Below are 72,089 nucleotides of genomic sequence, written 5' to 3' on the forward strand. Positions count from 1 at the left end.
TTTATCATTTGGGTTCGTTAGTGATTAAAATAGATAGGTAATTACACTCCGTGTTTTATTTGTGTTTCGCATCTTCAGGCTGCGATACACAAAAAGGGAACGAAGATCGCCCATCAGATGACATTTTCTATTCCTCTGTTTCAGTCACAAGTTTTATTTCGTTAAATACATGTTTCGGGATGACTGTAAAAAAACTTTATAAATGCACTATTTAAAGAGCCAGACCCATTCCGTTATAGATATTTTTTTTTCATATTTTATTGACTGGAAATGTTGTTGTATACTAATAGATAATATATTAATAAAAAACTTGTATAAAGTTTCGATATTGAAATTGAAAGGGTACCGGAGATATCGGTGCCGGAATTAGTCTCATTTATCAACACCAGGATATGAATATTGACGAGGAAAAGTCACGTGATACGTTCAGACGCGGTCAGAACCAAAACAAAAATGGGGAAAGAGGTGAGTAGTACGTCCATGTGACATCGCTTGTAAAGAGATTTTACCAATAAATGCAATCAATATTCTATATATCCTGTATGGAAATCATCTAACGTATGTATTGATCACATCGTTCAATGCTTAGATACAAAAACGTGCAGATTACGAGAAAAACTACGATTAATTGCAAAGAGGCCCTCAAATGGGGGCTACGATACGGTAACGGGCATATCGAACAATGCGATATGGATCTATCTAAAGCGAATATTCAATGATAAGAGTATTTATGAATATGATTTCAGAGTGATTCTACATGAGACAGCCAAGCAGAGAGCAATACAGAGCATGAACCAGCCATCGTCTTTCTTTTCGTCTCAGAGTCCGTCAAAACACGTTTTCTTCCCCGCTTCTCTCGCACGCTTTCTGCAAAGTTGGAAGACGGCAGATTTATTTACAGTTCTTTGCGCATGTGTACGAGGGCAGGACTTCCCGCATAATTATGAATTATCACTGAGTCGTTTGGAATTCTTTTTTAAAACTATTCATTACGTTAGATTGGTAGCGATTTACTTTAAAAATTGCGGTATTACAGGGTTAGTCAGAACTTTTGCTACCTGAGAAAATAGAAAATCATGAATATTTTTTAATATAAAATAATATCGGTCGAGGAGTGGGTCTGGTTCTTTAAAATTCATTGAGACAACATATACTGTCGAACTCAATGAATGATTCATGTGGAAGTGTAATGTAGGATACTACATGAGAATATCGATTTATGCATTCTTAATGTATCATCCAAATATCAATTTAAGATTACATAAAAGACATTCAAAACAAATTTAGAATTAGAGTCAGATAGTGAATCAAACTGCATCACACAGCTGTTTCGTCCTTCTAGGACTCGTCAGTGATGCTTAATTCTTAAACCAAGATGGCGAGAGAGGGAAAACAAAACTAATCTAAAGAATAGGCTAAATTTAGACTGGGAGGTACACTTGTCCCAAACTTTACTCAAATATCTGATAATGTTAGGCGAACTTCAAGTACATGTGTGTATTCAGAACAAGTGTATGTCAATTACGACGCAAATTTATTCTGGAAAACTAAACACCCAAATTTACACAAAATGATGGATTGTTTTTTCTTTAATGTTAAATTATCCAGTAATGTTAGCAATTTGTTATTCCACACAGTAGTTGGTAATGATAACTGTGGAGAGATATTCCACACAGCAGTTGGTAATGATAACTGTGGAGAGATGTTCCACACAGCAGTTGGTAATTATAACTGTGGAGAGATGTTCCACACAGCAGTTGGTAATTATAACTGTGGAGAGATATTCCACACAGCAGTTGGTAATGATAACTGTGAAGAGATATTCCACACAGCAGTTGGTAATGATAACTGTGGGGAGATATTCCACACAGCAGTTGGTAATGATAACTGTGAAGAGATATTCCACACAGTAGTTGGTAATGATAACTGTGGAGAGATATTCCACACAGCAGTTGGTAATGATAACTGTGGAGAGATATTCCACACAGCAGTTGGTAATGATAACTGTGGAGAGATGTTCCACACAGCAGTTGGTAATTATAACTGTGGAGAGATGTTCCACACAGCAGTTGGTAATTATAACTGTGGAGAGATATTCCACACAGCAGTTGGTAATGATAACTGTGGAGAGATATTCCACACAGCAGTTGGTAATGATAACTGTGAAGAGATATTCCACACAGCAGTTGGTAATGATAACTGTGGAGAGATATTCCACACAGCAGTTGGTAATGATAACTGTGGAGAGATATTCCACACAGTAGTTGGTAATGATAACTGTGGAGAGATATTCCACACAGCAGTTGGTAATGATAACTGTGGAGAGATATTCCACACAGCAGTTGGTAATGATAACTGTGGAGAGATATTCCACACAGTAGTTGGTAATGATAACTGTGGAGAGATATTCCACACAGTAGTTGGTAATGATAACTGTGGAGAGATATTCCACACAGCAGTTGGTAATGATAACTGTGGAGACATATTCCACACAGTAGTTGGTAATGATAACTGTGAAGAGATATTCCACACAGTAGTTGGTAATGATAACTGTGGAGAGATATTCCACACAGTAGTTGGTAATGATAACTGTGAAGAGATATTCCACACAGTAGTTGGTAATGATAACTGTGGAGAGATATTCCACACAGTAGTTGGTAATGATAACTGTGGAGACATATTCCACACAGTAGTTGGTAATGATAACTGTGGAGAGATATTCCACACAGTAGTTGGTAATGATAACTGTGAAGAGATATTCCACACAGTAGTTGGTAATGATAACTGTGGAGAGATATTCCACACAGCAGCTGGTAAAAGATTCCGTGTATTTACTTCCTGATGTGTAAGATACTTTTTAAAAATGTTCGTCTTCTAGGATGGCAAGTAGAATGCACTCGTGGATGCTGCTATAAATATCAGACATGTAGGTACAACACTGCGGAACACTGTGTTAGTGTAATCTAGCTCGCTCTGTCTCGCGCCTTCTCGTCAGAATTCTGGGAAATGATGAACATGAGGTCTACATTTATCTTTTTATTACTCAAACTTCTAATTATTTTTGGTGATAATGAATAAATATGTAATCAATAAACTTCGGTAAGATGAGTGCTAGGGTTAAGAGATCGTCTGGTGTTGAGATCTTGGGCACTACAACACACACCTCCACCCCATCTATGTTTTCAAATTTATTTCGTCCATCTGTTTAGGCCAGGGACATCACGGTCGAGTCCTAGAAGGACGAAACAGCTCTATGGCGTAGCATCGCGGACGAGTCCTAGAAGTACGAAACAGTTGTATGATGAAATGTAAAGCCAATTTGTATTGAAAAGTTCTCTTCACTTTTACGTCATTTTGACATTTCCTATACACTGATTCCAATAGGTTTTTCTTTTTCAAATTTGAGTCATTATTTACGATCGTGAACTTTTTGTGCCAGTTCGATTTCAAATGGGATAAACAATATTTCTAAAATTCATACTCATTTGGAATAGAAGACAATCTAGGTCTACCGTCCGTTGTCTTGAATCAAGATCAGGTGCAGAGGTTTTCATATTTGCAATGATGTAAGCATTTTTTCTAACACATAAGCTGCAAAGTCACGTGATACCCGACATTGGTGGGCGGCATCATATAAACAATATGGTGAAGCGATGAGCGTGGGGCGACTGTAACAGTGACAAAAGGTACGAAGACAGGGATTATATGAAAGGGATTGAATTTTGGCCAATACCAAAACCTAAAACTAGGCTACAAGAAACGAAGATTTGGGTACAAGCGTGCGGTAGGAAGTTTTTTTACTGTTGAAAATGTTAACAAGTATTCATACGTATGCAGTAAACATTTTGTGGACGGACGGTACCTAGTGCACGAAAACCACCAGCTCAGAGGGAACTTTTTAACAGTCACAAATGACGTGAACAACAAAGAGAATGAGACATGGAATTACCAAAATCCCCTTATAAGTCCCAGCTCCTGTCGTGTTTATGACTGTCCATACGGATGAAGTGGCTACAGCCAGTAGAGGTCCATCAGATCTAGAACCGACTCAGGAAACTGCTCAATTCCGACAAAGCTTGAGATTTCCAGCAGACATATTTTAGTTATGTTATAGTAAACAAAAGCCGAGGAATGTCGGGTGTCGCGTGACTAAGTGCATTCTAATCACGGAGCCGGACGTGGTAAAAGACTAACATGAAAAGAGTCTATTTTATATTGGTTCATGAAAAGTATACAGATCTTAATAACAGACACCGCAAAAGATGATTTTTTGACACAAAATATAAAAATTAACATATATATGATTGATAAATGGATCAGTAAATCCTATCCAGATATTAGTAAAATCGACTTTTCAGACACGTCATTATTTTGAATGTCGAAATGAAAACATACACATATCTCTTATCAATAAAAAATTAGTATTAGAAACGGTACACGTTACATTCAAACCATGAATCCATTTGATCATACAACTGTTTCGTCCTTCTAGGACTCGTAAGTGATGCTACATCGTACAGCTTTTTCGACCTTCTAGGACTCGTCAGTGATACTACATCTTACAGCTGTTTCGTCCTTCTAGGACTCGTTAGTGATGCTACATCATACAGCTTTTTCGACCTTCTAGGACTCGTCAGTGATACTACATCTTTCAGCTGTTTCGTCCTTCTAGGACACGTTAGTGATGCTAAAGGCATAAATTATTGACATGGAGACGAAAATCCTCCAACATTTACTTATCTCAAAAGATCGTCAAGTACATATGTATAATTTGAACCATACCACTATTCGAATGAAATAAGATATGTCATGTACATTACGACAAACTTCGACTGGTACTGAACGTTTTAATACAAACAGGTTTTAACTTCTTAAAAGTGAAAAAGTGAAAATCCAAGATTCTAAAGAGTTTGTAGTTATTGAGCAGTCCGCGCCTTCGTCTGTATAAAACCAATGCAATATAGAAATCCCGAAATGACGTACGACTAGCGTAATATTTTGATCATTTCAGTAAACAATTAAGTTCTGCCCGAACATGCTTCGCACGAAAGCTACAAGTTATTGAATTTATTGTTTCTAGACAGAAGGTAATATATAAACAGGTCCTAGATCAGGTAGGACGAGAAATTGGTTTTCTGACAATGAACCCCCTAGTGAGTACGAACAATGAATCCTCCCTCTTACAATATTTATTTCCATAACACATTGTCCACCGAATAGGATCTGACAAATTGTAGTCTTGTTTTGATTTTTTATCGCTTTTTTTCTCGTGACAACACGAGGTCAGATTGTAATAAGGCATGGTAGAGTTAATTGGTCGTTCTTTGATCACGTGAAGCAGATTTGTTTTACATAATCACTCATGTAATCGTAACTTCGAGTGCGCGGACAAGTTGGACGCGAGTGCGCAGATTTGTAGCGGTGATAGTGAGGTCGAGGTAAGTTCACTCCAGGTTTTTGACTAAATACGACTTTAAAAATGTGCAACAATTTATCTCTAACGTAGTAAAGCATCCACTTAACAATCTTCATAAGTGACGTTATGCCCCAACTTCGGGGTTTTCATACCAAACACTTAATGATTTCGTTTTCGCGGACATATCTCCGTAAATCTCTTAAGGGGTTTAAGACTCCCATTCTTTTGTGGAAGGATAAAACAAATCAATCAATATGCTTTTGTCACACAATATTGCAGGTCACAAGGATGACAAAACTTTTGTCACACAATATCGCTGGTCACAAGGATGACAAAACTTTTGTCACACAATATCGCTGGTCACAATAATAATAAAACATTTGTCACACAATATCGCGGGTCACAATAATAACAAAACATTTGTCACACAATATCGCTGGTCACAATAATAACAAAACATTTGTCACACAATATTGCTGGTCACAAGGATGACAAAACTTTTGTCACACAATATCGCTGGTCACAATAATAACAAAACATTTGTCACACAATATCGCTGGTCACAATAATAACAAAACATTTGTCACACAATATTGCAGGTCACAAGGATGACAAAACTTTTGTCACACAACATCGCTGGTCACAATAATAACAAAACTTTTGTCACACAATATCGCTGGTCACAATAATAACAAAACCTTTGTCACACTATATCGCTGGTCACAAGAATAACAAAACATTTGTCACACAATATCGCTGGTCACAATAATAACAAAACCTTTGTCACACAATATCGCTGGTCACAAGAATAACAAAACATTTGTCACACAATATCGCTGGTCACAATAATAACAAAACTTTTGTCACACAATATTGCAGGTCACACGAATAACAAAATTCAGAAAAATACATTTTATTGGATTTATTGTAAAATGTGGATGACAAAATCAAACGGAGGCAGCTGTTTTGTTGTGTCACTGTCAATTCTCAACATAACGTCATCGTCCATATTATGACATCTTACAAAATACGAAAATGAAAAAACGTCCAGTGTGTATGAGTGAAATGATTGGAAAATAGGCCGATTATAATGATAAAGATATAAATTTCTTAAATTGTTTTCAAATATATAAATGTATTTCAAGTGTGCATTTCAAAATGCCATGATTTGTAAAATTCTCTCCTTTAGGGTTGTCCACAGAAAACACGATGCAATTTACTACGGCAGGTTTGCACCCTTATCTACATTAAATATAGCCGTGCAATACCATTTAAATGATGATATCACAGTTCATGCCGACATTTCGAAACGATGACAACAAACTTAATGGGCAGGAGATGTAGGACACCCCCTCTCCATTTATTGTCGCATTCATACATTTTTAAAAGCAGGAAGTGCCGCTTAATATGTAAAAAGAAGTCCCTGTATAACCAAACACGATTTAGTAAATTAGCATTTTTGTAACATTAGCGCTTAGTTATAGTTTTGATTTTTAACGGTGATCGATATAATCATTATCAGATATAAAATGGACAAGTTCCGCGAATGAATTTATTTACAGGCTAGGATATATAGTCCAAGCGATAATTGTATTTGTGTGTTTTTAATATTGCGACTGAACTATTCTATTGGAATATAACATAAATCTGTTATAGTAGTGTGTTATCGTGGTAATTTAAAAAATATCCTTCTACACAGTTACTGTTACACTTTTAGTCCCCGACGTTTGCCGTAACCTGCACGCAATGTTTCAATTTAAACAGTGACACAGTTCAGAATGAACACGTATACTTAACGTTCTTTTCAAATTATCTGATAAATGCAAATTAAGAATTAATTGAATACTTGAATTCTTTTGTTGACTTCAGAATTCCCTCAGTCACCTCTTAAGCTGAACATTTTAGGCTCATAACATCACTGATGAGTCCTAGAAGGATGAAACAGCTGTATGATGTGACATCACTGAAGAGTCCTAGAAGGATGAAACAGCTGTATGCTGTAGCGTCACTGACGAGTCCTAGAAGGACGAAACAGCTGTATGATGTAGCATCACTGCCGAGTCCTAGAAGGACGAAACGGCTGTATGATGTAGCGTCATTGAAGAGTCCTAGAAGGATGAAACAGCTGTATGATGTAGCATCAATGACGAGTCCTAGAAGGACGAAACAGCTGTGTGATGTAGCGTCACTGACAAGTCCTAGAAGGACGAAACAGCTGTGTGATGTAGCATCACTGAAGAGTCCTAGAAGGACGAAACAGCTGTATGATGTAGCATCACTGAAGAGTCCTAGAAGGACGAAACAGCTGTATGATGTAGCGTCATTGAAGAGTCCTAGAAGGATGAAACAGCTGTATGATGTAGCATCAATGACGAGTCCTAGAAGGACGAAACAGCTGTACGATGTAGCATCACTTACGAGTCCTATAAGGACGAAATTGTTGTATGATGTAGCATCATTGAAGAGTTCCAGAAGGATGAAACAGCTGTATGATGTAGCATCATTGAAGAGTCCTAGAAGGATGAAACAGCTGTATTATGTTGTTTACTTCATTGTTTGGCTCTACTGCATCTAATCTAATTTTTTATTAAATGATGTTCTTCATTAATAGTTGTGTGTCCTTTGTACAATCTTCTTTAAACTTTATGACTCATTTTTCTTTCCTTTTTTATTGAGGTAAAAAATAACTCGGACGTACTGTCAATAGACTGAATCATAAACAAAGGAACAATTCAGACGATACTGAAAAGTCAGGTTATCAAGATGTCAAAAAATCATTAAATGCATTCGTCACAGTGTGCACCCGTCTGTTCGTTACTTACAATAAAGTCGATGTTTCAACCCGATAAGGTGTATACACTGCATGCTTACATTAACACCGAGGCTAACTTTCAAAAAGATAACATGCTCCCCTGATACAAGAAGTCTTCAATAAGCCATAATATGTCATTCTATTATGTAACGTTGTTCTTGAAAAATCAGTGTCCTCATAATCATTTCTTCCAATAGTTGAATCCTTGTTTTTTGTATACCACGTAACACGCCAAGACATCGTGATATTTTCCTGGTGTTCGGTACCAGCTATCTGTTAAACAATGATGAAGAAAAACAAATGCTTCAAATGATTCGGACAATGTACTGGACATCTGCTTCAAATTATTCGGACAACGTACTGGACATCTGTTTCAAATAATGCGGACAATGTACTGGACATCTGCTTTAAATAGTTCGGACAATGTACTGGACATCTGCTTCAAGTAGGCTGGACAATGTACTGGACATCTGCTTCAAATAGTTCGGACAATGTACTGGACATCTGCTTCAAGTAGGCTGGACAATGTACTGGAGATCTGCTTCAAATAGTTCGGACAATGTACTGGACATCTGCTTCAAATAGTTCGGACAATGTACTGGACATCTGCTTCAAGTAGGCTGGACAATGTACTGGACATCTGCTTCAAATAATTCGGACAATGTACTGGACATCTGCTTCAAATAGTTTTGACAATGTACTGGACATCTGCTTCAAATAGTTCGGACAATGTACTGGATATCTGCTTCAAATAGTTTTGACAATGTACTGGACATCTGCTTTAAATAGTTCGGACAATGTACTGGACATCTGCTTCAAATAATTCGGACAATGTACTGGACATCTGCTTCAAATAGTTCGGACAATGTACTGGACATCTGCTTCAAGTAGGCTGGACAATGTACTGGAGATCTGCTTCAAATAATTCGGACAATGTACTGGACATCTGCTTCAAATAGTTCGGACAATGTACTGGACATCTGCTTCAAGTAGGCTGGACAATGTACTGGAGATCTGCTTCAAATAATTCGGACAATGTACTGGACATCTGCTCCAAATAGTTCGGACAATGTACTGGAGATCTGCTTCAAGTAGGCTGGACAATGTACTGGAGATCAGCTTCAAATAATTCGGACAATGTACTGGAGATCTGCTTCAAATAATTCGGACAATGTACTGGACATCTGCTTCAAATAGTTCGGACAATGTACTGGACATCTGCTTCAAATAATTCGGACAATGTACTGGACATCTGCTTCAAGTAGGCTGGACAATGTACTGGACATCTGCTTCAAATAGTTCGGACAATGTACTGGACATCTGCTTCAAATAGTTCGGACAATGTACTGGACATCTGCTTCAAGTAGGCTGGACAATGTACTGGAGATCTGCTTCAAATAATTCGGACAATGTACTGGACATCTGCTTCAAATAGTTCGGACAATGTACTGGACATCTGCTTCAAGTAGGCTGGACAATGTACTGGAGATCTGCTTCAAATAATTTGGACAATGTACTGGACATCTGTTTCAAGTAGGCTGGACAATGTACTGGACATCTGCTTCAAATGATTCGGACAATGTACTGGACATCTGCTTCAAATAGTTCGGACAATGTACTGGACATCTGCTTCAAGTAGGCTGGACAATGTACTGGACATCTGCTTCAAATAGTTCGGACAATGTACTGGACATCTGCTTCAAGTAGGCTGGACAATGCACTGGACATCTCCTTCAAGTAGACTGGACAATGCACTGGACATTTGGATGGGTCATGTATTTTGCGGTAGAGATGTGTTAGATAAATCCATTACGATATTTTGTGCTAGAACAATTAACTACTGTTATCTTTCTCAAATATACACACTTCCGGTTAGGGTAATATATCTCCATTTCGGGTTCGTGTAATTGTTAATGGCGTCATTTTGATGACGTGCCTGGGATCCTCGGGAAAAGATCAAGTTAGCTTTCTTAATGTTCACTGCAACTGTTTATTTCTTTTATCGTAATGATTAACTTAAATGACTTGTGTAAAAGTCATAAACCAGTTCTCGGTATAAGAGTGTGCACGATGGAAATTAGTGTTCTATTGATGTTGTTTATATCTCTGTCACGTGATCGTCGTTTTCACCAATATCATGACATGTTGTTTATAACTCTGTCACGTGATCGTCGTTTTCACCAATATAATGACGTTGTTATCTCTGTTTACCAACAATAATTTTGTTATTTGTCTGGGGGATTAATATTGTCATTTTTCCAGAAGTAAGATATCTATACTTCTGTCTACTGTAAGTCTACAGATATGTTGAGAGTTTACATTTCAAGGTAAATTTAAACAAGATGTGTTTATGAAACACTATGCACCCGGTTGCAACAAAATTCTGAAGTGGGAAATTGAAACTGTAATGTGTAAGGCATGTGCTCATAACATGCGCGCTTTGTGAAACACTTATGTCTTCATTGTGGTAAGACAGTTTTAGTTCAATCGTTATGGCCTTTTTTAACAAATGTAGGTCAATGATAAAGGTCAAGGTCACATTGTCGGAAATCATCACAAAGGACACATATGCCCTACCTCTTACGGTGCAATAAGTATGGGCAAGCTTAAAGTTGACAACAGACAAACAAACAGACCGACAAACAGACTGCACAAAAACAATATGTCCCCGATCTTTCGATCCGGGGGCGTAAAACTACTTATTAATTAAACAGATAACATACAGTAGTTCTTTCTAACTAAGCCTTGTTCGCTATATTCTTGTCGTCAGTCATTCTTTGAAGACGAATATGGATTTCCTCTTGTTGTCGTATTTTGTCTGAGAAAATCACCATTGATATATATATATTAAATGTCTGAACGAATTGGCGTGGCAATTTAATGACATTTACTTAGATACTAATTACAGTTATGGCGAAAAACAAAAAAGTTCGATAAGTCATCCAAAACTGAACATGAATTTTGATATTCTTAAACAATATGGCCGATTTTTTATAAAAGTTGTAAGCAGGCTCTAACCCTTTGATCAGTTTGACTCTACATGGTGACGGAGGTTTAATGAGATATTTCTTAAATTGATGACATAAGACCTCGGTTCAGTCACCTCGTTTTGATCCCATATCTAAATCAGCTGGGCTTTTTTTTAAATTCCATCCGAGGAGTTACGAATGATGAGTAACACAGAAGCTATATATGGATTGTACACATATATACATGTACCTTCTGACCCCGGTTCCTCTTAAAAGGACACCTATATTTGGTAACAGCATTGAGACGACAATGATATGCTTCCAAAACCAGAACTTAGATCATTTTTAAGACTTGATATGAAATTGTAACAAAATGAGGATTTTGCAGTATAGCTGATGTTGTTGAACTGTGAAAAAATATCAACAAGTGAGATATTTTGCTGTAAAATTATCATACAGCTTTATTATTGTTATTAGAGGTATACAGGTGTCAGGGAATTATTAACAGTTGGAGGATCTAAGCACTTGATCCTAACGAATGTTTTCCATGTGTGTTAATGTCCTACTCAATCACACAACTTCAATTTCTGTTCAACTTTACATACTTATATATAGACGGAGTGTACTTGCGAGTGCAGGTGTATGACGCAAGTCCTATCAAAAAGATATTGAACGGTATGCACTGACCAGTTTGACCTCTGCTTAGCCAGACAATATCAGCGATGAAGATCCCCGTCACCTAAAAGCTAACTCGGACTTACTCTACATTGCTGGCTTACGAACATTTCCACGACCGTATTAGAATTTCAACTATTATCCATATATATTAATACATGTAATTCTTGTAGATAATTCGGTTACCTAATGATACTTGATTTAAGAAGACACAAATGCCAAAATTGAAAATACATATATATATACTCGGCGCCAATGAAAACGCAACACTAAAATTTTGGACATAATATATTCTTCACAACAAGGATTAGATTCTTATTCTGCTGTATTTAGCCACAACACAGTGCACTACAAAACTAACGAAATAATGGTCGAGTAATATCGACTCCTTGTCGTACCACAGGGCATTGTCGTAAAAGCATGAGTTTGCACGTCGGCGCTCTAAAGTGCGTTATATCCTTGCTCAGTCACTACTAGTGAACACTGTAGTTACAGGCAGACATTTTTCCGTCATCAATTTTTTAAATTGTCATCATTATTTGCTACAAATGCCTCGGCTGACAGACAATGAAAGACACGAAGCTCGGGGTATGCTGGCAGGAGGGCTTTCTCAGAGGGAAGTTGCCAGGAGAATGGGTTGTTCTGCTTCCACAATCAATCGACTGGCAGAACGAGTGCGACAAACCGGATCCGTATCGACCTCGTTCGGGGCGACAGAGAGTGACGACGCCAAACCAGGACCGTTACATTCGACTAAGTCACCTGCGAGATCGTTTTCAAACCGCGACAAGAACGGCTAGACAGACGATAGGAAGTCATGGCAGACGTTTGTCAGCTAGTACTGTGCGCCGTCGCCTTCGCACAGCCGGATTGGCGTCGCGCCGTCCATTTAGAGGAAACGAATTGACTCAAATTCGCCGTCAAAATCGTCTAAATTGGACAAGACAGCGCCGAGGATGGACCCAACGTCGGTGGGCTGCAGTCCTGTTCACCGACGAATCGAGATTCCGCCTCAGAGGAAATGACGGTAGAATTCGAGTGTGGCGACGTCGAGGTGAAAGGTTTTTGGACTGCTGTGTAACGGAAACGGATAGGTGGGGCGGGGGCAGTGTGATGGTGTGGGGAGGTATCTCTTTTGCATACCGTACCCCTCTAGTAATTATTGACGGCAATCTAACAGCACAGCGCTACATCAACGAGGTCTTAACTCCTGCTGTTGTTCCATTCTTTGCTGGACACCCAAACGTAGCGTTATTACAACAGGACAATGCACGACCACATACCGCTCGTATCACTACAGACTACCTTCAACATCAGAACATCGCAACCCTTCCGTGACCCGCGTTTTCCCCGGATCTTAGTCCGATCGAGCATCTTTGGGACCAATTGGGTAGGGCTGTGAGAGAGCGACCACAACAGCCCCAGACGCGTCGGCAGCTTGAAATCGCTCTTCAGGAAGAGTGGAGGAACATTCCTCAAATCAAAATTCAACGCCTTATTCGGTCAATGCCTCGAAGATGCGGCGCTTGTGTCGCTGCAAATGGTGGCCACATTAGATATTGAACGTGGTAATTTTGATTTTGGGGGTATGGACATTAGTCACCGGTAATCAAAGTATTCCCATGATGTAGTGCTGATTGCATTGAGTGAATTTTGTTATGGACATAATCAACTTTTAGGTATTTTATTAAATATTGTATTCAAAACTATAACTGGTAAATTTTGACAGTAATTTAAAGGTGTTGCGTTTTCATTGACACCGAGTATATATATTCAAACGTGAAATATTTCACGCAGAACATACACCCAGAAGCCATATGACACTTTTAACAAAATTTTTGATACTTTCTAAACCTTTCAATTTACAGTCTTTCCGTATACTTTGATGGTAAGTCTCGTGTTTTCTTTGTTGTTGATTGTATAGTTATGTGTGGAATGCGACATTGCTTACAGAAAGCATTGACTTTCTCATGTCGTCGATAAAGCAGAAGGCGCTTACCCCTCCAAAACACCAAGTCCAAAGTCCAAATTTTAGCCTCGTTTCTCTGGTTTTAAGTTTGATTGTAGACTTCGCTGATATGACGTTGTGTTATTTTTCTTTTTTATGATTGATCTTGTGATTTATCATTACATTCTCTGTAAGTTTAATCTTAAAAAAACGTCCATACGTATTGTGTAAAAAAAGTGCTGCCAATCTGTAGTCATCATGGTCATACTTCTTCATTTTTAAGGATCAGAGGTCACCAGGGACAAAAGACCTTGTAATATACTCTTACCCGTGTATGTATTTCAAGGATTTCTAATTTTTGTTTAATCATTATTTTGACTAAATACGACAGGGAAAATTATTTCAAATAATTAAATACTAACCAAGAGCAGGTCAAGATGTGTTTATTATCAAGTTGATTTAACGGAGAGATGACAATAGTGGATACAATATTGGATAAATAAAGGATCAGTCGGATTTGATTATGTCAGATTGTGACCTCGAGCTGCAGATTTGTTTTTCTGTCAGAATGTGACCACAAGCTGCAGATTTTGTTTTTCTGTCAGATTGTGACGTCGAGCTGCAGATTTTGTTTTTCTGTCAGAATGTGACCACAAGCTGCAGATTTTGTTTTGCTGTCAGATTGTGACCTCGAGCTGCAGATTTTGTTTTTCTGTCAGAATGTGACCTCGAGCTGCAGATTTGTTTCTTCTGTCAGATTGTGACCTCGAGCTGCAGATTTTGTTTTTCTGTCAGAATGTGACCACAAGCTGCAGATTTTGGTTTTTTCTGTCAGATTGTGACCTCGAGCTGCAGATTTGTTTCTTCTGTCAGATTGTGACCTCGAGCTGCAGATTTTGTTTTTCTGTCAGAATGTGACCACAAGCTGCAGATTTTGGTTTTTTCTGTCAGATTGTGACCTCGAGCTGCAGATTTGTTTCTTCTGTCAGATTGTGACCTCGAGCTGCAGATTTTGTTTTTCTGTCAGAATGTGACCTCGAGCTGCAGATTTTGTTTTTCTGTCAGATTGTGACCTCGAGCTGTAGATTTGTTTTTCTGTCAGAATGTGACCACAAGCTGCAGATTTTGTTTTTCTGTCAGAATGTGACCACAAGCTGCAGATTTTGTTTTTCTGTCAGAATGTGACCACAAGCTGCAGATTTGTTTTTCTGTCAGAATGTGACCTCGAGCTGCAGATTTTGTTTTTCTGTCAGATTGTGACCTCGAGCTGCAGATTTGTTTTTCTGTCAGAATATGACCTCGAGCTGCAGATTTTGTTTTTCTGTCAGAATGTGATCTCTAGCTGCAGATTTGTTTTTCTGTCAGAATGTGACCACAAGCTGCAGATTTTGTTTTTCTGTCAGATTGTGACGTCGAGCTGCAGATTTTGTTTTTCTGTCAGAATGTGACCTCGAGCTGCAGATTTGTTTTTCTGTCAGAATGTGACCACAAGCTGCAGATTTTGTTTTTCTGTCAGATTGTGACGTCGAGCTGCAGATTTTGTTTTTCTGTCAGAATGTGACCTCGAACTGCAGATTTGTTTTTCTGTCAGAATGTGACCACAAGCTGCAGATTTTGTTTTTCTGTCAGAATGTGACCACAAGCTGCAGATTTTGTTTTTCTGTCAGATTGTGACGTCGAGCTGCAGATTTTGTTTTTCTGTCAGAATGTGACCTCGAACTGCAGATTTGTTTTTCTGTCAGATTGTGACCTCGAGCTGCAGATTTTGTTTTTCTGTCAGATTGTGACCTCGAACTGCAGATTTGTTTTTCTGTCAGATTGTGACGTCGAGCTGCAGATTTTGTTTTTCTGTCAGATTGTGACCACAAGCTGCAGATTTTGTTTTTCTGTCAGATTGTGACCTCGAGCTGCAGATTTTGTTTTTCTGTCAGATTGTGACCTCGAGCTGCAGATTTTGTTTTGCTGTCAGAATGTGACGTCGAGCTGCAGATTTTGTTTTTCTGTCAGATTGTGACCTCGAGCTGCAGATTTTGATTTTCTGTCAGATTGTGACCTCGAGCTGCAGATTTTGTTTTGCTGTCAGAATGTGACGTCGAGCTGCAGATTTTGTTTTTCTGTCAGATTGTGACCTCGAGCTGCAGATTTTGTTTTTCTGTCAGATTGTGACCTCGAGCTGCAGATTTTGTTTTGCTGTCAGAATGTGACGTCGAGCTGCAGATTTTGTTTTTCTGTCAGATTGTGACCTCGAGCTGCAGATTTTGATTTTCTGTCAGATTGTGACCTCGAGCTGCAGATTTTGTTTTGCTGTCAGAATGTGACGTCGAGCTGCAGATTTGTTTTTGTCCGTTAGTCATAAACGAGGAACTGAATGGTACATCATATCATCTTATTTTTGTGTCCAATGAAAAATGTTTCAGTGAAAAATGCCTTACAATGAAAACTAAGAACGGGGAGTGCAAAGATGTTAAGAAGACATGTTTTTATTTCAAAACAATATTTAGGACAAACAGGCACGCCAGATAGAGAAAACATTTATCCTGTTGTTGACCAAATCTCAAAATCATTATTTGAGGTTAGCTTTAACCTGAAGAATTCCCACGAATCTGTTGTTACACTTCATGTGTTATCAACATGCGTTCATAACCGAAATAAATAACAACATTTTCTTATGAAAAAAATAAATCTCAAAAATAGTTTATTAATAGACTCATTTTCACCTGACAAAACAACTTACAAATAAACGTAAGATACAACAAAAGTTCTCATCCTCATCACATTCTGCATATTCGTCAGGTATGACGTCATTCTGCACATGCGCCAGATATGACGTCATCTACGTTTATTAGGATGACATCATCTTCATAACCCGGATGTAGTACTCGATAGCGTTGTCATAACATTTTATTTTATCCATGCTCGGAGGGCACATGAGCACACCCTTTTTGTCATATGGCATATTCCTTTTGCCGATGTTTCTAACGGACACGGGATCGGTTAGTCCATTCTGGATCCTGGCGTAGAGACTTAGGTAAGAGTGTATACAGCGAAGTTTGTTGACGCCTCCAGGGCACAGGGATGTCAGTCCGTCTCCATTTCTCTTGTATGGATGGTACGTGCTGTCATTATCTGTAAAGATAAAAACAATAGATGTCGTCATGTGGTAATGAACACGCAGCGTTCTGATAACTCAGTTTTGAGATATCTTATGAATGAACTTTTACGAATGAATAAGTTATAGTTCTAAAAACTGTCTCTAGATGGATTCATGGCTCAAATCACATAGATGTAGTTAAGGAAGCAGCACAGAAGACACCCGACTGAAGTTGTTTGTATAAAAAATAACACGATTCATCATTATTGTAAGGAAATATTTATACATTCTTTTAACATATTGATATTGAAATATGCTTAAATAATAAATCGGCTATACCCAATTTCATGGCTATTTTAAACACATCAATAAGACTGTTAGCTACAGTTGTATGTCTATATACGCTATTACTGACAAACTTGACTGTTCTAACCAAAGTCGGTATCTGACCAAAGTCACGCCACTGTAACTAAACAGAACATGTACTGTCAGTTTACTGTTATGTCTAGGTTCAGTATCTGAAACATTTAGTCACTCAACGAAACATCCCATAAGCCATATATTGTTGATATTGATTCAATGTATCAATGTGCTCCCCACCCAATTACCCCTGGATTGTGGTACAAAAAAAAAAAATAAACAAAAAAATGGCAAAATTAAGAATTTGTGTCTTTTGGTTTTCAAATACGATTATTGATATCAAAGCATTAATACGTGGTATAACTGGTTTTAACATGTCAGACGAAGAACCTCTTTAGTGTGTCTGATTTTTCGAAATAAGAAAATAAAATGAAAGTGAGACTAAAACAACAAGCGTAGCATGTCAATATTGGACGATCTTACAGCAGCTAAAAATGACTACAAATTTTCCCGATTTCCGCATTAAAACAGTTCTATGACGAATTACTTTCGCGCAGACCGTTGTTAAATTCCAAGTAAATGTTGTTTATTAACATTCCGTCAGCAGTCTCGCTTGCGGTCATTTAGTAATTTGTTCCCATTTTTACGGTCAATATTGTGTTTTTTGTTCGTTGATAGAATCATGGATCAACCTCATAAAACGTTGTAATTATGTAATATACGTATTTATCATCCTTTCAACCAAGTGTACCTATTTTCTTTACTTTCGTGAGATGTGGCACAAATTCTTCGCAATATTACTTAAGAATTCTCATTCAGCTCTGTTTTAAATATGGCACTTTTTGCTTCTGAACCACCGACGCGGAAACCATAAAAAATTACTTTATACACAGCAAACCTTGAATACAACAAGCCATCTGATTGGTTGATAAAAAGTGTTTGTTTTCCATTATCTGAAAGGCTGCATATTTGAGAAGTGCATCATTATATCAATGGATTAGATCTGGTGTGAGAAAACCAAGGAATTCAATTAGCTTTATGGCTTTTGGAGTTTAAATTATGGGAAGGAAACAAAAAGTAAAGTGACCTCTGCTGATAGGAAGGACGTAAATCTGACAACGTCAAATACGTCATATTTCTAATAATCATTTTGTATGCAAAAGCTGCACATGGGACTAAGATATGAAGGAACCACGTGATTACGTACGTAAGTGGATAGGGGTGGTTGTATAAAGCCTATGTCAACAAGGCATTCAGGAACAGTTTATATCTTGTCAGCAGCACATGAGAACGATTAATTTGTGGAGAAGTGATGTGTGGTGCCAAGGATCTTCACACATGTTGGGACCTGTACAAGTGTTCAGTGTGTACACAGAAAACGTATAGATGCGTTGGTATCCTCTTTTCAACCACTTTGTTTAAATTCAAAATTCCGATCCCGAGTTGCAAACCATTTTTTTTTTATTGTTTTTACTACAAAATTATCATGTCAAATTCGAACTACATGTTTTACGTTGTAAACTGATATGTTGAACAGCTGTCTTACTGAAACAAGATAACAAAGTTACTGTTTTAAATGGCACTATCTTTTCCACGATAAGAACAATTTTACAGTAACCAAATTACTAACCACATTTCAAAATGTTATCGGTAGTCTACTCCGGTTACTCCAAATTTCGAAATCCACAAGACAATAATAACATGTAAACGAATCCTGACTGACATCGGTCAATAGGTTCGAGCGGAGTTAATCATAATAACCCAACCAATTTCTCAGTATAAATACATTTTTCAGTAAATACAATATACCAATTTCTCATATGCCATCGATAATGTATATGAAAACAGAAATGTATGCCGGAGACTTTGTTTCAAACTTGTATTAACCAGAAGTGAAGGACAACTGATACCCAAGAGAATACAGATAACAGAAAATTGATTACTTTGAGCCTACTAACACCCGTAATAAGGACGACATTCAAACAAAAATCGCTGATAATCAGGTCCCTTTTGTTAAAGTCAAACTGTGGTTAGTGAAATGTTTTAATATGAATCAAGCAATGATGAGAATATTTTTTGATATTTTAGAAGTTTGTTGATACAGGTCAGATTGGTATTTTAATGAGCTAGTTTTGCTTTGAATGCCAATGTACTTTTCAGTGACAGCAAATTAAATTTTTCACTAACCTAGTTAACCCTAACCAACCTTTGAGTATACGTGGTCAGCAGGAAAGCAAAACAAAGACAGTGATAGGAGCGTATCAACCGTAGGGTAGAAAAGAATTAAAAGGATAGACATAAATGTAATACTCTTTCCAAACGGTATAAGTCAACTACTTTACTATTAATGTAATATCCAATTTGCGTCAACTACTTTATAAATGTAATACTCTTTCCAATTCACGGTATAGGATTCGTCAACTACTTTACTATTAATGTAATACTCTTTCCAATTCACGGTATAGGATTCGTCAACTACTTTACTATTAATGTAATACTCTGTAATACTCAATTCACGGTATAGGATTCGTCAACTACTTTACTATTAATGTAATACTCTTTCCAATTCACGGTATAGGATTCGTCAACTACTTTACTATTAATGTAATACTCTTTCCAATTCACGGTATAGGATTCGTCAACTACTTTACTATTAATGTAATACTCTTTCCAATTCACGGTATAGGATTCGTCAACTACTTTACTATTAATGTAATACTCTTTCCAATTCACGGTATATGATTCGTCAACTACTTTACTATTAATGTAATACTTTATTTTGCGAACTTACCTCTTCAGAAATCTTCGCGAATACACGATTTCGCGAACGATGATCTAGAAATGACTTTCGCGAATGAAGAACTATAAGCTATATGGACTTCAATGTCGGCAACGGAATCAGTATGGATGTCATCTAGAGTTATTTCTGTACTAGCTGTCTTTGCACTGTACTGTATTAACTCGAAAATAAATCACACGCAAAAAGTGATTTACAGTAAATATGTATATAAAATTAATATTTACACAGATCAATCGTTTTTTTATTATTTAGAAATCAACAAAATTGTTTTTGCCAACAACGCCCAATATGTTTAGTCAAAACATCAGAGCTCTCTAGAACGTTATCTGCCTATTGTCAACAACGCCCAACATGTCTAGTAAAAACATCAGAGCTCTCTAGAACGATATCTGCCTATTGTCAACAACGCCCAACATGTCTAGTAAAAACATCAGAGCTCTCTAGAACGATATCAACCTATTGTCAATTCCCAACATGTCTAGTCAAAACATCAGAGCTCTCTAGAACGTTATCTGCCTATTGTCAACAACGCCCAACATGTCTAGTAAAAACATCAGAGCTCTCTAGAACGATATCTACCTATTGTCAACTCCCGACATGTTGAGTCAAAACATCAGAGCTCTCTAGAACGATATCTACCTACTCTGAATATTCGTCATGTCGAGACCAAACATCAAAGCCCCAGCAACGTTTCAGCGACTTTTGAACAATGTCATCAGAAATCTGGATGGATGTGATGGGTACATCGATGATGTGATCATATACAGCGACATCTGGGAGGAACATGTTCAACGCATTCGGGATTTCTTCGACAGACTAACAAGTATGAAACTGACTGTTAACTTGATAAAGTGTGAATTTCGGCATGCAACTGTTGAACGTTTAGGTCACACTGTAGGTCAGGGACAGATACGACCTGTAAAGGCTGAAGTAGCAACAATCTTAGATTTTCCTGTTCCTCGCAACAGGAGAGAACTAATGAGATTTCTTGGTATGGCTGGCTATACCGCAAATTTTGTCAAAATTTCTCTGTTATCACGGAACCTTTAACTGGGTTGTTGAAGGAAAACACCAGGTTTATTTGGACTGATAAATGCCAATGTGCATTTGAAAAAGTCAAAGTCATACTGTCAAACTCGCCAGTTCAAACTGTATTTAGATGCTAGTGATGTCGGGGTTGGTGCTGTACTCATGCAGGAAGATGATTCACAAGTTGATCACCCTATATGTTTCTTTTCAAAGAAATTTGACAAACACCAAAAGAACTATTCTACTATTGAAAAAGAATGTTTGGCTTTGATCTTGGCTCTGAACCAATTTGAAGGTTATTTGTCAACTACTGCTTCTCCTGTGTTAGTATACACAGACCACAATCCATTGACAGTCATCGGAAAAATGACAAACAAAAACCAGAGAATTCTGAGATGGAGTTTAAGCCTTCAAGGATACAACCTTGACATTCGGCATATCAAAGGTAACGACAATGTTGTCGCAGATGCTTTATCTAGAGTTTAGGAATTTCAGGTCAAAAGAAATTTTTCCTCAAAAGAAAAACTTTCTTTTTCTTTAAGGAGGGGTGTGTTATGTATAAATGTTGTGTATTAAACCAAATTCAGATGTGCCGTGTTTACATGCATTGTATCATATTGATTGTTTACATCAAAAACTCCTTATAATTATTTGTCACAATATGTGTAGATAGTGCTAGGCAGATTTTTCTAGAAGCTCGGTTACTACAATGACCTGTGTGTTTCCTGAAGTTTATAAATCTAGAAAGCTCGGTTAATAGAATGACCTGGGTGTTTCCGGAAGTTTCTAGAGACACATGTAAACAAGGTAGGTACCTACCAGTCTAGAATCATCTATAAAAGAACTTTCTAGAAACCTTTAGTGTATATAAACATGATGGAACCGAGCCTGAGGAGCGTTTTTGAAGTATTAACACCTTGAGTGAGCTTACTTTGAGACTTCAGTCTGTGACGTGTGGACTTGTACAGTGATTTAGTGATAGTGCCTTGTGAACTTGCACTTATATATACCCAGCGAGGAAACAATTCTTGGATTATTCTTCGGTTACCCTGTTTTCTGGACAATTTATTGTGAATTCTTCTGAATTTGGAGGACTTCCACGGAAATATAAGTTCTGACTTTTCATAATTAGTAGCTAGCTCTGTACACCTGCACAATATTTGTAATTTTACTGCATAGAATTTATTTGTTGTTATTAAATTGTTGAATTTTAACCTAGCTGTTGGGTTTTATTTGCTGTACGTTAATTCCGTAACGTAACAGACTGGCCCTGATTTTGATACGGGTGTGAAACATGTTATTTGGTATCGCTAAGTTAATTTGTATCACGAAATAAGTGACACTAATCGCCAGCTTTGTCGTGACCGGTTCAGGCGGGAGGCATTTTTTTGTTAAAAGATGACGGTGTTTTTCTGTCCATGCGTCATCATACATGACGCAGAAATTTTACAGTGATCAACAGATGAAGATTTCCTTTTTTATAATTTTTAATTGGCCTCTTTATGTGTGAATTCAGCGAAAACCAAATGTCATTGTTCATTAGGTAATACATCGGCAAAAATGAAAAATCTAGCCGTGAAAAAATAGTTTTACTGTGATGTCACTTTAAACAGAAAACAATCGTAACAAAACACAAGCAAAGAAAGAAAGAGATATAATGAAAACAAGCTGAAACCTACACACATGTACTGGGCTGGGAAGTCGGACATTTCTCTTGTGAACCCTTGTGTCCATGATTCATATAAAGAGATTCCGAGATCTTACGAGTCTCAGCTGTTTTTCCAGTGTTATCGTAGTCTCAGTGTGTATAGCTTTAGATTTAGAGATTGGCATTGTACATAGAAGTCCCTGAGCAAAGAGTTGTTCTTTAAAGACCAGAAACTATTTCCTTGGTGCTACGGATAAAGCTGTGTTGTAGCAAAATATACCATGAAGATAAAGTGCAACATGTTTCATAACGGTAGGGTGCTAAATAAGTCAAAGCCCAACACGGACTATCATAAAGAAAGGGTGCTGAATAAGTCAAGGCTCAACACGGGCTATCATAAAGACAGGGTGCTGAATAAGTCAAGGCTCAACACGGGCTATCATAAAGACAGGGTGCTGAATAAGCCAATGCTGAACATTGGCTAACATAAAGACAGGGTGCTGAATAAGTCAATGCTGAACATTGGCTAACATAAAGACAGGGTGCTGAATAAGTCAATGCTGAACATTGGCTAACATAAAGACAGGGTGCTGAAAAAGTCAAGGCTGAACATTGGCTAACATAAAGACAGGGCGCAGAATAAGTTATAAATCAAAATAGATCACAATAAATAAGCTGCATAACAATCTATTAACTAGATTTTCAGATAAACAAACATATCAGTTGATGCTGAACTATGAAACTTGAACACTTAATATCATTTGATTTTTTATCACAAAACAATGGTGTTTATCTCGAAGCTTACGTGACGCACAGTCAGTTTCTGGGAGTGACACACACGCAACCCAATACCTGTTTGTTCACATCGCCGACATTGTCCATTTGTCGACAAGAGTTACTGTACTGTACGATATCAAATACTAATAAGTCATTTCGGATGTCAACAGTTCCGCTAGTCTAATTTCTATTGGAGACTAATGTCATGAAACAATGGTCGCGAGAAATTCGAGTGTTATTAAATAGATTTTGTTTTCACAATCTGACACACAATTAACCTACACGGTACAAACATCACAAAGCCGATAAGCACGATTTGTAGTACAGCGAGATTGACGCCGGAACAGCGGGCGGGAAAACCATCACAGCGATATTGCTTTGTCATAAATTCGTTATCGTTTTTTGGATTACAAAGGACTTAATCGGCTGAGAATGATTACGGATATAAAATCTGTCATTGCCGAGTTGTAATAATGAGCATATGATCTCTAATATTTATGGAGTTCCACAATGTTTGATCGGACAGTTAAGGGTAGAGTCATCTGCCCGACTACGTGAGTTTGGCCAACTACTCCGGTTTCCTCCCACAGTAAGACCCCTCTCGGGCTTTCATCTTGGCCAACAAGAGTGATTGATATAAGCTGACGGTTTGTTTTTGTAATAGTTATAAATAACATAACGTTTATGGTCCAAATAAAAGTAAGTGGTCAGGTTATATATTATCACTGTGTAAGCACGACGATAGGGTTCGCGGGTATGCACCAAGCGACAAAAATCCTGATTAGATATCTTCTGTAAGCAAGTCAATGAATTTGAAAATGATGGCCCTGTAAATATTCCAAGCAGACGTCTCTTTCTCATTTTCTACAATACCTACCAATTACTATAAAAGTATGTAGATCGAACATTAGGAACTCAAATCGCCGAATCGTATTGTGACTGTAGAAGTGTCGCCGGTGCCTGTGAACAGACGGACGGACAGACAGACATTCTTTATTTCCTCTTATTACAAGAGATTTTGTCAATTAATCAGGACATATGTGTTTCATTTCAATGTATACATAAATATTTTCTCGATTAAACATCGATGTCAACCAAATATTATATCAGTGAAACATCATACTTAGAGTAATGCACTCATCTCTCTCACCATTTCATGGAGATTCGCTGCCATATTTATCATCATGTTTGTCCACTCGTACTCTTCAATTGTACATAAGATCGATCTCCCAAAAAGAAGTTTGAAAACAAGATATAGGAAGGAACCCTATTGCATTCACCACACCATCCATCATTAAATCCCGAGTCTGAAAGGACTATTTCTAAGGAAATATGAAGTCACCGACCTCGTGATATTTCGGTTCCCATCCCGCACGTGTCACAATTATTGACCGATACAAATTTATAGAATATGTTGTATATGTTTAAGCAATTCCAAACAGCATTAAAAGACATTGACTTGTTTTAAACTCAATAAATCTTTTTTATTCATCAAATTTGTACATGTATAAATTTCATTTGAATTTAAAAAAAAAATTACCAGTGTAGTTCATACACATAGAAAAAAATCCATCCAATGCGAAAGGAAATTGTTTAAATAAAACTGATTTAATGGCATGCATACAACATGAAGCCTTGCGAACACTTTCAGCAGCCGCGTAAATTCTGAATGAAGAGTATCTGATGTTAGAGTGTACTACCTGCAATCTCTGCATACTAGCTCTTCGTTCTGATATTTCCTTACTAAATGATGTTATTTAAGCATTAGAAGAAGAAGACTAAGTATGCCGAGACAAAATCTCGGCATCTAAACCACAAACGTTTAAGAGATGTTTGACAGTTGAAGAATCTTTGTATTGATCTTATAAGCCCCATCGACCTTTGTAAACTTTCTACAATTCTGATACCTACATATAGGTATTGAAGGAAACGGTCAATCATGCTACATGGGTGTTAAAATTAAGACATCGATTTATTTGTTGGTACGATTTAGGATCGAATGTTCAATCCTTCTTTATTCAGTGTTAGCAGACAACACCATACGAAATGGACTATTCCGGATGTGGACCTAATGTTAACAGCTTCTAAATGCTTTGATCCAAGCAGTTTCGCCTACAGTTTCGTTAGTATAGTGGTAGATAAAGAATATGCTGATGACGTTTCGTATGAATATGTCGTTCAGATTCGCACAAGGTGTGGTGTTTAAGTTCAGGATCCCAAGGCGCGTGCGATCGTCATCATTGAAGAACAAAAGAAATCTGTCCGTCCTAATTGATTCCCATAATGTAATCTTTTCTGCCTACCGTGGAGATATTGTGGTGCATTTATATCAAAATACGACAAGCACTGTCTGGAAGAGCGTGCCATTACAATAATTGATCCTACTGAGAGGATCAAAGCAAAAACGGAGAAAACCCGCACGTGAAACATTCGCACTTTCTTGAAACAAAGAGTTCTGAAGACGGAAAACGTATTTATGTTTTATTGAAATAACACACAACCAATTAAGTTGATAATTTTAGCGTACCATGTTTAAATTCTGAGTTGACATATTTTCTGAATTTTCCATATATGGTAACTTCCAAGAAAGCGACAAAATCTGTTTACTTTTAATGTTGCATCATACTTGTTGAATATTCATCCGACTTTTCGTACGAACAGAATAATAGTGATTAATCTGTCCCTTTTGTCTTTCAGATTTAATAAACATATCCGTCCATACATTCCATAGCGACAAGTCCATGATCGAACCCCTCACTCACGCTAAAGACTAAACGTAACTCAGAAACTGTAAGTTGTTTGGTTAGGACTCTAATACATTTGATAATTCATCATGGATCGTAACTGTTTGAACACATTTAAAAACTCTTTTGATTAATTAAAACGTTACTTTGTGCTCGTCTGATTCCCAAAGATTCACATTTAACAAAAATACAGCTCATTTCCAGATACTTCACCAATAATTTTGTTTTATCTTCCTCGTATGAAATAAACAAATTAAAAAAATAACAATAAATGAATGATGAATTAAATTATAAATAAAGAAGTGAAAGATGGGTAGAAATAAATAATTATGTGAAAGATTAAGATAAATGAATAAATAAATAAATATCACTTGACAGCATTAAATCGATATGCCAAATTTCGTCTACAGTATGTTAAATGATACAAACCCTTAAACAATTAACAAACCGTACTGTTGTCAAAAAATAAAGTTAGTTACGTAACCTGAGGATTAGAGATACAGAAGGTGGCGCTAACATTGGCAGGAGATTTTGATATAGGAGGTGAATTTAATATTCAGACTCCGACGTTCCGGACAGACTATGAATTCAAATCGACTATTGACACGTAATGATAGCCGGTACCATGTTTAACGATATCTTCGTCCCCATCGGAATGCTTCACAACAACCAACACCTTAACTTTTCTATTTTCAGATAAAATGTTACATAGTTAAGTCAATGTATTCATGAATATTGATTGACAAATGTTACTTATGGCCTTCAGAATATTTAATTACTTCTACGCTTCGTGTTGATGAATTATCTATAATATGTCCAAGCTGTTATTGGAAGGCGTCGGATATAGGAAAAACCCACAGACAAAAACCAATAACAGAAAAAGAGTTTGCAATCTACGTTCAAGATTTTTCTTTTGATCTTTTACGATTTTTTTTTAATTTTTGGAGAGGGAACTGGTGTTCTTAAAAAAATATTGTTGTTCTTATTTTCTGTTTATGTTTATGGTTTTTGTTGTTTTTTATTATTTTTGTTGTTGATGTTGTTGATTACATTTTGTTTTGTTTTGACATTTTATCGGGGTGAGGGGGAGGAGTTACTGATTTTATCGGGGTGAGGGGGAGGAGTTACTGATTTTATCGGGGTGAGGGGGAGGAGTTACTGATTTTCTTTGTCTTTATCTGGACCCATACACAGTACACAGATCCAGTCCTCCACAAACAAGTCAGTAAACATTTAAACTAAGTCCTTTATCCAGTCAGTAAACAGTTTAACCAAGTCCTTACTCAAGTAAATAAACATTTAGACTAAGTCCTTATCAAGTTAGTAAACAGTAAGACCAAGTTCTTTATCAAGTCAGTAAACAGTTAGACAAAGTCCTTAATCCGGTCAGTAAACAGTTAGACCAAGTCCTTAATCCGGTCAGTAAACAGTTAGACAAAGTCCTTTATCCAGTCAGTAAACAGTAAGACCAAGTTCTTTATCAAGTCAGTAAACAGTTAGACCAAGTCCTTAATCCGGGTCAGTAAACAGTTAGACCAAGTCCTTAATCCGGTCAGTAAACAGTTAGACCAAGTCCTTAATCCGGTCAGTAAACAGTTAGACCAAGTCCTTAATCCGGTCAGTAAACAGTTAGACAAAGTCCTTAATCCGGTCAGTAAACAGTTAGACAAAGTCCTTAATCCGGTCAGTAAACAGTTAGACAAAGTCCTTTATCCAGTCAGTAAACAGTAAGACCAAGTTCTTTATCAAGTCAGTAAACAGTTAGACCAAGTCCTTAATCCGGTCAGTAAACAGTTAGACCAAGTCCTTAATCCGGTGAGTAAACAGTTAGACCAAGTCCTTAATCTCGTCAGTAACAGACTTCAGTTTCATTGTATTCTGAACAGGTCCGGGCTAACAGTGATGCTGTGTTAAGACTGTATTCTGGACAGGTCTGAGGTAACAATGATGCTGTGTTAAGATTATTCTGAACAGGTCCGAGGTAACAGTGATGCTGTGTCAAGGTTGTATTCTGAACAGGTCTGAGGTAACAGTGATGCTGTGTTAAGGCTGTATTCTGAACAGGTCCGAGGTAACAGTGATGCTGTGTTAAGGTTGTATTCTGAACAGGTCCAAGGTAACAGTGATGCTTTGTTAAGATTATTCTGAACAGGTCCGAGGTAACAGTGATGCTGTGTCAAGGTTGTATTCTGAACAGGTCTGAGGTAACAGTGATGCTGTGTTAAGGCTGTATTCTGAACAGGTCCGAGGTAACAGTGATGCTGTGTTAAGGTTGTATTCTGAACAGGTCCAAGGTAACAGTGATGCTTTGTTAAGACTGTATTCTGAACAGGTCTGAGGTAACAGTGATGCTGTGTTAAGACTGTATTCTGAACAGGTCGGAGGTAACAGTGATGCTGTGTAAAGACTGTATTCTGAACAGGTCGGAGGTAACAGTGATGCTGTGTTAAGACCGTATTCTGAACAGGTCTGAGGTAAGGTAGCAGTAAACAGTTAATTTGCATTTTTCCTGAAATTATTTGTCATGTTTGAGATATACAGATATAGCAGATTGGTTATGGAAAATACATCATTACATGTATATATATTTATAAACTATATAACAATTACATTAACAGTAGAGAGATGAAATTTGTGTAAAAAAAAAATTTCCTCTGATTTCTGACATTTGATTGTCATGGTTACCTACTGAAAAAATGCTAAAAATGCAAAAATACTGCTAATTCCAACCCAACACTACAACTTTCTAGGAGAAATTTAATTCTAAACACCTATCTTACAATCAACAACACTGTCATGGTAACAAAGTACTTACATTTCAGCAAATTCCAACTCGGAAATTCTTCATAACATGACCACATGTGAACACTATGAAAATTTCACTTCCTGTAAAGCTAGTTTTTGGTGCGTAGACACAGATTCGAGACTGCCCAAATAGTTATCTCCAACACAAAGCTAAAATATTATCCTGAAAAAAATGAAACCCCACATTGTCCACTTTAACATGACAGGACCAATTTTAGCAAGGATTTTTTTTTCTTTCATTTTTAATTAAAACCTTTATAATGGGGTAATCTAATGAGCAAAAAAATCACCCATGACCACACCGAGAAACTGTGTACTGCTACCTTACAGTGATGCAGTGATCAGATTATTCTGAACAGGTCTGAAGTAACAGTGATGCTGTGTTAAGACTGTATTCTGAACAGGTCTGAGGTAACAGTGATGCTGTGTTAAGACTGTATTCTGAACAGGTCTGAGGTAACAGTGATGCTGTGTTAAGACTGTATTCTGAACAGGTCCGAGGTAACAGTGATGCTGTGTTAAGACTGTATTCTGAACAGGTCTGAGGTAACAGTGATGCTGTGTTAAGACTGTATTCTGAACAGGTCTGAGGTAACAGTGATGCTGTGTTAAGACTGTATTCTGAACAGGTCCGAGGTAACAGTGATGCTGTGTTAAGACTGTATTCTGAACAGGTCCGAGGTAACAGTGATGCTGTGTTAAGATTATTCTGAACAGGTCTGAGGTAACAGTGATGCTGTGTTAAGACTGTATTCTGAACAGGTCCGAGGTAACAGTGATGCTGTGTTAAGACTGTATTCTGAACAGGTCTGAGGTAACAGTGATGCTGTGTTAAGACTGTATTCTGGAAAGGTCAGAGGTAACAGTGATGCTGTGTTAAGATTATTCTGAACAGGTCTGAGGTAACAGTGATGCTGTGTTAAGACTGTATTCTGAACAGGTCCGAGGTAACAGTGATGCTGTGTTAAGACTGTATTCTGGAACAGGTCTGAGGTAACAGTGATGCTGTGTTAAGACTGTATTCTGAACAGGTCCGAGGTAACAGTGATGCTGTGTTTAGACTGTATTCTGAACAGGTCCGAGGTAACAGTGATGCTGTGTTAAGACTGTATTCTGAACAGGTCTGAGGTAACAGTGATGCTGTGTTAAGACTGTATTCTGAACAGGTCTGAGGTAACAGTGATGCTGTGTTAAGACTGTATTCTGAACAGGTCTGAGGTAACAGTGATGCTGTGTTAAGACTGTATTCTGAACAGGTCTGAGGTAACAGTGATGCTGTGTTAAGATTATTCTGAACAGGTCTGAGGTAACAGTGATGCTGTGTTAAGACTGTATTCTGAACAGGTCCGAGGTAACAGTGATGCTGTGTTAAGACTGTATTCTGGACAGGTCCGAGGTAACAGTGATGCTGTGTTAAGACTGTATTCTGAACAGGTCCGAGGTAACAGTGATGCTGTGTTTAGACTGTATTCTGAACAGGTCCGAGGTAACAGTGATGCTGTGTTAAGACTGTATTCTGAACAGGTCTGAGGTAACAGTGATGCTGTGTAAAGATTATTCTGAACAGGTCCGAGGTAACAGTGATGCTGTGTTAAGGTTGTATTCTGAACAGGTCTGAGGTAACAGTGATGCTGTGTAAAGATTATTCTGAACAGGTCCGAGGTAACAGTGATGCTGTGTTAAGACTGTATTCTGTACAGGTCTGAGGTAACAGTAATGCTGTGTAAAGATTATTCTGAACAGGTCCAAGGTAACAGTGATGCTGTGTAAAGATTATTCTGAACAGGTCCGAGGTAACAGTGATGCTGTGTTAAGTTTGTATTCTGAACAGGTCCGCGGTAACAGTGATGCTGTGTTAAGTTTGTATTCTGAACAGGTCCGAGGTAACAGTGATGCTGTGTTAAGACTGTATTCTGAACAGGTCTGAGGTAACAGTGATGCTGTGTAAAGATTATTCTGAACAGGTCCGAGGTAACAGTGATGCTGTGTTAAGTTTGTATTCTGAACAGGTCCGCGGTAACAGTGATGCTGTGTTAAGTTTGTATTCTGAACAGGTCCGAGGTAACAGTGATGCTGTGTAAAGATTATTCTGAACAGGTCTGAGGTAACAGTGATGCTGTGTAAAGATTATTCTGAACAGGTCCGAGGTAACAGTGATGCTGTGTAAAGATTATTCTGAACAGGTCCGAGGTAACAGTGATGCTGTGTTAAGTTTGTATTCTGAACAGGTCCGCGGTAACAGTAATGCTGTGTTAAGACTGTATTCTGTACAGGTCTGAGGTAACAGTGATGCTGTGTAAAGATTATTCTGAACAGGTCCGAGGTAACAGTGATGCTGTGTAAAGATTATTCTGAACAGGTCTGAGGTAACAGTAATGCTGTGTTAAGGCTGTATTCTGTACAGGTCTGAGGTAACAGTAATGCTGTGTTAAGGCTGTATTCTGTACAGGTCTGAGGTAACAGTGATGTTTTAACCTTAGCTGAGATGCATGGTTGAAGAAAACACAGGACATTTTCAGACATCAGGATGCTACAGCTTACCTACACTAATCACATAATGTCATATTTCATACAACACAGGAAACGACCCTCTATCCAGTTAATACATTAATCCTCCCTGCACTTCTCACCGCCTACTGATCATCATTCGGGGATCAGCTTTCTCAGGAGGGAAGTGTCGACACATCGGAATTTCTGTTAGAACTGAGGCAAAAACTAGGAAGGCTACCACTAGTCAACTTAGCAGAATATTTAGAAATCAAATAACCCGGTTTCCGTATGTCAGAATATATAAGAATTAACTAACCGGTGATCACATGTCAGAATATGTAAGGAATTAACTAACCCGGTTACCACATGTCAGAATATATAGGAATTAACTAACCCGGTTACCACATGTCAGAATATATAGGAATTAACCAACCCGGTAATCACATGTCAGAATATATAGGAATTAACCAACCCGGTAATCACATGTCAGAATGTATTACCTGTATTGAATACCATCCCACACCTGTATTGAATATGATCACACACCTGTATTGAATATGATCACACACCTGTATTGAATATGATCATACACCTGTATTGAATATGATCACACACCTGTATTGAATATGATCATACACCTGTATTGAATATGAACACACACCTGTATTGAATATGATCACACACCTGTATTGAATATGAGCACACACCTGTATTGAATATGATCACACACCTGTATTGAATATGATCACACACCTGTATTGAATATGACCATACACATGTATTGAATACGTACATACGCTATTTACATATCTTCACGTGAGCCATTTCTATTCCAGTTGTACAGAAATCCTCTCGAGATCAATGGTCACATATTTTATTATCTTCTGCTTAAGTAAAAATCTCTGGGCTCAATTTCCGTAAGCTTGCATGTGATCTTAAGTACCATCACCCATAATTACTATGAGAAGGTTTACTAAGTATATATCAAAATCGATCACCTTTAAAACAGCCATCGATTGTCTTAATAGCCATTTTGAGGGAGGTAATTTACTCGAAAAGTTGTAAAAATTGTCATTTCTAAATGAATAGAAGTGGGAAAGGAATTTGATGTTGTCGAGATGTTACGAGTGTAGGTATCGGACAAGACAAACTGTCTGTATAAAAGGGAATTTAGGTCTTTTTCGTTACGAAAATAATCAACAGTTTCAGCATAAACTACCAACACATTCATACAAAAAACTTTAAACTGATAATAAAAATGGCAGTCGATGCACAAAACATTTTAAGGGACCGAAACATTACGTTTGATTTCCAATTGATCTCGTGAAGACTTATACTACATTCAAGATGGCTGCCATCCTAACAAGGAAGTCTGGGTGATAAATTCAGTGAGTCTTACTTAGATATTCTCTAATGCCTTTTGAGCAGGTGTTCAATGTCTGTTAATACACTTACAACCTGGTCCTACGTTTCCGCTTTTTCAGCTCTAGATGTAAAATAATCAAATTGTGTCTGCTCATGTGAAAAATAGATATTGTTCAATTTCTACAATTGAAAATCTATTAATTTGGTAAATATTGGGGCATTTTCTTCATAACGTAAGAGAGAAGTTATCTATATATTGTAAACTGGGGTAGCAAAACCAATTATAAAGCGTTTGGTGATTACTTCTGATCAAGGAACAAGCTATTACATATGTTACATTACACACAAAGAACATTAACTAAGACATGTTACATTACACACAAAGAACATGTAACTAAGACATGTTACATTACACACAAAGAACATGTAACTAAGACATGTTACATTACACACAAAGAACATTAACTAAGACATGTTACATTACACACAAAGAACATGTAACTAAGACATGTTACATTACACACAAAGAACATGTAACTAAGACATGTTACATTACACACAAAGAACATGTAACTAAGACATGTTACATTACACACAAAGAACATGTAACTAAGATAAACTAATAAGATAACACATAAAGAGTCCCGACAACACCTATCCGGCTTATGAACCATCTTAAGCTCATGTTTGAAAGATGGTGAATTAGATATCCTCTCTGAGGTAATTCTCGATATGGTGATACATTTACCTCACAATTTATACTTGATTTACCTTCTTTCAAAGATAAAATACCATAAGATTTTTTTATAAAGGTCTTTCAGCTTCCATCATCTGAAGGGATGATCAAAACGATTATAATGTGTTTTTTTTTTTCTTTTTATTGTGTTCTTTGTTTGTAATGTTACTTAAGTAATATCTTACGCTTTCATAAAGGAGCAGATTGCTTGAAATTTGGAGAATTCGGTTGTACGTACTGTCTATTACTTCATTGATGACATTTCTATCTCAGTAAACGGAGGGATCCCGATTGGATAAACAGTGGAGGCAAACTGAATGTGTTTATAATCATGAACTAGACAATAACACACTGATCCATATCCGGGATGCTAATTCTTTTTAATTCTGATCTGGATATATAGGCTTAATAAACCTGCGTCCAGTATATCATCATTACTATTATCATTAATACGAATTTAACGACCATTTGTTTGTTAGGATCCAGTACCAATGTTGGATCATACCGTCGATATTACTTACAGTATAAACCAGGCTCATGTAAGAGTCTTTCACTTATGTGTTAATGTCAGTCCATTTGTACCGTGTACTTCTCACACAGTCTAATTACGTCAAAAATTGCTATCAATGGTACATTCGGAAGTCTACAATCGGAATACTCAATCGAAAACCCCATTATCATTAAGTTATAATAAAAAACAATTCTAAAAAAGAGGGGATATTTTTTGTTTCTATCATGACAAGGTTTACCATTAAGGAATGCCTAATGGTGTTAGAAAACCGATTAACTTTCTTCTCCACCTCCTTTTCCGTGATTGTCAATGTGACGTCATACATCACGTGATTATATCGATTTCTCGCATCCTAGCGACAAAGATGAAGATTTCACGCCGATAATACAACGTTAGAAACACAATCATATTTCATCACGTCCATTTCCCAGACTTTTTTCGACACCGACCCATGTGCTAAATAGTGTTATTACAGACAGATTCATGTGGCAGATAAGTGTTCAGAAATCTGTTACGTCAAAAGCGGTTAACGGATGGTAAAATAGTGACTTATGATTTTATACACCTTGAAACCGAAGGAGTCTACTTCACAAACGGGACGTTATGTGAATAATATATTGTTTTGAAAACACTGTGTAAAATTATCTTTCCTTGTTCAATCATCGGTAAACGTCCGAAGTACAGTACACTTTTTATTGGTCAAATTCAAATTACTGTCCATTGCGTATCTGTAAGGGTAAATATTTGATTATCGTCCATTATGTGAGGATCAGTGTCCGAATTACCGTCCGTTATGTGAGGATCAGTGTCCGAATTACCGTCCGTTATGTGAGGATCAGTGTCCGAATTACCGTCCATTATGTGAGGATCAGTTTCCGAATTACCTTCCGTTATGTTAGGATCAATGTCCGAATAACCGTCCGTTGTATGAGTATCACTGTCCGCATTACCGTCCGTTTTGTGAGGATTAATGTCCGAATTACCGTCCGTTTTGTGAGGATCAATGTCCGAATTACCGTCCGTTATGTAAGGATCACTGTCCGAATTACCGTCTGTTATGGGAGTATGAATGTCCGAATTACCGTCCGTTTTGTGAAGATCAGTGTCCGAATTACCGTCCTTTATGTGAGGATCAATGTCCGAATTACCGTCCGTTTTGTGAGGATCAGTGTCCGAATTACCGTCCGTTATGTCAGGATCAGTGTCCAAATTACTGTCCGTTTTGTGAGTATCAATGTCGGAATTACCGTCTGTGTGTGACGATCAATGTCCGAATTACCGTCCGTTTTGTGAGGATCAGTGTCCGAATTACCGTCCGTTATGTAAGTATCAATGTCCGAATTACCGTCCGTTATGTGAGGATCAATATCCGAATTACCGTCCGTTATGTGAGGATTAATGTCCGAATTACCGTCCGTTTGTTGAGGATTAATGTCCGAATTACCGTCCGTTATGTGAGGATCAATGTCCGAATTACCGTATGTAATGAGAGTATCAATGTCCGAATTACCGTCCGTTTTGTGAGGATCAATGTCCGAATTACCGTCCGTTTTGTGAGGATCAGTGTCCGAATTACCGTCCGTTATGTGAGGATCAATGTCCGAATTACCGTCCGTTTTGTGAGGATTAATGTCCGTTTGTTGAGGATTAATGTCCGAATTACCGTCCGTTATGTGAGGATCAATGTCCGAATTACCGTCCGATATGTGAGGATCAGTGTCCGAATTACCGTCCGTTTTGTGAGGATCAGTGTCCGAATTACCGTCCGTTATGTGAGGATCAGTGTCCGAATTACCGTCCGTTTTGTCAGGATCAATGTCCGAATTACCGTCCGTTATGTGAGGATCAATGTCCGAATTACCGTCCGTTATGTCAGGATCAGTGTCCGAATTACCGTCCGTTTTGTGAGGATCAGTGTCCGAATTACTGTCCGTTATGTCAGGATCAGTGTCCGAATTACCGTCCGTTTTGTGAGGATCAGTGTCCGAATTACCGTCCGTTATGAATTACCGTCCGTTATGTGATGAGAGTGTGGATTGTGAGGATCATGTCCGAATTACCGTCCGAGTGTCCGAATTACAGTCCGTTTTGTGAGGGTCAGTGTCCGAATTACCGTTCGTTATGTGAGGATCAGTGATCAGTGTCCGAATTACCGTCCGTTTTGTGAGGATCAATCCGTTATGTGAGGATCAATGTCCGAATTACCGAATTACCGTCCGTTATGTGAGGATCAATGTCCGAATTACCGTCCGTTTTGTGAGGATCAGTGTCCGAATTACCGTCCGTTGTGTGAGGATCAGTGTCCGAATTACCGTCCGTTATGTAAGGATCAGTGTCCGATTTACCGTCCGTTGTGTGAGGATTCGTCCGTTTTGTTATGTGAGGATCAATGTCCGAATGACCGTCCGTTATGTGAGGATCAGTGTCCGATTTACCGTCCGTTGTGTGAGGATCAGTGTCCGGATTACCGTCCGTTATGTGAGGATCAATGTCCGAATTACCGTCCGTTTGTTGAGGAATTACCGTCCGTTTTGTGAGGATTAGTCTCCGAATTACCGTTCGTTATGTGAGGATCAATGTCCGAATTACCGTCCGTTTTGTGAGGATCAATGTCCGAATTACCATCTGTGTGTGAGGATCAATGTCCGAATTACCGTCCGTTTTGTGAGGATCAGTGTCCGAATTACCGTCCGTTTTGTCAGGATCAGTGTCCGAATTACCATCCGTTTTGTGAGGATCAATGTCCGAATTACCGTCCGTTTTGTGAGGATCAATGTCGGAATTACCGTCCGTTTTGTGAGGATCAGTGTCCGAATTACCGTCCGTTATGTAAGGATCAATGTCCGAATTACCGTCCGTTATGTGAGGATCAATGTCCGAATTACCGTCCGTTTTGTGTGGATCAGTGTCCGAATTACCGTCCGTTATGTGAGGATCAATGTCCGAATTACCGTCCGTTTTGTGAGGATTAATGTCCGAATTACCGTCCGTTATGTGAGGATTAGTCTCCGAATTACCGTTCGTTATGTGAGGATCAATGTCCGAATTACCGTCCGTTTTGTCAGTATCAATGTTCGAATTACCGTCCCTTATGTGAGGATCAATGTCCGAATAACCGTCCGTTATGTGAGTATCAATGTCCGAATTACCGTCCGTTATGTGAGGATTCATGTCCGAATTACCGTCCGTTATGTGAGGATCAATGTCCGAATTACCGTCCGTTATGTGAGGATCAATGTCCGAATTACCGTCCGTTATGTGAGGATAAATGTCCGAATTACTGTCCGTTGTGTGAGGTTCAATGATCGAATTACCGTCCGTTTTGTGAGGATCAGTGTCCGAATTACAGTCCGTTTTGTGAGGGTCAATGTCCAAAAGTCCTGTTTGTGAATTGTCCGAATTACCGTCTGTTATGTGAGGATCAATGTCCGAATTACCGTTCGTTATGTGAGGATCAATGTCCGAATTACCGTCCGTTATGTCAGGATCAGTGTCCGAATTACCGTCCGTTATGTGAAGATCAGTGTCCGAATTACCGTCCGTTTTGTGAGGATCAGTGTCCGAATTACCGTCCGTTTTGTAAGTATCAATTTCGGAATTACCATGCGTTATGTTAGGATCAGTATCCGAATTACCGTCCGTTTTGTGAGGATTAGTGTCCGAATTACCGTCCGTTATGTGAGGATCAATGTCCGAATTACCGTCCGTTTTGTGAGGATCAGTGTCCGAATTACCGTCAGTTATGTGAGGATCAGTGTCCGAATTACCGTCCGTGTATGAGGTCCGAATTACCGTCCGTTATGTCAGGATCAGTGTCCGAATTACCGTCCGTTATGTGAAGATCAGTGTCCGAATTACCGTCTGTTATGTGAGGATCAATGTCCGAATTACCGTTCGTTATGTGAGGATCAATGTCCGAATTACCGTCCGTTTGTTGAGGATTATTGTCCGAATTACCGTCCGTTATGTCAGGATCAGTGTCCGAATTACCGTCCGTTATGTGAAGATCAGTGTCCGAATTACTGTCTGTTATATCAGGATCAGTGTCCGAATTACCGTCCGTTTTGTGAGGATCAGTGTCCGAATTATCGTCTGTTATGTGAGGATCAATGTCGGAATTACCGTCCGTTATGTGAGGATCAATGTCCGAATTACCGTCTGTTATGTGAGGATCAATGTCCGAATTACCGTCCGTTTTGTGAGGATCAGTGTCCGAATTACCGTCCGTTTTGTGAGGATCAGTGTCCGAATTACCGTCTGTTTTGTGAGGATCAGTGTCCGAATTACCGTCTGTTTTGTGAGGATCAGTGTCCGAATTACCGTCTGTTACGTGAGAATCAATGTCGGAATTACCGTCTGTTTTGTGAGGATCAGTGTCGGAATTACCGTTCGTTTTGTGAGGATCAATGTCGGAATTACCGTTCGTTATGTGAGGATCAATACCCGAATTACCGTCCGTTTTGTGAGGACCAGTGTCCGAATTTATGTATCGATAAAGCCGAGCTGTTGACTGTTTCGTATCTACAATGTATATAGCCGAACTGTTGACTTTTAAGTATATATAATGTCATAGTGTTTGTTATTATGTACATAGGAATAATATCGGCTGTCTTTTTAAGTTTTAAAAGCAAGAAATGACCTTCACCATCATTCTCCATTTCCTTTATATTGTAAAAGCACAACACGAATAAAACTCCATTCAGATTTGTGAAGTTAAATAGAAATCTGTTAAGCAGCTCAGTTTTTTTTTTGTTTTGTTTTGTTTTTTGTTTTGTAATAAATCCAGATTTTGACAAAGCCGTAAATGTGCCTTTCTTAAGCGGCGTTTATATTTCAGCATTCTATTTTCATTAAAAACAGCGATATTAATTGTGATAATGAAAATTGCAATTTTTTACTACAAAGTATTTTTTCATAATATAAAAAAAAATGTGAACGCGACTGTTTATCAGTGAGATATATAATAAAATTTCAAGGCGCCGGTACATATTCGTTTGCAGAACTTTGCGCGTATTTTAAAAGAAAAGCCAAACTTACCTGTAGCTGACGTGTCATCCCGAAATTCATAGGGAAATCCGCGTATATTTACAGGCAACAGTAGCAGTATCGTCCACAAAATAACGATAGAAAGTGTTGGAACGTCTTTTATGTTCATTATGTCTCTTTTGTTTTTCCTTATTTCCAAAATGGATATTTGTCAGTTTTGTCGATTTTTCCTTCGGAGTACAGTGCTGCCAAGCTTCTTGTGTATTCTCTAGTCGGAACTCACGAGTGCTGTCATTATATTCTGCCATACTATTGTGGGTGGACTGGGTAATTAATCCGAAACAGGGCGGAGCAAAGAATAGAATGAGGGGCGTGGTCAGACCTTGGCTGTCATCAACCAATCATAATTCAGAGTTGATTCATTTCGACTTAGAAATTTATTACATATAAATGGGACGTAGAAAATTTGAGCTTGTTTGTTATTTGCGACAGACTGCAGTGGGTTTTGATCAATAACTCACAGGGCTTCTTTATTTTACTGGTAGGCAGATGATCAGTGAAATGCTTCTGAATATTATCTGTGAGGGCGAACCACAGCTTGTCTTAATGACCATCAAATTATTGTTCTTCCGATGTTGGAGTGATAATTAATTTTAATTAATAGCAGATGAAATTGAGATTAAAATATCGATATGATAATTTCAACATTTTCTACTCAACGTTACACAACGTCGTTCTAATGGCGACAAGCAAAATAGAATTTTGTTACTTTTATGACGATCATCAATACAAAACTCTCCATTGGTTTTTATGAATTAAATTTCAGAATTGTGCTATTATTAGACTACGTCATTGACACGTCATTGCACGAGCATGCTAATTATCACGTGACAGGACGAACCCATCACCCATATTCTAATTTGTATCGATAGAAGGATTTTATTTGGTAAAAAGTTTATGAAACGATTGAATATTATTCCCGTAGTTTAGTGTACCTACTGTGATGTCTGTAGCAGTCGTTGGTTGGTTGGATGGTTGGTTGGTTGGTTTGATGGTTGGTTGGCTGTTGAGTTGGTTGGTTGGTTGGTTGGTTGGTTGGTTGGTTGGTTGATTGGTTGGTTGGTTTTTTGGTAGGTTGGTTGGTTGATTGATTGGTTGGTTGGTTGGTTGATTTGGTGGTTGGTTGGTTGATTGGTTGGGTGGTTGGGTGGTTGGGTGGTTGGTTGGTTGGTTGATTGGTTGGTTGGTTATTTGATAGGTTGGTTGGTTGATTGGTAGGTTGGTTGGTTGGTTGGTAGGTTGGGTGGTTGATTGGTTGGTTGGTTGTGTTGGTTGGATGGTTGGTTGGTTGGTTGGTTGATTGGTTGGTTGGTTGATGGATTGGTTGGTTTGTTACGACTGATATAGTCTGATAAACGCTTGTTTCTTATAAAGTACTCCTGAATTTTAATAACAGACAAGAGTAAAGACACGTCAATATTACGATTTCTGTCTGTGATAGTCAATGAAAAACGCTTCCAGGTTTCTTCCACGAATTCACCGACTATCAGACGGATTATGAGAAAGTATTTTGATAAGTCTACCTTACAGAGAAATGCATTGAGAGATTAAACTTATTTTCCAGAAATAGTAGTAAACGATAAATATAATCTTACAATCGTAATTATGAAATAAATAATCGATCACACTGATAAATAATTCTGTATATCACGTCTCGTGCCAATTATTGAACATATTTAACATACTTTGGTAACGTTGACACTCCCGTAAAACCCTCTAAACAGGGAGCAGATGTATCAGCTGGTCACAACCACTGTTTTAGTTTCAGTATTAGCTCAAGTTTTCATAACTTATCACTAGACATAAAACACACAGACACATAAAATGTACCTTTTTACATACTGCACACACAAATCACATTTATAATTAGCGTTACATACATAGTCACATCCACATCTTATCACTAGACATAACACACACCAATCACATTTATAATTAGCGTTACATACATAGCCACATTCACAACTTATCACTAGACATAACACACACCAATCACATTTATAATTAGCGTTACATACATAGTCACATCCACATCTTATCACTAGACATAACACTCACAAATCACATTTATAATTAGCGTTACATACATAGTCACATCCACAACATATCACTAGACATAACACACACAAATCAAATTTATAATTAGCGTTACATACATAGTCACATCCACATCTTATCACTAGACATAACACTCACAAATCACATATACTGGAGATTGTCATATCAATTTGATTTATTCTATCTCCTATATCTATTCTATCTCCTATATCTATTCTAACCCACTATATCTATTCTATCCTCTATATCTATTCTGCCCCCTATATCTATTCTATCTCCTATATCTATTCTATGTCCTATATCTATTCTATCCTCCTATATCTATTCTATCTCCTATATATATTCTATCCCCTATATCTATTCTATCCCCCTATATCTATTCTATCCTCCTATATCTATTCTATCCCCCTATATCTATTCTATCTCCTATATCTATTCTATATCCCTATATCTATTCTATCCTCTATATCTATTCTGCCCCCATATCTATTCTATCTCCTATATCTATTCTGTGCCCTATATCTATTCTATCCCCCTATATCTATTCTGTGCCCTATATCTATTCTATCCCCCTATATATATTCTATCCCCCTATATCTATTCTCTCTCCCTATATCTATTCTATCCCCCTATATCTATTCTATCTCCTATATCTATTCTATCCCCCTATATATATTCTATCCTCTATATCTATTCTATCATCTATATCTATTCTATCTCCTATATATATTCAATCTCCCTATATATATTCTATCCCTCTATATATATTATATCTCCTATATCTATTCTATCCCCCTATATCTATTCTATCCCCTATATATATTCTATCCCCCTATATACATATTCTATCTCCTATATCTATTCTATCCCCCTATATATAGTCTATCCTCTATATCTGTTCTATCCTCTATATCTATTCTATCCCCTATATCTATCCCATCCTCCTATATCTATTCTATCCCCCTATATCTATTCTGTCTCCTATATCTATTCTATCCCCCTATATATAGTCTATCCTCTATATCTGTTCTATCCTCTATATCTATTCTATCCCCTATATCTATCCCATCCTCCTATATCTGTTCTATCCCCCCTATATCTATTCTATCCCCCTATATCTATTCTGTCTCCTATATCTATTCTATCCCCCTAACCCACTATATCTATTCTATCCTCTATATCTATTCTGCCCCCTATATCTATTCTATCTCCTATATCTATCCCATCTCCCTATATCTATTCTATCTCCTATATCTATTCTATCCCCCTATATCTATTCTATCCCCCTATATCTATTCTGTTTCCTATATCTATTCTCTCCACTATATCTATTCTGTCTCCTATATATATTCTATCCCCCTATATCTATTCTGTGCCCTATATCTATTCTATCTCCTATATCTATTCTATCCCCCTATATCTATTCTATCTCCTATATCTATTCTATCCCCCTATATCTATTCTATCTCCTATATCTATTCTATCCGTATAACATATCCTACCCAATCTTATCCTTTCTTCTCTTAGACACTTACGTGATGTTTTTACCTAGATGGCTTAATTCTTTAGTATTTTCTTGGTTGATGAAAAATGGCTTGATGAATTTCGAGCTGATACCTACATAAAATCGGCACTTAATTACAAAATGGCTACATAATAACAATAGTCTGGACGAATGGTGTATATTTCCGGTAAGTAAGAAATAGATTTACATTGGTCACTGTAGGACGAATGGTGTATATTTCCGGTAAGTAAGAAAAAGATTTACATTGGTCACTGTGGGACGAATGGTGTAAATTTCCGGTAAGTAAGAAATAGATTTACATTGGTCACTGTGGGACGAATGGTGTAAATTTCCGGTAAGTAAGAAAAAGATTTACATTGGTCACTGTGGGACGAATGGTGTAAATTTCCGGTAAGTAAGAAAAAGATTTACATTGGCCACTGTGGGACGAATGGTGTAAATTTCCGGTAAGTAAGAAAAAGATTTACATTGGTCACTGTGGGACGAATGGTGTAAATTTCCGGTAAGTAAGAAAAAGATTTACATTGGCCACTGTGGGACGAATGGTGTAAATTTCCGGTAAGTAAGTGGGACGAATGGTGTAAATTTCCGGTAAGTAAGAAATAGATTTACATTGGTCACTGTGGGACGAATGGTGTATATTTCCGGTAAGTAAGTGGGACGAATGGTGTAAATTTCCGGTAAGTAAGAAATAGATTTACATTGGTCACTGTGGGACGAATGGTGTAAATTTCCGGTAAGTAAGAAATAGATTTACATTGGTCACTGTGGGAGGAATGGTCGGTATTCATTCCTACGTTTTGATGATAAACTGGGGGTGAAAATTACCACCATTGTCCTTCATCATTATAATCTGATTGATGCCTTAACTGAATCATCTAAATTCACTCATTTACATATCGAACCGACTGAAATATTGAATATGAATCCCAGATATGAATAATTAAATGTAATTAGAAATATCTTGATGGTAAGGCCGAGACACCCTGGTGATAGATTACATCTCCAGCCTCGACTTCACACACACGGCGCAATGAAGCACAAATATTTCTGATTAATTAATAAGGAATTTCAAGCATAAAACCACATGGAATGGACAATTGCTTCCTTGAAATAACGACCTTTCATCTTGGTTCCGTGATGTGTGAATCAAATAGACTTGATCAATTCTTGATATATAAATATGAACGTGAGGAATTTTCTGTAATGAATAAATCTCGACAAGTCTTTCAGAGGAATCGATGTATAAGTTTATTATAATTAAATTGGTTTTATTTGAAATCACTGTCGAGGACATTTTAATGATGATATTGCAGTGACATTGTAATGCTATAAACTTTGGTTTTAATGTATCAAAACTAATGTGATTTTTGGGACGGTTAACATTTTTTTCTTGCGGTCCGTGTAGAAAAATTACATATTCTCGGGGAGAACATCCGGGTAAAACGGACGTATCCTGGAGTTGTCACCGGAGTAAAGTACTCAACATGTATTCCTATCTAGTAACTCACAACTTGGCACGCCTACGTAGGCTGTTCGGGGCTTTTTTTGCCCGCACAGAACTGCTAAGTCGGGTGAAAAAATAGGTTTGGAGATTTTGATTACCGATAATATGTATATGCTCATTATCAATATTTATACACAGGATAAGGTTTGAGTTAACAGAATTTTTTGATGAATATTGATAGGTTTTCAACCTCTAGATATTGAAATTTGATGAATTAATTATTGTATCGGTTTTTCTCCCGTCCGTGCGTCCGTGGGTGTCCCTGATGTACCACTACCACACGACTTTATTGTCTATGTTTTGTATCGTGTTTGTCTGTTCCGTCCTTGCGTCCGTGAGTGTTCCTGATGTACCACTACCACACCTCTTTATTGTCTATGTTTTGTATCGTGTTTGTCTGTTCCGTCCGTGCGTCCGTGGGTGTCCCTGATGTACCACTACCACACGACTTTATTGTCTATGTTTTGTATCGTGTTTGTCTGTTCCGTCCGTGCGTCCGTGGGTGTCCCTGATGTACCACTACCACACGACTTTATTGTCTATGTTTTGTATCGTGTTTGTCTGTTCCGTCCGTGCGTCCGTGGGTGTCCCTGATGTACCACTACCACACGACTTTATTGTCTATGTTTTGTATCGTGTTTGTCTGTTCCGTCCGTGCGTCCGTGAGTGTCCCTGATGTACCACTACCACACCTCTTTATTGTCTATGTTTTGCGTCCCAGACCAGTCGTTGGTAAGATAAAGTTTTTCCAACGTAGTTTTATAAGCCATATTGTAAACTGTTTGACAATAGTGGTTCTGTGTCTGTCAAAGATAATTTCGCAAAGTTTCGAAATCAGTATCAAAGTCAATGAACGTTCGTATGTCGTAATAGAAAAACACTGTAATCCGTTTTACTGGAGCCATCATTCGTAATATACCAGGTCAGTGTACATGTAGCTCGTCACAAGGTTTGTAATTTACAAGAAAAAGACATCCCATACGTAAACCCTAACGTATCGATTTTAACAATGTATGAATATATCAAAATATATTTTGAATCGCGTCAAGAAAATGTCACGTTCTTGAATAAATTTTTTTTCTCTCTTTTCTATTTCAATATTTCTTTATTTTAAAAAAATAAAGAGAAGATTTGACAAATCTTTACTGTACATCATTTTACGCTGTATTAAAACTCTCTGGAAGGTACAACTATAGAAATATTGTGGTTTAAATAAAAAAAAATCGTTTTAAGTAATACGTATTTCACCAGTGGATCAGTTAATAAGTATACTGATACACTTAATTATCTCAACCGAGTTATGCGTTGCTATTAACAAAAAAACACTTCCATATACATACGTAGGTAGTGAGAATACTTTGTACAGCAACTGATATTCTAATGTCTGGGGCGACAGTAGCTGCTGCTGTCGCGATATCAGTCGACTGTACTGGTATTTCCAGCTCAAAACACTGCCGGTGAAACAAATCTTTAAAACAATTCTGTGGTTTTTACACACACACTCACAAATCTCAATTGAACTCAAAATTGCTGAAACAAGGACAAAATGTGAACATACTGAGAAAGGTTTATCTTTAAATCTGTAAATCTTGGCCAGTCCAAGAAAGCAATGTCACGTTCTCTAATGAGAACAGGGGAAACAACAACGAAATCACGAAGAAAAAAGATAACGAACGTGCGTCGAACACGTCATACTTACATTCCACAAGACAAGATAACTAACGTGCGTCGAACACGTCCAACTTCCATTCCACAAGACAAGATAACTAACGTGCGTCGAACACGTCATACTTACATTCGAACACGTCATACTTACATTCCACAAGATAACGAACGTGCGTCGAACACGTCCAACTTACATTCCACTAGATAACTAACGTGCGTCGAACACGTCCAACTTCCATTCCACAAGACAAGATAACTAACGTGCGTCGAACACGTCATACTTACATTCCACAAGATAACGAACGTGCGTCGAACACGTCCAACTTACATTCCACAAGACAAGATAACTAACGTGCGTCGAACACGTCCAACTTACATTCCACAAGATAACTAACGTGCGTCGAACACGTCCAACTTACATTCCACAAGATAACTAACGTGCGTCGAACACGTCCAACTTACATTCCACAAGATAACTAACGTGCGTCGAACACGTCCAACTTCCATTCCACAAGACAAGATAACTAACGTGCGTCGAACACGTCCAACTTCCATTCCACAAGATAACTAACGTGCGTCGAACACGTCCAACTTACATTCCACAAGATAACTAACGTGCGTCGAACACGTCCAACTTACATTCCACCAGATAACTACCGTATGTCGAACACGTCCAACTTACATTCCAAAAGATAACTAACGTGCGTCAAACACGTCCAACTTACATTCAACGAGACAAGATAACTAACGTGCGTCGAACACGTCCAACTTACATTCAACAAGATAACTAACGTGCGTCAAACACGTCCAACTTACATTCCACCAGGTAACTAACGTGCGTCGAACACGTCCAACTTACATTCCACCAGATAACTAACGTGCGCCGAACACGTCCAACTTACATTCCACAAGATAACTAACGTGCGCCGAACACGTCCAACTTACATTCCACAAGATAACTAACGTGCGTCGAACACGTCCAACGTACATTCCACAAGACAACTAACGTGCGTCGAACACGTCCAACTTACATTCCACCAGATAACTAACGTGCGCCGAACACGTCCAACTTACATTCCACCAGATAACTAACGTGCGTCGAACACGTCCAACTTACATTCCACAAGATAACTAACGTGCGTCGAACACGTCCAACTTACATTCCACAAGATAACTAACGTGCGTCGAACACGTCCAACTTACATTACACAAGACAAGATAACGAACGTGTGTCCAACACGTCCAACTTACATTCCACAAGATAACTAACGTGCGTCGAACACGTCCAACTTACATTCTACAAGATGACTAACGTGCGTCGAACACGTCCAACTTACATTCCACACGACAAGATAACGAACGTGTGTCGAACACGTCCAACTTACATTCCACAAGATAACTAACGTGCGTCAAACACGTCCAACTTACATTCCACCAGGTAACTAACGTGCGTCGAACACGTCCAACTTACATTCAACAAGATAACTAACGTGCGTCAAACACGTCCAACTTACATTCCACCAGGTAACTAACGTGCGTCGAACACGTCCAACTTACATTCCACAAGATAACTAACGTGCGTCGAACACGTCCAACTTACATTCCACAAGATAACTAACGTGCGTCGAACACGTCCAACTTACATTCCACAAGTCCGAACACGTCCAACTTACATTAACGAACGTGCGTCGAACACGTCCAACTTACATTCCACAAGATAACTAACGTGCGTCGAACACGTCCAACTTACATTCCACAAGATAACTAACGTGCGTCGAACACGTCCAACTTACATTCCACAAGACAAGATAACTAACGTGCGTCGAACACGTCCAACTTACATTCCACAAGACAAGATAACTAACGTGCGCCGAACACGTCCAACTTACATTCCACAAGACAAGATAACGAACGTGTGTCGAACACGTCCAACTTACATTCCACAAGATAACTAAAGTGCGTCGAACACGTCCAACTTACATTCCACAAGATAACTACCGTGCGTCGAACACGTCCAACTTACATTCCACAAGATAACTAACGTGCGTCGAAATGGTCCAACTTACATTCCAACAGGTAACTAACGTGCGTCGAACACGTCCAACTTACATTCCACCAGATAACTAACATGCGCCGAACACGTCCAACTTACATTCCACAAGATAACTAACGTGCGCCGAACAAGTCCAACTTACATTCCACAAGATAACTAACGTGCGCCGAACACGTCCAACTTACATTCCACAAGATAACTAACGTGCGTCGAACACGTCCAACTTACATTCCACAAGAAAACTAACGTGCGTCGAACACGTCCAACTTACATTCCACAAGATAACTAACGTGCGTCGAACACGTCCAACTTACATTCCACAAGATAACTAAAGTGCGTCGAACACGTCCAACTTACATTCCACCAGATAACTACCGTATGTCGAACACGTCCAACTTACATTCCAAAAGATAACTAACGTGCGTCAAACACGTCCAACTTACATTCCACAAGATAACTAACGTGCGTCGAACACGTCCAACTTACATTCCACAAGATAACTAACGTGCGTCGAACACGTCCAACTTACATTCCACAAGACAAGATAACGAACGTGTGTCGAACACGTCCAACTTACATTCCACAAGATAACTAACGTGCGTCGAACACGTCCAACTTACATTCCACAAGATAACTAACGTGCGTCGAACACGTCCAACTTACATTCCACAAGACAAGATAACTAACGTGCGTCGAACACGTCCAACTTACATTCCACAAGATAACTAACGTGCGTCGAACACGTCCAACTTACATTCCACAAGATAACTAACGTGCGTCGAACACGTCCAACTTACATTCCACAAGATAACTAACGTGCGCCGAACACGTCCAACTTACATTCCACAAGATGACTAACGTGCGTCGAACACGTCCAACTTACATTCCACACGACAAGATAACGAACGTGTGTCGAACACGTCCAACTTACATTCCACAAGATAACTAACGTGCGTCGAACACGTCCAACTTACATTCCACAAGATAACTAACGTGCGTCGAACACGTCCAACTTACATTCCACAAGACAAGATAACTAACGTGCGCCGAACACGTCCAACTTACATTCCACAAGACAAGATAACGAACGTGTGTCGAACACGTCCAACTTACATCCCACAAGATAACTAACGTGCGTCGAACACGTCCAACTTACATTCCACAAGACAAGATAACGAACGTGTGTCGAACACGTCCAACTTACATTCCACAAGATAACTAAAGTGCGTCGAACACGTCCAACTTACATTCCACAAGATAACTACCGTGCGTGCGTCGAACACGTCCAACTTACATTCCACAAGATAACTAACGTGCGTCGAACACGTCCAACTTCCATTCCACAAGATAACTAACGTGCGTCGAACACGTCCAACTTACATTCCACAAGACAAGATAACGAACATGTGTCGAACACGTCCAACTTACATCCCACAAGATAACTAACGTGCGTCGAACACGTCCAACTTACATTACACAAGACAAGTAACGTGCGTCGAACACGTCCAACTTACACACAAGATAACTAACGTGCGTCGAACACGTCCAACTTACATTCCACAAGATAACTAACGTGCGTCGAACACGTCCAACTTACATTCCACAAGAAAACTAACGTGCGTCGAACACGTCCAACTTACATTCCACAAGATAACTAACGTGTGTCGAACACGTCCAACTTACATTGCACAAGATAACTAATGTGCGCCGAACACGTCCAACTTACATTTCACAAGATAACTAACGTGCGTCGAACACGTCCAACTTACATTCCACAAGATAACGAACGTGTGTCGAACACGTCCAACTTACATTCCACAAGATAACTAACGTGCGTCGAACACGTCCAACTTACATTCCACAAGATAACTAACGTGCGTCGAACACGTCCAACTTACATTCCACAAGATAACTAACGTGCGTCGAACACGTCCAACTTACATTCCACAAGATAACTAACGTGCGCCGAACACGTTCAACTTACATTCCACAAGATAACTAACGTGCGTCGAACACGTCCAACTTACATTCCACAAGATAACTAACGTGCGCCGAACACGTTCAACTTACATTCCACAAGATAACTAACGTCGAACACGTTCAACTTACATTCCACAAGATAACTAACGTGCGTCGAACACGTCCAACTTACATTCCACAAGATAACTAACGTGCGTCGAACACGTCCAACTTACATTCCACAAGATAACTAACGTGCGCCGAACACGTTCAACTTACATTCCACAAGATAACTAACGTGCGTCGAACACGTCCAACTTACATTACACAAGACAAGATAACGAACGTGTGTCCAACACGTCATACTTACATTACACAAGACAAGAAAACGAACGTGTGTCCAACACGTCCAACTTACTTTCCACAAGATAACTAACGTGCGTCGAACACGTCCAACTTACATTCTACAAGATGACTAACGTGCGTCGAACACGTCCAACTTACATTCCACCAGATAACTAACGTGCGTCGAACACGTCCAACTTACATTACACAAGACAAGATAACGAACGTGTGTCCAACACGTCCAACTTACATTCCACAAGATAACTAACGTGCGCCGAACACGTCCAACTTACATTCCACAAGATGACTAACGTGCGTCGAACACGTCCAACTTACATTCCACAAGATAACTAACGTGCGTCGAACACGTCCAACTTAAATTTAACTAACGTGCGTCGAACACGACAAGATAACTAACGTGTGTCGAACACGTCCAACTTACATTCCACAAGATAACTAACGTGCGTCGAACACGTCCAACTTACATTCCACAAGATAACTAACGTGCGTCGAACACGTCCAACTTACATTCCACAAGATAACTAACGTGCGTCGAACACGTCCAACTTACATTCCACAAGACAAGATAACGAACGTGTGTCGAACACGTCCAACTTACATTCCACAAGATAACTAAAGTGCGTCGAACACGTCCAACTTACATTCCACCAGATAACTACCGTATGTCGAACACGTCCAACTTACATTCCAAAAGCCAACTAACGTGTGTCGAACACGTCCAACTTACATTCCAAAAGATAACTAACGTGCGTCGAACACGTCCAACTTACATTCCACAAGATAACTAACGTGCGTCGAACACGTCCAACTTACATTCCACAAGATAACTAACGTGCGTCGAACACGTCCAACTTACATTCCACAAGATAACTAACGTGCGTCGAAATGGTCCAACTTACATTCCACAAGACAAGATAACGAACGTGCATCGAACACGTCCAACTTACATTCCACAAGATAACTAACGTGCGTCGAACACGTCCAACTTACATTCCACAAGATAACTAACGTGCGTCGAACACGTCCAACTTACATTCCACAAGATAACTAACGTGCGTCGAACACGTCCAACTTACATTCCACAAGATAACTAACGTGCGTCGAACACGTCCAACTTACATTCCACAAGATAACTAACGTGCGTCGAACACGTCCAACTTACATTCCACAAGATAACTAACGTGCGTCGAACACGTCCAACTTACATTCCACAAGACAAGATAACTAACGTGCGTCGAACACGTCCAACTTACATTCCACAAGATAACTAACGTGCGTCGAACACGTCCAACTTACATTCCACAAGATAACTAACGTGCGCCGAACACGTCCAACTTACATCCCACAAGATAACTAACGTGAGTCGAACACGTCCAACTTACATTCCACCTGATAACTAACGTGTTTCGAACACGTCCAACTTACATTCCACAAGATAACTAACGTGCGTCGAACACGTCCAACTTACATTCCACAAGATAACTAACGTGCGCCGAACACGTTCAACTTACATTCCACAAGATAACTAACGTGCGCCGAACACGTCCAACTTACATTCCACCAGATAACTAACGTGCGTCGAACACGTCCAACTTACATTCCACAAGACAAGATAACGAATGTGTGTCGAACACATTCAACGTACATTCCACAAGACAACTAACGTACGTCGAACACGTCCAACTTACATTCCACCAGATAACTAACGTGCGTCGAACACGTCCAACTTACATTCCACAAGAAAGCTAACGTTCGTGAAACACGTCCAACTTACATTCCACAAGAAAACTAACGTTCATGAAACACGTCTAACTTACATTACAGAAGAAAACTAAAGTTCATGAAACACGTCTAACTTACGCTCTATAAGTAATCTTGGGGCGCGTTCGTGTTGTTAACCAGATCATGTTGATTTCGACCTTTCGTAAATGTTGATTGTACGACTGTCAGGACAAAACTGCTACAGCCAGATTTCGACATTTCTTCATCGTGTATACTACTGTATGTACCAATGGTACAGAAACATGAAGAGAAGCTGATGGTGTTATAAGTACATGTTTATTTGTATCGGGCGTCATCATAATGACCAGTGTCTCCATGGTCTAGTGGCGACCGACCAGAAATTAACAACACCAGGTTAGTAACCCCGCCCTCATCAGTACATACTTCAGGATTTACCGGAGCAGAATTCAACTAGACTAGCAGGAGTTCTAGCCCAACAAATCTTGAAGATACTGTTTAAGATTTTCGCATTTGGAAATAAAGAATGTTACAGAAAAGCAACGTTCCATTAATTAGCATTCATCATTTTATAACATGGTTGTATCACTTCACCTTTTCGGTCACGATTGTGTAGTCGGCTACATTTTTCTCCGCTCGTGTTGATACATGTACAGAACGTAGGTGTCCATCCCGAGAAATAGTCGGTATCTTAACTCGCCTTACGGGGATTCATTCACGGAATAAATGGACCCATCAAGGTGACCTTGAACAGGTGCCCCCCCCCCTCACCCCATCTCCTATCTTCTTATTAATCTTAACTCTCTCCATGTTTATTTATTTAACGGGGTTACCTCCACTGTTACGGCCTTTCGATCTTTCAGAGGTCGAATCTACAAAGGTTCGAGGAGGCAGTGAAGCGTGATTCCAAATATTCCATGGGTGCGTGATGGAAGCATTTTTGTGTAAATGGCCGTCCAACTGCCCAGTGGTTTCCAGCGTAATGTTCCTCTGCGCTGTTAATGAAAGGATGTTCAATTTCCTTACACAGAACGATGTTTAAATGTCATCCTCAAGGGTAATATTTGTAGAGACGATATCTATGGCTACCGAAATATCTTCAGCTTCGTTACGGCATGGTGTTATGGACCAATATCTAGACTTCAGACATAGACTAACTTTTGTCGTCACAGTAAATGATTAATAAGATTTGTTCCTTAGCTGGAGAGTAGGAAGCTTCATTGGACCGCCAAGAGCCTCCTCTGAGGTTAGATTTCTCTGTCCTACCCCTGATCCTTTTTCTGTCCCCTTTTCTCTGTAAAATAAAAAAGCCAATAATTAACGTATGGCTTTCTAACCATGGGTATAGTAATTTTGACAATTGTCAATGATATCAATGACCCCATCTGACCATGACACGTCATAAAGATGACGTCATTAACAATTACATGAACTAAAAATGTCAATTCCTATGCGTGCAGGCTGCCTTGCCGGAGTAAGCTAGAGATACAGTCACGTGCCCGGTCACATTGGCGGCGTCTTCGTTTTCTGTCACGTCCGTATCTTAAAAGGTCTTGGCCTTCGTTTTCTGTGTCACTGATGACGATGCGCATTATGTCTGACACTCACCGTAAGAATGGATATTTCTGTCTCGTGGGGTAGAAAAAGTATTTCTTTTTAAATGTATCTATGTATATACGGGAAACACAGTCGAGGAATTCTAAACATAAAGAATTCTCTGTTATCATAAGTTATATTTATTTAATTTCCTTACCTAGTCTCCATGATATAATAATGACCATATACCACTCTGATAATGAATATACCTGATCTGATAATGACCATATACCCAACTGATAATGACCATATACCAGTCTGATAATGACCATATACCTGTCTGATAGTGACCATATACCTGTCTGATAATGACCATATACCAGTCTGATAATGACCATATACCAGTCTGATAATGACCATATACCCATCTGATAATGACCATATACCTGTCTGATAGTGACCATAAACCAGTCTGATAATGACCATATTCCTGTCTGATAGTGACCATATACCCATCTGATAATGACCATATACCAGTCTGATAATGACCATATACCCATCTGATAATGACCATATACCCAACTGATAATGACCATATATCCATCTGATAATGACCATATACCTGTCTGATAATGACCATATACCCATCTGATAATGACCATATACCTGTCTGATAATGACCATATACCCATCTGATAATGACCATATACCTGTCTGATCCTGACCATTTACCCATCTGATAATGACCATATACCCACCTGATAATGACCATATACCCATCTGATAATGACCATATACCCGTCTGATAATTACCATTCTGATGTGATAATGACCATATACCCACCGGAAAATGACCATATACCCGTCAGATAATGACCATATACCCATCTGATAATGACCATATACCCATCTGATAATGACCATATACCCATCTGATAATGACCATATACCTGTCTGATAATGACCATATACCTGACTGAAAACTACCATACACACGTCTGATAATGACCATACACCCATCTGATAATGACCATACCCAACTGATAATAACCATACCCAACTGATAATGACCATATACCCATCTGATAATGACCATATATCAATCTGATAATGACCATTTACCAGTCTGATAATGACCATATACCTGTTTGATAGTGTTCTGATAATAACCATATAGCCATCTGATAATGACCATATAACCATCTAGTAAAGACCATATACCTCTCTAATGGTGACCATATACCCATCTAATAATGACCATATACCCATCTGATAATGACCATACCCATCTGATAATGACCATATACCCATCTGATAATGACCATATATCAATCTGATAATGACCATTTACCAGTCTGATAATGACCATATACCAACCTGAAAATGACCATATACCCATCTGATAATGACCATACACCCATCTGATAATGACCATACCTACCTGATAAAGACCATGTACCCATCTGATAGTGACCATATACCCCTCTTATAATGACCATATACCAGCCTGATGATAATATACCATATACCCATCTGATAATGACCATATACCCATCTGATAATGACCATATACCCATCTGATAATGACCATATACCCATCTGATAATGACCATATACCCATCTGATAATGACCATATACCCATCTCATAATGACCATATACCTCTCAGATAATGACCATATACCCATCTGATAATGACCATATACCCATCTGATAATGACCATATACCCACCAGAAAATGACCATATAGCCGTCAGATAATGACCATATAAACATCTGATAATGACCATATACCCGTCTGATAGTGACCATATACCAGCCTCATAGTGACCATATACCTGTCTGATAATGACCATATACCCATCTGATAATGACCATATACCCATCTGATAATGACCATATACCTGTCTGATAGTGACCATATACCCATATGATAATGACCATATACCCATATGATAATGACCATATACCAGCCATATATTGACCATATAACTGTCTGATAGTGACCATATATCCATCTGATAATGACCATATACCCATCTGATAATGACCATATACCCGTCTGATAATGACCATATACCCATCTGATAATGACCATATACCCATCTGATAATGACCATATACCAGTCTGATAATGACCATATACCTACCTGATGAAGGCCTATACCCGTTTGATAATGACCAGATACCCATCTGAGAATGACCATATACCCATCTGATAATGACTATATACCCATCTGATAATGCCCATATACCCATCTGATAATGACCATATACCCATCTGATAATGACCATATACCTGTCTGATAATGACCATATACCTGTCTGATAATGACCATATACCCATCTGATAATGACCATAATGACCCATCTGATAATGACCATATACCCATCTGATACCATGACCATATACCCATCTGATAATGACCATATACCTGTCTGATAATGACCATATACCCATCTGATAATGACCATATACCCACCTGAAAATGACCATATACCCATCTGATAATGACCATATACCCATCTGATAATGACCATATACCCATCTGATAATGATCATATACCAGTCTGATAATGACCATACACCTGTCTGATAATGACCATATACCCATCTGATAATGACCATATACCCATCTGATAATGACCATATACCTCTGTGATAGTGACCATATACCAGCCTGATAGTGACCATATACCTGTCTGATAATGACCATATACCCATCTGATAATGACCATATACCTGTCTGATAGTGACCATATACCTGTCTGATAGTGACCATATACCTGTCTGATAGTGACCATATACCTGTCTGATAATGACCATATACCTGTCTGATAATGACCATATACCTGTCTGATAATGACCATATACCTGTCTGATAATGACCATATACCCATCTGATAATGACCATGTACCCACCTGATGATGACCATATACCCGTCAGATAATGACCATATACCCATCTGATAATGACCATATACCCATCTGATAATGACCATATACCCATCTGATAATGACCATATACCCATCTGATAATGACCATATACCCATCTGATAATGACCATATACCCATCTGATAATGACCATATACCCATCTGATAATGACTATATACCAGTCTGATAATGACCATATACCCATCTGATAATGACCATATACCCATCTGATAATGACCATACCCATCTGATAATGACCATATACCCACCTGATAATGACCATATACCCATCTGATAATGACCATATACCTGTCTGATAGTGACCATATACCCATCTGATAATGACCATATACCCATCTGATAATGACCATATACCTGTCTGATAATGACCATATACCCATCTGATAATGACGATATACCCACTTGAAAATGACCATATACCCATCTGATAATGTCCATATACCCACCTGATAATGACCATATACCCCCATGAAAATGACCATATACCCATCTGATAATGACTATGACCATATACCCATCTGATAATGACCATATACCCATCTGATAATGACCATACATCCATCTGATAATGACCATCTACCCATCTGATAATGACCATATATCCATCTGATAATGACCATATACCAGTCTGATAATGACCATATACCTGTCTGATAATGACCATATACCCATCTGATAATGACCATATACCCACCTGAAAATGACCATATATCTGTCTGATGAATGATATACCTATGTCTGATAATGACCATATACCCATCTGATAATGACCATACCCATCTGATAATGACTATATACCCATCTGATAATGCCCATATACCCATCTGATAATGACCATATACCTGTCTGATAATGACCATATACCCATCTGATAATGACCATATACCCATCTGATAATGACCATATACAAATCTGATAAAGACCATATATCTGTCTGATAGTAACCATATACCTGTCTGATAATGACCATATACCTGTCTGATAATGACCATATACCCATCTGATAATGACCATATACCCATCTGATAATGACCATATACCCATCTGATAATGACCATATACCCATCTGATAATGACCATATACCATCTGATAATGACCATATACCTGTCTGATAATGACCATATACCTGTCTGATAATGACCATATACCCATCTGATAATGACCATATACCCATCTGATAATGACCATATACCCATCTGATAATGACCATATACCCATCTGATAATGACCATATACCCATCTGATAATGACCATATACCCATCTGATAATGACCATATACCCATCTGATAATGACCATATACCTGTCTGATAATGACCATATACCCATCTGATAATGACCATATACCCATCTGATAATGACCATATACCTGTCTGATAGTGACCATATACCCATCTGATAATGACCAGTCTGATAATGACCATATACCCATCTGATAATGACCATATACCCATCTGATAATGACCATATACCCATCTGATAATGACCATATACCTGTCTGATAATGACATGTCTGATAATGACCATATACCCATCTGATAATGACCATATACCCTGTCTGATAATGACCATATATCTGATATGACCATATACCCATCTGATAATGACCATGTACCCGTCTGATTTTGACCATTTACCCATCTGATAATGACCATATACCCATCTCATAATGACCATATACCTGTCTGATAGTGATCATATACCCATCTGATAATTACTATATACCCGTCTGATAATTACCAAACTGTTCTGTTAATGACCATATACCCATCTGATAATGACCATATAAACATCTGATAATGACCATATACCTGTCTGATAATGACCATATACCAGTCTGATAATGACCATATACCCATCTGATAATGACCATATACCCGTCTGATAATGACCATATACCAGCCTGATAGTGACCATATACCTGTCTGATAGTGACCATATATCCATCTGATAATGACCATATACCCATCTGATAATGACCATATACCCATCTGATAATGACCATATACCCATCTGATAATGACCATATACCCGTCTGATAGTGACCATATACCCATCTGATAATGACCATATACCCATCTGATAATGACCATATACCCATCTGATAATGACCATATACCTGTCTGATAATGACCATATACCCATCTGATAATGACCATATACCCAACTGATAATGACCATATACCCATCTGATAATGACCATATATCCATCTGATAATGACCATATACCCATCTGATAATGACCATATACCAGCCTGATAATGACCATATACCTGTCTGATAATGACCATATACCCATCTGATAATGACCATATACCCATCTGATAATGACCATATACCCATCTGATAATGACCATATACCCATCTGATAATGACCATATACCCATCTGATCATGACCATATACCCATCTGATAATGACCATATACCCGTCTGATAATGCCCATACCCAACTGATAATGACCATATATCCATCTGATAATGACCATATACCCATCTGATAATGACCATATACCCATCTGATAATGACCATATACCCATCTGATAATGACCATATACCCATCTGATAATGACCATATACCCATCTGATAATGACCATATACCCATCTGATAATGACCATATACCCGTCAGATAATGACCATATACCCATCTGATAATGACCATATACCTGTCTGATAGTGATCATATACCCATCTGATAATGACCATATACCTGTCTGATAATGACCATATACCCATCTGATAATGACGATATACCTGTCTGATAGTGACCATATACCCATCTGGTAATGACCATATACCCACCTGATAATGACCATATACCCGTTAGATAATGACCATCAACCCATCTGATAATGACTATATACCCATCTGATAATGACCATATACCTGTCTAATAGTGACCATATACCAGTCTGATAATGACCATATACCTGTCTGATAGTGACCATATACCCATCTGATAATGACCATATACCCATCTGATAATGACCATATACCCATCTGATAATGACCATATACCCATCTGATAATGACCATATACCTGTCTGATAGTGACCATATACCCATCTGATAATGATTATATACCTGTCTGAGATTAAACATATACCCATCAGATAATGACCATATACCCATCTGATAATGACCATATACCCACTTGAAAATGACCATATACCCATCTGATAATGTCCATATACCCACCTGATAATGACCATATACCCATCTGATAATGACCATATACCAGTCTGATAATGACCATATACCAGTCTGATAATGACCATATACCTGTTTGATAGTGACCATATACCCACCTGAAAATGACCATATACCATCTGATAATGACCATATACCCATCTGATAATGACCATATACCCATCTGATAATGACCATATACCTGTCTGATAATGACCATATACCAGATAATGACCATATACCCATCTGATAATGACCATATACCCACTTGAAAATGACCATATACCCATCTGATAATGTCCATATACCCATCTGATAATGACCATATACCCATCTGATAATGACCATATACCTGTCTGATAATGACCATATACCCATCTGATAATGACCATATACCCATCTGATAATGACCATATACCCATCTGATAATGACCATATACCCTTCTGATAATGACCATATACCATATACCTGTCTGATAATGACCATATACCAGTCTGATAATGACCATATACCTGTCTGATAATGACCATATACCCATCTGATAATGACCATATACCCATCTGATAATGACCATATACCCATCTGATAATGACCATATACCGTCTGATAATGACTATATACCTGTCTGATAATGACCATATACCTGTCTGATAGTGACCATATACCATATACCCATCTGATAATGACCATATACCCATCTGATAATGACCATATACCCATCTGATAATGACCATATACCTGTCTGATAATGACCATATACCTGTCTGATAGTGACCATATACCCATCTGATAATGACCATATACCCAACTGATAATGACCATATACCCATCTGATAATGACCATATACCCATCTGATAATGACCATATACCCAACTGATAATGACCATATACCTGTCTGATAATGACCATATACCGTCTGATAATGACCATATACCCATCTGATAATGACCATATACCTGTCTGATAATGACCATATACCGTCTGATAATGACCATATACCCATCTGATAATGACCATATACCTGTCTGATAGTGACCATATACCTGTCTGATAGTGACCATATACCTGTCTGATAATGACCATATACCCATCTGATAATGACCATATACCACTCTGATAATGACCATATACCCATCTGATAATGACCATATACCCATCTGATAATGACCATATACCAGTCTGATAATGACCATATACCTGTCTGATAGTGACCATATACCTATCAGATAATGACCATACACCCATCTGATAATGACCATATACCTGTCTGATAATGACCATATACCCATCTGATAATGACCATATACCCACCTGAAAATGACCATATACCCATCTGATAATGACCATATACCTGTCTGATAATGACCATATACCAGTCTGATAATGACCATATACCAGTCTGATAATGACCATATACCTGTCTGATAGTGACCATATACCTGTCTGATAGTGACCATATACCTGTCTGATAGTGACCATATACCTGTCTGATAATGACCATATACCTGTCTGATAGTGACCATATACCCATCTGATAATGACCATATACCCATCTGATAATGACCATATACCCTGTCTGATAATGACCATATACCTGTCTGATAATGACCATATACCCATCTGATAATGACCATATACCCATCTGATAATGACCATATACCTGTCTGATAATGACCATATACCCATCTGATAATGACCATATACCCGTCTGATAATGACCATATACCCATCTGATAATGACCATATACCCATCTGATAATGACCATATACCTGTCTGATAATGACCATATACCCATCTGAAAATGACCATATACCATCTGATAATGACCATATACCCACCTGATAATGACCATACATACCTGATCAAGACCATATACCCGTCTGATAGTGACCATATACCCATCTGATAATGACCATATACCCATCTGATAATGACCATATACCCATCTGATAATGACCATATACCCATCTGATAATGACCATATACCCATCTGATAATGACCATATACCGTCTGATAATGACTATATACCTGTCTGATAGTGACCATATACCCATCAGATAATGACCATATACCCATCTGGTAATGACCATATACCCACCTGATAATGACCATATACCCGTCAGATAATGACCATATACCTGTCTGATAATGACCATATACCCGTCCGATAATGACCATATACCAGCCTGATAGTGACCATATACCCATCTGATAATGACCATATACCAGTCTGATAATGACCATACATCTGTCTGATAATGACCATATACCTGTCTGATAGTGACCATATACCTGTCTGATAATGACCATATACCCATCTGATAATGACCATATACCCGTCTGATAATGACCATATACCTGTCTGATAGTGACCATATACCTGTCTGATAATGACCATATACCCATCTGATAATGACCATATACCTGTCTGATAATGACCATATACCTGTCTGATAATGACCATATACCTGTCTGATAATGACCATATACCCATCTGATAATGACCATATACCCATCTGATAATGACCATATACCCATCTGATAATGACCATATACCTGTCTGAGAATGACCATATATCCATCTGATAATGACCATATACCCATTTGATAATGACCATATACCAATCTCATAATGACAATATACCCATCTGATAATGACCATACCTGTCACCATCTGATTTGAAAATGACCATATACCCATCTGATAGTGACCCAAAAATAGATGTTATTTTCAAATTCTGTGCGGACCTGCTACGATACTTAGTTACAATATCTTTAACCATAATGTGAAGGTCCCAGCTGAACAGAGTTTGTGTAATGACCATATATAAACACATCTGATAATGACCATATATGTCTAAAGATATATTGAAAAAGATCCTCTGATAATGACCATATAGTTTCTATAGAAATAAACAGCACTCGATTGAATCAGACACAGCCAGCAGTTGAACATACAGGATAGGATATGTACATTTCATCCCAGAGATTTGTAAATGTCTTTGGTTGCTTTTGATGAAATGACCATATAACCTGATAATGAAAATGCTGATAATGACCATATACCGCGGCTGACAGCATGACCATATTGGCATGTGCATAATGACCATATACCAGCTGATAATGACCATATATCACCTGAACCATTTCAACCAGTTACACAAAAGCTACCTTTATATCTAGCTACAGTGTAAAAACATACAATGCATTACCTTCCACAACCAGTACTAGTGTTGTCTGTACAGTAAAGATTTGTGACAAGTGTTTGAAGTCATGTACCTGTTACTTTTCTTTTTACAAATAGTGTTGATAAATGTACAAATAAACAAATCAAATAATTAAACATTATTAAAGGCTTATTCTTGTGAGTCATCAGATTTATCAAATGGATGTTTATTTTTCATTAAGTAATGATTTTATACACAACCATTAAGAAAATTTGACCTGGTGTGACACAGCAATCAACAACACATCAATATTAGCACTCTCTTGTAAATTGGAGTCAGTAATTAATCAGCACTCACACTCTAGCCAACACTTTGTTCTACGGCCTCTTCAAGCCAGCAAAAAGTCAGGCAGTCTACGGCCCCTCCAAGCCAGCAAAAAGTCAGGCAGTCTATGGCCCCTTCAAGCCAGCAAAAAGTCAGGCAGTCTACGGCCCCTCCAAGCCAGCAAAAAGTCAGGCAGTCTATGGCCCCTTCAAGCCAGCAAAAAGTCAGGCAGTCTATGGCCCCTTCAAGCCAGCAAAAAGTCAGCCAGTCTATGGCCCCTTCAAGCCAGCAAAAAGTCAGCCAGTCTATGGCCCCTTCAAACATGAAAAATTCAGGCAGTCTACCGCCCCTCCAAGCCAGCAAAAAGTCAGGCAGTCTACGGCTCCTTCAAGCCAGCAAAAAGTCAGGCAGTCTACAGCCCCTTCAAGCCAGCAAAAAGTCAGGTAGTCTACGGCTCCTTCAAGCCAGCAAAAAGTCAGGCAGTCTACCGCCCCTCCAAGCCAGCAAAAAGTCAGGCAGTCTACAGCCCCTTCAAGCCAGCAAGAAGTCAGGCAGTCTACGGCCCCTTCAAGCCAGCAAGAAGTCAGGCAGTCTACGGCCCCTTCAAGCCAGCAAAAAGTCAAGCAGCCTATGGCCCCTTCAAGCCAGTACAAAGTTGGGTGGCCAATGGCCCAAAAATCATAAACAGCACTTGCTTTTGTAAATACACTTCATATACTCTTCAACAGCAAATATTGTAAAGAAAAGTTCCCATTTATACATATATAACTATAATTGTGAGTTTCCAAATGGTCTTGCTGTATATTTTCTCCTCCAACAATTAAACACAATACTAGCAAGATTATATAGAATAGAATGGCGTCCTCCAGCAGCATCCTTAAATCCTTTTGATATCAGTGCTGATCCTCTGTGACAGAGATCAACATCACCACCTTACACCTTCTCCAGGATGTTGATCCTCTGTGACAGAGATTAACATCACCACCTTACACCTTCTTAAGGATGTTGATCCTCTGTGACAGAGATTAACATCATCACCTTACACCTTCTCCAGGATGTTGATCCTCTGTGACAGAGATCAACATTACCACCTTACACCTTCTCCAGGATGTTGATCCTCTGTGACAGAGATCAACATCACCACCTTACACCTTCTTAAGGATGTTGATCCTCTGTGACAGAGATTAACATCACCACCTTACACCTTCTTAAGGATGTTGATCCTCTGTGACAGAGATTAACATCACCACCTTACACCTTCTCCAGGATGTTGATCCTCTGCGACAGAGATTAACATCACCACCTTATACCTTCTCCAGGATGTTGATCCTCTGTGACAGAGATTAACATCACTACCTTACACCTTCTTAAGGATGTTGATCCTCTGTGACAGAGATTAACATCACCACCTTACACCTTCTCCAGGATGTTGATCCTCTGTGACAGAGATTAACATCACCACCTTACACCTCCTCCAGGATGTTGATCCTCTGTGACAGAGATTAACATCACTACCTTACACCTTCTTAAGGATGTTGATCCTCTGTGACAGAGATTAACATCACCACCTTACACCTTCTTAAGGATGTTGATCCTCTGTGACAGAGATTAACATCACCACCTTACACCTTCTCCAGGATGTTGATCCTCTGTGACAGAGATTAACATCACCACCTTACACCTTCTCCAGGATGTTGATCCTCTGTGACAGAGATCTCCTAGCCACCATTACCACCTTACGCTTTCTCCAGGATAACAGTAATACCCTGGCCACCTCCTATACAAGCAGATCCCAGTCCCATTTTTTTACCTTGGCGGCTGAAAAAAAAAGAAACATAAATCAAATATTTCCCATGATGAAAAAAATCCTCTCCCACCACTCCCTCCTAAAACAAGAGGCCCATGGGCCTTAACGGTCATCTGACAAAAAGCAAGCCAAACTCTAACAACAGTGAGTCTGCCATTAAAACAGTGGGCTTTATTCATTTGAATAAACTTGGTAGCCCTTCCTCCCAGCATCCTACAGGCCCAATATCAGCACTCTGAGCCTTTTGGTAACTGAGAAGAAGTCGTTTACAGATTTTAACATATTTGACCTCTGTGACCTTGAAAGTGGGTCAAGGTAATTCACTTGAACAAATTTGGTAGCATGTCATCCCAGCATCCTACACGTCCATTATCAGCACTCTTGGACTTTTGCTTATTGAGAAGAAGTTGTTTGTATATTTTAATATATTTGACCCCTGTGACCTTGAAAGTGGGTCAAGGTAAATTCATTTGAATAAACTTGGTAGCCCTTCCTCCAAGCATCCTACAGGCCCAATATCAGCACTCTTGGACTTTTGCTTATTGAGAAGAAGTTGTTTGTATATTTTAACATATTTGACCCCTGTGACCTTGAAAGTGGGTCGAGGTCATTCATTTAAGGCCCAATATCAGCACTCTGAGCCTTTTGGTAACTGAGAAGAAGTCGTTTACAGATTTTAACATATTTGACCTCTGTGACCTTGAAAGTGGGTCAAGATCATTCATTTGAACAAAATTTGTAGGGCTCCATGCCAGCATGCTATGGGCCAAGTATTAGCCCCCTAGGCCTTCTAGTATTTGAGAAGAAGTTTTTTGAATGAAAAGTTTACGGACGATGCGAGGCGCACGGCGGACGACGACGGACGAAGCGCGATGGCTATAGGTCATCTCGACCCTTGACTACCAAACAAATCAATGTCTAATATATCACAATGCGTTTTTGACCTATGAACACAGAAAACAGGATGCTTCATTGAATAAAACAATACCAGTTACCAATCATGATGTTGACACAAAAGAATCAAGTTAAAGTGAACAACACTTTTCAACACAATTTTAACAGATAACTATGTATTGCTACCCTGTGATCTTATTCTATAATTCAATGACCTTCTACAAGACCACTTACTGAAGTTCATGAGCAATATGGCCTGTGATCCTGGTTCCTGATGCTGCAAGGGGGTGGCCCAAGGCAATAGCTCCACCGTTCATGTTTGACAGCTCAGGGTTCAGACCTAGTTCCTTCTGTACGGAGAGGTACTGGGGTGCAAATGCTTCATTCACCTGTCAAAGACCACAAGATGGTAAAACAACATAACAATCAAGAGGCCTATAGTATCAGTTGCATCACAATCTGCTAACAATGACCAATTGAAATATTCATTTGTAATTCAACTCTATTCATAGGCCTAAAGACATAGTAATCATTTCTGGTATTTTTCTGGAGATTTTTCCTTTTCTCAATTTTTTTTCTTAAATATCTGAGCTCCAAGTTTGAACAATTAAATCATGTTAAATCTTTAGAATATTGCAATGTGTCGAAAAATTGTTTAATCCATCTCAAGGTTGATAAATCACACTGGCTTCATCCAAGAAAAGATATCTCTCTGAGAAGCTTACCTCCACAATTTCCATGTCCTCAACATTTTTGCCCGCAGCCTTAAGAGCTGCACGGGATGCTGGTGCAGGGCCTATTCCCATGATCTTGGGGTCACAACCTGTCAACGAATGATAAACTAAATTATGCTAGAGAGACTGTGGTCTTATAGATTGATACTTCTGGCGAATAAAATGGTAGGAGTAAGCATATAGATTTGTAGAAGTAAGCCTATAGATTTGTAGGAGTAAGCCTATAGAATTGTAGGAGTAAACCTGTAGAATGGAAAGAGTAAGCCTGTAGATTTGTAGGAGTAAGCCTGTAGAATGGAAAGAGTAAACCTGTAGAATTGTAGGAGTAAGCCTATAGAATTGTAGGAGTAAGCCTATAGAATTGTAGGAGTAAGCCTGTAGAATTGTAGGAGTAAGCCTGTAGATTTGTAGGAGTAAACCTGTAGAATTGAAGGAGTAAACCTGTAGAATTGTAGGAGTAAGCCTATAGAATTGTAGGTGTAAACCTGTAGAATTGTAGGAGTAAGCCTGTATATTTGTAGGAGTAAGCCTGTAGAATTGTAGGAGTAAGCCTGTAGATTTGTAGGAGTAAACCTGTAGAATTGTAGGAGTAAACCTGTAGAATTGTAGGAATAAGTCTGTAGATTTGAAGGAGTAAGCCTGTAGAATTGTAGGAGTAAGCCTATAGAATTGTAGGAGTAAGCCTGTATATTTGTAGGAGTAAGACTGTAGAATTGTTGGAGTAAGCCTGTATATTTGTAGGAGTAAGCCTGTAGAACTGTAGGAGTAAGCCTATAGAATTGTAGGTGTAAACCTGTAGAATTGTAGGAGTAAGCCTATAGAATTGAAGGAGTAAACCTGTAGAATTGTAGGAGTAAGCCTGTAGATTTGTAGGAGTAAGCCTATAGAATTGAAGGTGTAAACCTGTATATTTGTAGGAGTAAGCCTGTAGAATTGTAGGAGTAAACCTGTAGAATTGTATGAGTAAGCCTGTAGATTTGTAGGAGTAAGCTTATAGAATTGTAGGAGTAAACCTGTAGAATTGTTGGAGTAAGCCTGTATATTTGTAGGAGTAAGCCTGTAGAATTGTAGGAGTAAACCTATAGAATGGTAGGAGTAAGCCTGTATATTTGTAGGAGTAAGCCTGTATATTTGTAGGTGTAGACCTGTAGAATTGTAGGAGTAAGCCTATAGAATTGTAGGAGTAAACCTGTAGAATTGTAGGAGTAAGCCTATAGAATTGTAGGAGTAAACCTGTAGAATTGTTGGAGTAAGCCTGTATATTTGTAGGAGTAAGCCTGTAGAATTGTAGGAGTAAACCTGTAGAATTGATGGAGTAAGCCTGTTTATTTGTAGGAGTAAGCCTGTTTATTTGTAGGAGTAAACCTGTAGAATTGTTGGAGTAAACCTGTAGAATTGTTGGAGTAAGCCTGTATATTTGTAGGAGTAAGCCTGTAGAATTGTAGGAGTAAGCCTATAGAATTGTAGGTGTAAACCTGTAGAATTGTAGGAGTAAGCCTGTATATTTGTAGGAGTAAGCCTATAGAATTGTAGGAGTAAGCCTGTTTATTTGTAGGAGTAAACTTGTAGAATTGTTGGAGTAAACCTGTAGAATTGTTGGAGTAAGCCTGTATATTTGTAGGAGTAAGCCTGTAGAATTGTAGGAGTAAGCCTATAGAATTGTAGGTGTAAACCTGTAGAATTGTAGGAGTAAGCCTGTATATTTGTAGGAGTAAGCCTATAGAATTGTAGGAGTAAGCCTGTAGAATGGAAAGAGTAAGCCTATAGATTTTTAGGAGTAAGCCTGTATATTTGTAGGAGTTAACCTGTAGAATTGTAGGAGTAAGCCTTTAGAATTGTAGGAGTAAACCTGTAGAATTGTTGGAGTAAGCCTGTTTATTTGTAGGAGTAAGCCTGTTTATTTGTAGGAGTAAACCTGTAGAATTGTAGGAGTAAACCTATAGAATGGTAAAAGTAAGCCTGTAGAATTGTAGGAGTAAACCTGTAGAATTGTGGGAGTAAACCTGTAGAATTGTTGGAGTAAGCCTGTATATTTGTAGGAGTAAACCAATAGATTTGTAGGAGTAAACATATAGAATGGTAGGAGTAAGCTTGTAGAATTGTATGAGTAAGCCTGTAGAATTGTATGAGTAAGCCTGTAGAATTGTTGGAGTAAGCCTGTAGAATGGAAAGAGTAAGCCTATAGATTTGTAGGAGTAAACCTGTATATTTGTAGGAGTAAACCTGTAGAATTGTAGGAGTAAACCTGTTTATTTGTAGGAGTAAGCCTGTATATTTGTAGGAGTAAACCTGTAGAATTGTAGGAGTAAACCTATAGAATGGTAAAAGTAAGCCTGTATATTTGAAGGAGTAAACCTATAGAATTGTCGGAGTAAACCTGTAGAATTGTTGGAGTAAACCTGTAGAATTGTAGGAGTAAACCTGTAGAATTGTTGGAGTAAACCTGTAGAATTGTTGGAGTAAACCTGTAGAATTGTTGGAGTAAGCCTGTATATTTGCAGGAGTAAACCAATAGATTTGTAGGAGTAAACATATAGAATGGTAGGAGTAAACCTGTAGAATTGTAGGAGTAAACCTAGAGAATGGTAAAAGTAAGCCTGTATATTTGTAAGAGTAAGCCTGTAGAATTGTAGGAGTAAACCTATAGAATTGTTGGAGTAAACCTGTTTATTTGTAGGAGTAAACCTGTAGAATTGTAGGAGTAAACCTGTAGAATTGTAGGAGTAAACCTGTTTATTTGTAGGAGTAAGCCTGTATATTTGTAGGAGTAAACCTGTAGAATTGTAGGAGTAAACCTATAGAATGGTAAAAGTAAGCCTGTATATTTGTAGGGGTAAACCTATAGAATTGTAGGAGTAAACCTATAGAATGGTAAAAGTAAGCCTGTAGAATTGTAGGAGTAAACCTGTAGAATTGTGGGAGTAAACCTGTAGAATTGTTGGAGTAAGCCTGTATATTTGTAGGAGTAAACCAATAGATTTGTAGGAGTAAACATATAGAATGGTAGGAGTAAGCTTGTAGAATTGTATGAGTAAGCCTGTAGAATTGTATGAGTAAGCCTGTAGAATTGTTGGAGTAAACCTGTTTATTTGTAGGAGTAAACCTGTAGAATTGTAGGAGTAAACCTGTAGAATTGTAGGAGTAAACCTGTAGAATTGTTGGAGTAAGCCTGTATATTTGTAGGAGTAAACCAATAGATTTGTAGGAGTAAACATATAGAATGGTAGGAGTAAGCTTGTAGAATTGTATGAGTAAGCCTGTAGAATTGTATGAGTAAGCCTGTAGAATTGTTGGAGTAAACCTGTTTATTTGTAGGAGTAAACCTGTAGAATTGTAGGAGTAAACCTGTAGAATTGTAGGAGTAAACCTGTTTATTTGTAGGAGTAAGCCTGTATATTTGTAGGAGTAAACCTGTAGAATTGTAGGAGTAAACCTATAGAATGGTAAAAGTAAGCCTGTATATTTGTAGGAGTAAACCTATAGAATTGTCGGAGTAAACCTGTAGAATTGTTGGAGTAAACCTGTAGAATTGTAGGAGTAAACCTGTAGAATTGTTGGAGTAAACCTGTAGAATTGTTGGAGTAAGCCTGTATATTTGCAGGAGTAAACCAATAGATTTGTAGGAGTAAACATATAGAATGGTAGGAGTAAACCTGTAGAATTGTAGGAGTAAACCTAGAGAATGGTAAAAGTAAGCCTGTATATTTGTAAGAGTAAACCTGTAGAATTGTAGGAGTAAACCTGTTTATTTGTAGGAGTAAGCCTGTATATTTGTAGGAGTAAACCTGTAGAATTGTAGGAGTAAACCTATAGAATGGTAAAAGTAAGCCTGTATATTTGTAGGAGTAAACCTATAGAATTGTAGGAGTAAACCTATAGAATGGTAAAAGTAAGCCTGTAGAATTGTAGGAGTAAACCTGTAGAATTGTGGGAGTAAACCTGTAGAATTGTTGGAGTAAGCCTGTATATTTGTAGGAGTAAACCAATAGATTTGTAGGAGTAAACATATAGAATGGTAGGAGTAAGCTTGTAGAATTGTATGAGTAAGCCTGTAGAATTGTATGAGTAAGCCTGTAGAATTGTTGGAGTAAACCTGTTTATTTGTAGGAGTAAACCTGTAGAATTGTAGGAGTAAACCTGTAGAATTGTAGGAGTAAACCTGTAGAATTGTTGGAGTAAGCCTGTATATTTGTAGGAGTAAACCAATAGATTTGTAGGAGTAAACATATAGAATGGTAGGAGTAAGCTTGTAGAATTGTATGAGTAAGCCTGTAGAATTGTATGAGTAAGCCTGTAGAATTGTTGGAGTAAACCTGTTTATTTGTAGGAGTAAGCCTGTATATTTGTAGGAGTAAACCTGTAGAATTGTAGGAGTAAACCTATAGAATGGTAAATGTAAGCCTGTATATTTGTAGGAGTAAACCTATAGAATTGTCGGAGTAAACCTGTAGAATTGTTGGAGTAAACCTGTAGAATTGTAGGAGTAAACCTGTAGAATTGTTGGAGTAAACCTGTAGAATTGTTGGAGTAAACCTGTAGAATTGTTGGAGTAAGCCTGTATATTTGCAGGAGTAAACCAATAGATTTGTAGGAGTAAACATATAGAATGGTAGGAGTAAACCTGTAGAATTGTAGGAGTAAACCTAGAGAATGGTAAAAGTAAGCCTGTATATCTGTAAGAGTAAGCCTGTAGAATTGTAGGAGTAAACCTATAGAATGGTAGGAGTAAACCTGTAGAATTGTAGGAGTAAACCTAGAGAATGGTAAAAGTAAGCCTGTATATTTGTAAGAGTAAGCCTGTAGAATTGTAGGAGTAAACCTATAGAATTGTAGGAGTAAGCCTGTAGAATTGTAGGAGTAAGCCTGTTGAGTTTTAGAAGTAATGCTGTAGAATTGTAGGAGCTAGTCTGTAGGTCCAGATTACTACCTGAAATTCCATAAGCAACAAGTCTGGCGAGTGGGGTAAGGTTGTATTTTCTCACTGCTTCCTCACTGGCTACGATCACAGCAGCTGCACCATCACAAACACCCTGGAAACACAAAGTGTTAAGGTCAAAACTGCTTCATTAAAAGCCATCTGTAGACCAAGATTGTATAGGTCAAAACTGCTTCATTACAAGCCATCTGTAGACCAAGATTGTATAGGTCAAAACTGCTTCATTACAAGCCACCTGTAGACCAAGATTGTATAGGTCAAAACCTGCTTCATTACAAGCCATCTGTAGACCAAGATTGTATAGGTCAAAACTGCTTCATTACAAGCCATCTGTAGACCAAGACTGTATAGGTCAAAACTGCTTCATTACAAGCCATCTGTAGACCAAGATTGTATAGGTCAAAACATAGCTCCTTTAGAATACATCCAGTACATAAATAATGC

At 38.3% G+C, this 72,089-nt stretch overlaps 3 protein-coding genes across 3 annotated transcripts in view; 1 reads left to right on the forward strand and 2 right to left on the reverse strand.

The window, feature by feature from the left end:
• Positions 1-16,662: 16,662 nt before the first annotated feature.
• LOC132550272 (uncharacterized) lies at positions 16,663-39,331 on the reverse strand. The gene is made up of 2 exons (XM_060214318.1): positions 39,214-39,331; positions 16,663-16,946 (listed from the first exon to the last, which is right to left on the reverse strand). The coding sequence occupies exons 1-2, from the start codon at positions 39,329-39,331 to the stop codon at positions 16,663-16,665; spliced, it is 402 nt and encodes a 133-aa protein (XP_060070301.1).
• Positions 39,332-62,922: 23,591 nt separating this feature from the next.
• The window catches only part of LOC132550283 (3-ketoacyl-CoA thiolase, mitochondrial-like), a gene marked incomplete at its 5' end in the record, with an annotated part of 13,650 nt that continues 4,483 nt past the window's right edge, over positions 62,923-72,089 (reverse strand). Inside the window, 4 exons of the mRNA XM_060214330.1 lie at positions 62,923-65,092; positions 66,210-66,364; positions 66,701-66,798; positions 71,637-71,739. Of these exons, the coding sequence (XP_060070313.1) occupies positions 65,011-65,092; positions 66,210-66,364; positions 66,701-66,798; positions 71,637-71,739 (438 nt within the window). The remainder of the gene's footprint in view (positions 65,093-66,209; positions 66,365-66,700; positions 66,799-71,636; positions 71,740-72,089) is intronic.
• On the forward strand, positions 63,402-63,977 carry LOC132550282 (uncharacterized). The gene has a single exon (XM_060214329.1). The coding sequence runs from the start codon at positions 63,402-63,404 to the stop codon at positions 63,975-63,977; it is 576 nt and encodes a 191-aa protein (XP_060070312.1).

The sequence above is a fragment of the Ylistrum balloti genome, unplaced genomic scaffold (assembly GCF_031769215.1).
Source record: "Ylistrum balloti isolate Yb309-2 unplaced genomic scaffold, AGI_CSIRO_Ybal_v1 Utg370116, whole genome shotgun sequence".
In the NCBI taxonomy this organism is placed as follows: domain Eukaryota; kingdom Metazoa; phylum Mollusca; class Bivalvia; order Pectinida; family Pectinidae; genus Ylistrum; species Ylistrum balloti.

Excerpts from the sequence above, each read along its gene's own strand:
- LOC132550282 (XM_060214329.1), top strand. The coding sequence starts at position 63,402 with ATGGCCCCTTCAAGCCAGCAAAAAGTCAGGCAGTCTACGGCCCCTCCA.
- LOC132550272 (XM_060214318.1), bottom strand. The coding sequence starts at position 39,331 with ATGAACATAAAAGACGTTCCAACACTTTCTATCGTTATTTTGTGGACG. Across the intron at positions 16,947-39,213 it reads GGATGACACGTCAGCTACAG|ATAATGACAGCACGTACCAT; the intron begins GTAAGTTTGGCT and ends TTATCTTTACAG.